The sequence below is a fragment of the Ostrea edulis genome, chromosome 3 (genome assembly GCF_947568905.1).
Source record: "Ostrea edulis chromosome 3, xbOstEdul1.1, whole genome shotgun sequence".
NCBI lineage: Eukaryota > Metazoa > Mollusca > Bivalvia > Ostreida > Ostreidae > Ostrea > Ostrea edulis.
The window spans coordinates 40,477,505-40,549,593 of NC_079166.1; the positions used below are offsets into that span (position 1 = coordinate 40,477,505).

Below are 72,089 nucleotides of genomic sequence, written 5' to 3' on the forward strand. Positions count from 1 at the left end.
CTCTGGGTGTTCTCTGGGTTTTGATGTTGACATGGCTGTTGATGCGTTCTGCAATGTGGATGATGATCCTTCCACAGTATCCAAGGGTTGGGATGGTGACAATGGTTTTGTCACTGATGTTGTGATATGTGGAGTCGAGTTGGGGTGTCTGGTTGAGGCACAGTCTGAAGCTCCGCCTGGTGTGATCGGTATTTCGTGCCTCTCAGCTCATGATCAGTTCGGTTTGAGTGGTCGGACCAGTAGTGCTGGACAGCGGGACATTGAGGTGGCACAGGCTCTGGTCTTGCATTCCGTTGATGGTCAGTTCTCAGATGCGGATGACGAGTCTGGGGGCGAGGGTGCTGTTGAGTATTGTGTTAGTGAGTCTGGATTGTTCCAGGTGGGATTCGATGCATGCACGGAGGTTTGTGATGAGGGCTCTGTTGTGATTGAAGCAGTAGTCTATCAGTTTCCGGAGGAGTCTATCCACAAGGCACCTGACAAATGTACCATTGTGTGTTGGTGTGATGGAGGTTGGGTTGTGTTTGCGTCTCATGGAGATGACTCAGCGGATGCGGGTTTGTGGCTCTATCCGGTTCGACCTGGGGGGATAGTGTTCCTTCTCTGACTGAGAGGCTTCCTCCTGATAAACTTCTAAGCAATGAACGGGATGGGTTTGTTGTTTGTGGCTTCGCGAGTTTCCATTGATCGTGGGTTGATGGCTATGCATCCCAGGTTCAACTGACAGTGAACCAGGGATAACCCAGGTTTGGTCATCGCAAGGGGGTACGAAAGAAAGTTCATGAGTTATGCGAGGGGTATGAACTCCTCCATGCGCACAGTACCCCGAAATGCGGGGAAGGGTAGATTAGTCTGCAGTAACCCAGCCGTTCTCGGGCAGGGGTATTTCCTTGTGGTGTTTCTGGATCTGATGACGTGGAAGATGTGATGTGCCGTGTCCGATATGATACCCGTCCTGTGACGTTGTCATGTGGAAAGTTTGTGACCGTATGTGACTCTGTGATGTGACTTTCCTGTTACTGGATTTTCTGTGATGCGTTGTGTGACCGTGACTTTCTGTGTTGTGAACTTTTTGGACTGCTAAAGTGCTATGATTTTATAGAGTAAAGTTTATCATACTGTAAATCATAGGTGTAATTCATTCATTTATTTGTGAAATTGTATGTATCTATTGTAAGCTACAGTGCTGCAGGTTCAACTTATCGGTACATAAGTACATGTAAATTTTATTTAAAGTCGGCACTGTATACAAATAGCAACAAATAACATGAGCTCTACAGAGCTCTTAAACCGACTATCACAGACAAAATAAAATATCACAAGGTAAGCATGCAAAAAAACAATAAAAAAAAAAACCCAACCCAAAACAAAAATAAAACAACAACAAAAAACCAGACACTTATATGTACATATTTACATGCATACTGTATAGATAGACAGTTTCAGAAGTTAAGAATTAAATACAAATCAAACGTTTTTCACTATAAAATGTAAGCATTAAATTCAATCCACAGCATTAAGAATTGTTAAGAAGCACTAACATCTACGAAACTCATCACAATATGCTCTACTGGAATGCAGGACAAATCGCTATAAAAACAGATGTGTGCCATGTAGTGTAATAGACAATTATATTAAATCCACCTTTTTTATAAAAATATTTGCATATTTATGTCTTCATCAAAATTATGACCCATATCATATCAAATTTTTATAGCATTTAAAAATAAATCTAAACCCATGTATTTGTTTTAACTTTGATTGGTGTATTCTGTATATCATGTGTATGCACTTTCAACTACTTGGTTGCCAATGAATAAATCAATTCAAAATCAAATTTTCTTCCTGCGAAAAATTGTATTTCTAGAATCGACTACAGATAGTTAGAATTAAAATCTTTATACCAATATAATTTAACTTTGAAAATAGAGAATTGAGTCATCCATCTTGAGCATAGCATCTTTACGCGAGGAAGCGAAGGGTAAATGTACATGTAATATATATATATATATATATATATATATATATATATATATATATATATATATATAAACTTTTCTAAACGACCAGCTCTCGGGCCGCAAAAAAAGGCCGGTTTAGAGGGATGGCCGGTTTACTAAGAACTTGCATTAAAAAGACCATTTTATCTCGATTTTTATGTCTTCTTCATACCACAATATAATGTTCAAGGACTATCATTTCACAAAATAAATGACTGACGTGTTTATTTCCAACTCTAGCCGTATGATTGCTGCAATTAATACACAACGTAGGTAATGTTCATTTTCATTTGGAGACCTATTTAATTATCAGTGGAAATCAAATTAATCCGCTTGTACCAGAAATATTCTCGCTGAAATCGTCTAAATTTTTAAATTGAAAATCTAATAATAATGATCCGATCGATGTTCATTTATTATTTTTGTACAGAATTACTTAAAGCAGATTAATTAGGTTTTAAAGTTATTAACTTTTCCTGAATTACATGCTTAAAAACATTTGCAATGGGAAGATTATTTAAAACGTAAATATAGTGGGCAAGCATTTCAATTATACATCGTCTGTTAGACATCTATAAATAGCCCCAGGGGAATCCCAACGTGAGGTATAATGTCTAACTTTAAAGACTAAAAGAGCGTAAAACAACGAATTAAGAAGAGCGATTTTTCTTAAACTTCTGACGGCAGTACTGTTGTAACACAATACACAGCTTTACACAGATAAGACCGCCGATGATCTGAAAGTCTGAACTAGACACGTGACTGTTACTTGAAATGGCCGAGTGACAGTTGTTTGTAAACACCGATTTAAAATCAAATAATTCTGGCTAAAACAGGTGAAATAATGTATGAAATGTCGTACAATCTCATAAATACGCACGTGCGATGATTTAACAGCGTTTTTAAAAGGTGGAAAAATTTGTCGAAATTGTTCTAATATATATATAAGAATAAAATAAGTCCTTGGTATAGGCAAAATATAGGGGGGAAAATCAGATTATTCCAAAGCGCTTTTGCTCTATGGCTCATCAGTGGAATTTGAAAAACAACAATCTAGACCAATTTTTAAGAATTCTTTTTAACCTACAATATACATTATAATCATATATTTGCAAATACAACCTGTCATTTTAAGTCGAATATTGTCTGACATGTCTCATACCAATTGTTGGGCTGTTCTTTTCATGCTGTGTGTTGTCTTCTCCTTTCTCTTTACATGTATTTCCAACCTACTGTACTGTGTTTCTTTTTTACTTTGCAAAACGAAGTTTCTATCTATTTGACGCAAAGAAGCTATCAACCTATACAACCACAAGTTTATGTACATCATGATCAAAGTCGCCCTGAGTTTCTTTTTAAATCCTTTCGAAAATCGTGACAAAAGCGATGTAGTTGATGAATACCATTCTCACTGCGGAACGTATTATTATTATTTTTTTGCCATGTATTCTGTTGATAAGACAGTCATCTGACCAAACTTTAGGGTAAAGCATTTTCTGTACTGGGAAATATCGCACCTTCTCCAGTGTAGACATTTTAACAAATACGGATAGAGACGTGAAAGAGCGATAACTGACGTATGTTTCGGCCTATAATGATATCGCAGAATATTCACCTTCTACAGTAATTTTTTAGAAGTGATGGTAAAACAGTTAAAATTCTGTAAATATAATACATACATGTAGAGTGATATATTTTACTGATTCCAACAGAGATTTCCGATTATGGAGGCTTAACTTTAGACCAACCATAGTTCATGGGTCTTTGACATGATAAAACGAATAATGTATAATGAACGGAATTTTTGACATATGTCAGATAATTTAGTCGACTTGTTAGATTTTTTTGTCGGCTTGTCAGTTGAAGGAGAATTTAAAGTTTTTACAGGTTGACATAAAAATGTTGAATTTGTACCATTCATTTATCATCATAATTTACCGATAAATCGGCTCGATGATTTGATAATTCTACAAAATTATCTAACAAGATACATTTATGTCATCTAACGTTCTTCGACCTTAATTTCCGTCAAACGGGAAAACAACCTCGAAATTCATTTTATCACGATAACCAATTTTCATTTTTATATCAAATCAAAATACGACAATAAAACATTGTTAATTCTGTTGCCTTTTTTTTTTTTTAAAATTACACATTTGCTAGAAAAGATTAGATCTACCCACAGTTAAGTCAAAACATTTACTGTATAATAACTAATTAGTAACCTATGCAATAGTCCATTGGGAAAACGCACGAGAGTAGAAACTGCGACTTTCACGCCGGCGTACTTCATGAAGCGCGTTAGTGCTTTATGAAAAGCTTGTGATTGATTGATTGATTAAATATTGTTTAACGTCCCGAGGGAATCACGGTTAGAATAGGTCCTCAGTACCCCCTTGCTTGTCGTAAGAAGCGACTAAATGGGGCGGTCCTTCGGATGAGACCGCAAAAACCGAGGTCCCGTGTCACAGCAGGTGTGACACGATAAAGATCCCTCCCTGCTCAAACGCCGTAAGCGCCGAGCATAGGCCTAAATTTTGCAGCCCTTCACCGGGAATGGTGACGTCTCCATATGTCAGTGAAAAATTCTCAAAAGCTTGTGAAGCGTTGCAATTCATATCCTCATGTAAATTTCAACATTTATACACTTTACTTGCATTTTACTTTCATTTTAGCCGGAATTCCCAGACGTTAAAATAGAAGTACATTGTACGTGTACTAAATTTTATTTGTATTCATATGTGTATTGCTTACAACTGCAACATATTCATGAAAAAATGGCTCACATTACAATTGGTAACGATATCAAAAACATAGGAAATGTAGATATATGATGATGGATTTGAAATATTAGGTTTATGTACACATACACTAGCTCTCTTACTACAACGTACTACATGTAACTACCGTTGTCTGAGGGAGGTTTTGTTCTGTGGTATCATATTGTAATTAATATCGTTTGGTGAGACGGACTGTAAAATCATAATATACCTTGCATCTTACTTGCCTGCCATTTTAGAAATCATTGCTCAAGGTGTACGAGAGTATACGTAATCTGTATGTATGATTATATATATTCTGTATTTTAGAATTATAGCCACAAAGCTGAATAATTTTTTATCTCAATTGTAAGTGTTAAATCAGGTTCAAAGTTGAGAAAGTTTTACTCTACACATACATGTTCGTGGTTTGATTATTTCATTTGCACAAGTCACTCGATCATTATTTCATCCATTGTTTTCAGTTTTCGCTATCTTAATTGATACAAAAAAGTTTGGAAAAAGTTAATTAGGATTTAAAGCAATTGCCTTCTAATCAGTACATTCATACATGCATACAAACTGTAAGAAAAAGAAAGAGGAAAAACCTACCGTTGGTTTGATATATCAAAACAAAAGTACATTGATTGTCACGAGTGATGATAATATTATCGTTAACAGATACAGATAGTTTATTGCCAAATAATGGACCCCTAGGGGCATAGACATTTTAAACATTACAATTAAGTACAACATCTTTGAACAATAACTAAAGGTACCAAGAGGTACCATAGGAAAAATACTGTAGATAAAAATATAGTTATTGTATCTATATCCATTCGCATACACCTTTCAATCATAAAAATATAAATCATATAAAAAGTGAACAGATTTGTTCCACCTCGTACCAAAAGTTGGGGTTCAAGAATATTCATACACTTGTAAAACCCTATATACATGTAATACATATATACCTGTACATAATATGTAGATTCTCATACATGAACTAGTCACAATACAAGTTTATGAATTTGAAACAGACACAAGGATTATTGGATTTTCATTATTCATTAATCATATAAATTTGTCCAAGTCTTGTAGACAACTGAAATTAGAACATTCTTCATTTATTGTCTTTAACATTTCTAGTCTTTGATTCGGAATACTAAATCTTTTTATCGCTATGGGTTCGAGAGACAACATCACAATCCATGTATACTATTAAAACCACTACACACTGGGTTCAGAGTAAATAACTGCAGAATTTTTTTCCCTAAAGTATCGTGTCATACTTTACCTGTTAATAACCTACGAATAAGCTTTTAGCTGTAATTTAGCCGTTTCAATATAACAAATGGATAATCCTGTCCACACTACATAATGTTGCATTAAAACTGCAAATAAATATAAAAGCTTGGTAAATAGACCCGCAATTATCAATATTTTTTAACGATGCAGATCGCTAAAAATAATGTTTTTGTCACTCATAAACACAACAATCTTGTCGAAGATTTCATTCGTAAATCGCACATTTAACAAGAATGGAAAGAAAAATGGCGTCCATATTTCAAGCTGTTCTCCTTGCTGTCTCCTCGTGTAATCTTTGTAGTGCCTCAAACAGGTCCCAGATCTTCCGTGATATCATTAATGTGATGGATCCCGATGTAGCTCCTTTCGAATCCACCAAATCCAGTATCACTGTAGGAGTGGATATTGCACTGTTGGGAATTTTCGAAGTCAATGAAAAACAAAAAATTATGTCCGGGTCATATGCAATGTTTGTGTCATGGAAAGACGATCGTATGATGTGGGATCCAAGTTCTTACCAGAATATTAGCTCTGTTCAAGTAAAAGCCAAGAAGATTTGGATGCCAACTTCTCTTTGTATCCTTAATGAAATAGGAAACGAAAATTGTATTAGCGATGATAAAGGCATTGTTACTGTCTATTCAGGTGGATATGTTACCAATAAACTATTTAAGGAAAACACTGTCCGATGTGGTATAGATGTAACGAAATACCCATTTGATTCGCAGACTTGTTCTCTACAGTTTATCAACATAAATGTAGGAACCGAATATCTTACATTTGAGGAAGAATATTCCCACTTTTATCTCCAAAATTACGAAAAAAACGAAGTGTGGGACATTGTCGCTACCACAAAAAGCATCTTAGAGATTGGAAGTCCCACTGGTATACAAGAAGTATTGACGTTCAGAATGGTTTTACAGAGAAAATCTTTTTATGCAGTCACATCCACCTTGTTACCTGTAAATATTTTATCAGTGATCAATCTGTTTTGTTTTTTGTTACCAATTGAATCCGGAGAGAAGATGAGTTTCTGCATGGCTATCTTTCTAACTTTTGCAGTGTTTTTGACGATCATCAACGACTCGATGCCGCAATCATCAGATAAAGTACCATATTTCACAATATATTTAATAACACAACTCGTTGTCAGTGGTTTAACCGTTGTACTAGAAGCCACCGTGCTGCTTGTTCATTTTCATTCTAAAACAACAACAGAAAGCTCTCAAAGAAACGTACAGCCTACTGATAAAATGAAGAAATTCAAAGTAACTAGCGTACTATTAGATAAGACTTTCTTCCTGTTCATTTGTGCCATTGATACATTTTCTGTGCTTTACTATACTATGAATGTGTGTTAATTAGTGCCCCAGGGGATTTTTTTCTATATAAAACATGATTGTCAAAATAGACATGAGTATATCTGTAGGTAGGCCACCCATAACTACCTTATTTTGTATCTAATACATGGACAGTGGTGTTTTTCTACATAACTACCTTATTTTGTATCTAATACATGGACAGTGGTGTTTTTCTACTTTGGTATAATTTTGAAGGATTAGTAAAATAGAAATATTCTACCAAGATTTTGGTTTTCAAAATTTTGATTACTAACTAATTTTGATTAATCACGCCATAGAGATTACATTGAAGGATATGAGAAAAGCATATTTTATTCATTATGATTTATAAGATGCGATTGTCATAGATGTCTTTTGGTAAAATGTTGCACAAACTTCTCCTTAATCACCATGTTTTGAAATTGAAAGTTCATAACAGAAATATTTAGACAATCTCGGAATTTGGCCGAATTCACTTTCATTATTATTTCACAAAACACATTTCACTTGCTTTCAGTCATTCCAAAATGTTGAACACGCCTTAGTTATGGATGACTGATTGATTGATTGTATATAGCATGAGGGAGATAATCCTTAATTTTGAAATAAATTTCTAAATTTGATCACAGCAATTAAATATACATCCGTATTTTCAAGCTAGTAACGAAATACTTTAGCTACTGGGCTGTAGAGACCCTCGGGGACAAACAGTCTACCAGCAAAGGCCTCGATCCAGGGGTCATAATGTAAAACTTATACGGTAGCAATGTTGATGCACCAGATGCGCATTTGGACAAATAATGTATCTACAGTGATGCTCAACCGAAATGTTTGAAATCCGAAATAACGATAAACTTCCTAGAGCTATTTTAAGGAAAAACAGAGTGCCAAATAGTGGAGTCAAATTCGTCATGAAATAAAGTATGCATACAATGCAATAGTTTTGTTCGTAAGATAGATAAGTTCTTGAATATGAATCAAAAGTTTTGAAGTACATTTTCCAAATATTTTTTTTCATTGAAACATTTGCAATAAAAATATTGCTGTCCTATCAGTGTTAAAAATAAAAAGTTGGACTTCTATCAGTATGTAAGCCCACCAAAAATATATGTATCATCGCATTTTGAACTGGTCCCAGCTCCCAATAAATATTGACCGGTCCCTTAATGGAGTGCACATATTGTAGAGGAAGTGGAGTTCAGATCTTGTGAATATCATAGAATGACAGTCGTGTATAAATAGTAGGGTTCAGTTTATTCAAACATGAAAGACATTTTCTTATAGTGAGTGTAGTCCAGATTTGTGATCATTAGAGACTCTTGATCAGCATTGTATAGTTAATGAAGATTAAAGAGACAATAATGTTTTGTTTGGGGAGTACAGGGACCATTTTTACAAAACATTTTACGACAAAATCGCAAGTCTTAAATTGTATTACACAATTTTTAGTTTATATGGATGAATTAAAACTTTTGGGAATCTTCATTTTTAACATTATCTTATTACTGTTTTGCATTGGAGTGAATGAGCTTGCAATAATCGTGAAACTTTCAGTATGTAAAGCTGGTCTTTAGTCGTTAGTTCTTTTGTAAGATGTGTCCAGACCTTTTGGACTTTAGAAAGGTTGTCGCGTATAACAAGTTCAGTCTAGTATAGGTTATTTTGGTATTTCCTTCACATAATTATTAGATCATTGCTGATTAGAGTAGACACAGTGCTTGTTTGCTTTGACATAAATTAGGAAATTTTAGAGAAAGATTTCAAGTTTTAGGTCACCTGAGTCATTCGGGTGACTTAACTGCTATTGGTCTGCATCCGTCGTCGTCCGTCGTCCATCGTGCATTAACAATTTAACGTTTTAAACTTCTGATTATTTTCAGATTTGATATGAAACATTGTTGGGACAACGGTGACAAAATTGCAATTTTGAGGTCTCCTACAAAACAATAATCACTACCCTGAGGGGTAGGGAGTTTTTTTGGTTCCAGGATGGGACCAAAATTTTCATAGTTATTATTGTTTTTATCATTTTGAAAGACGACTTTAACTTTTGCTGAATCTGCATGAAAACTTAATTTATATTTAAGAAAAGCAACAAGGGATGCACCAAAAATTGTGACTATTACAATTCCGTTGTTTTGATTCTTGACAATTTTCAAAATAGTGATAATGTTAATATAACGCATTATTATATCATTGATGAAGATGGACACTTTCGGGGAGTATTTGTATTTTAAGAAACATGTCTGCTTCATTTATGAATATTGTATTAAACATAATGTCAACAGCAAACTACTCGTACCAACACAACTTTATGACAAACGAGATACCTTAATCTTCTCCACTGTCAACTTCCCATATGCTCCCCATTTGTGTAGCAATATTCCATTATCACTTGCATATGGTATTTATGTCTCTCAACTGATTCCATACGCAAGAGCGTTTTCTGCGCATGATCAATCATTAAATAAAGACAGGCTATAAGAAATAAATAGATGTTAGTGGGTTTCAACAGCCTCGTTTGGTAAATTTTATGGTCATTGCGATGGTCTAATTTGCAAATAATTGGTATTACCAAGTTGAATACCGCCTGACGTGTTTCATACCAATTGTTAGACCGTTATTTACATACTGATTTGACTAGCGATTACTCTGTATGCCTAATCAGAATATGCTAATAACGGCGGATGTGACTAGTCACGAGGGGATGCAAACTCTTTGCGGTGCTTTATAGGTCATCTGATTATTAATTAGAAATATCTAAACGTCTGGGTACCCTTGATATAAAAGAGAAAAACTTACAACCCTTACAGGATACTAAATTTCAGCCATTACAAAAAAGTAATTAATAGCATTACACTGTATTGAATATCTCTCGACGGTCATATAATTAATCTAGATGTTCGACAAATTTCATGAAATGATCAAGTACTTCTTGCGATATTAGGTAATCAATTTAAATGTTTGAACGATTCACTTGAGGAGAAATGAACGTGGACCCTCTGAAGACTTGATCGTTTTGTATACGGCAACATTTGCAATGAAGTAGACAATTACATTCTATCACCATCTATTAACATTTTGAAATTGGGAAACTAACCGGAGGTTAAAAATGGATGTGTCGAATACTTGAAATGGAAAAAATCATCCCTTTCCTCAGCTGCACTTCACAATCGACGGCCATTTTGTGTGAACCATTTCGCTCCTTTTCAGATGTTTGAAAATGGTTGCCGGTTGCGAACGCCGTACTGGGAATTTTGACGGTATTTGTGACTGGAAAAGTATGTCATATTCATTCAGACGGTATAGATCAATTAACGTTTTGTACCATCTATCTACATGTATCTGTGTTTAGTGAGCTAGAAATATTGAAAAAAAATTGAAATGTTTTGGAATCATTAAATTTCATAGAGGACCAATTTTTGTGGATTTCGCAACGAAATACTCAAATTATATGATGTCATTATGCAGGGACTATATACATGAAATTACATACCACGAAACTGCAAATTATAGACAACCTATGAAAATTGGCCCCTGCCATGGATACATATTGTGCGCCATTATTGGCTGACTTGTTTTCATCTTCTTATTAAACAGAATTATTCAAATCCCTTTACAGGAGATGAAATTTGTTTGCAGTCACAAGCAATCCAACATTTAGATACATGGCCGATGTTTTGTTTATCAACAACACTGCAGCCCTTTCATTCATATGTCGATTTAATATATGTTCAATGAACTGAAAACACATCTGCACAAAGTATTCCACATCTATTTCAGAGTAGGATGTTTCATTGAATATAGACGTCGATGGCGAACTAGAAATTCAGTTTCATGACAAATGTGATGTCCTTAGCTTATCATCGTCAACTTCTCATATTCATGTAGCAATTATCCTTTATCACCTGTATACATCTTCGCAAGCCAAGTGTCTGATTCGCTTAGTCTCCTCGAATTGAGAGTAAGCGAATCGGACACTTGGCTTGCGAAGATGCACCTGCATATGGTGTTTATGCTTCTAAATTCATTTAATAGGCGATAACACGGTCTGTGTACAATAATTTCTAAACCGAAGCAGGCTACTGAAAAGTAAGTAGACGTTAAACGATTTTCAACATTTCCTTTAAGGTAATCAATGTATAAAAATGTGAAGATAACATATAGTGATCAATCTCATAACTCCTATAAAGAATACAAAATTAAGTGTAGGACACGCACGGATCTCTGGATTTGCGAAATGCATAACGATCATATTTCATATATAATAAAAAATTGGGCAATTCTTATAATAAAACTATCATTTTGTAGGGTTTATGAAATAAGCCTAATCCACCCCAGGAGTTTACAGAAATTTGATCATCACTTGATTTATTTCCCTTTGAAGTATATAGGAAGATCCTTTTTAAAAAAGATATTCTTTATAAAAAATTGTAATTTCAAAATTACAAATCGGGGTAAAAATATACCTTATTACAATATGAAATAAAATTATTCATATGTACACATATTCATTCTTATTGTTTATTATGAAGAGCGAATGATTCTTCCAAATATAAAAAATGGACTTGTTATCAATTACCAGATTTAATCTATTATATAACAATGAATATTTACCTTTATTGAAAATGTGAAGATAACGAATAGTTACCAAGCTCATGATTCCCATAAAGAATACAGCATTAAGAGGAGGACAAACACGGATCCCTGCACATATTAGAGGTGGGATCAAGCTTCTAGGAGGGGTAAACATACCCTATCGACCAGTCACACCCGCGGTGAGCCATATATCTTTAGCAGGTAAACGAAACAATCCGTAGTCAAAATCAGTATGTAAAGAGGGGCCTAACAATTCGCAAGCAGATATTCTAATATAGCGGTCAAACTCAACGGCCTTGTTTGAGTGCTCAGGACAGGGTCGTTACAGGTTTTCAATATTTATGGTATACGTGTCCCTTTTTCCCATGAATATTTGTTGGAAGCGATTATCTTCGATTACATGTGTGTTATGTGTATTTAAAGTGTCTTTCACCTGAAACAACATTATAAACTTTTTCATTGATTCATTGAGTGAACACTTGTAAGCACGAAAAATAGCCAGTACTACAAGGACTAAGAAAACCTAGATCTCATCACCTGGAAAACAGACTGTATTAAGTTCTACGACTCTTAGCTCGCTTGGGAATATACATACATATCTAGTAGAGATTAAAAGCTATTTAAATTCTTCAATTTTACAAACAAATTTCGACAGTATCTCCATCATATGAATGCACCAATTTTCTATTATACGAACTGATTCGATACGCAAGAGTTTGTTCTGCATATGATCAGTTTTTATGTCGAGGCGTGCTACTGACAAATAAGTTGCCTTTACAATGGTTTCAACAGTATCTTTTAAAGTTATTATTTTGCAAATGTTATGGTCGTTTAACGATTTTAGTAACAAATACCTTTCATAGAGCAAAATTCTGTCTGATACCAATTGCTATTTTCCCCACGATACAATTACAAGAACCTATACGTCGTGACGTACTTTTCCACTGTGACGTCAAATGGTGTGAAGTGCACAGGTACATATATGGATCACTAAGTACTGGAATTTTTCTCGGGAAGCCTTAACTGAGCTGCATATTTCTCGTGTATCGAACCACAATATGCTGGTGATAATGGAATATTGCTACATAAACCCATTAGATGAATATGATAAGTTGATGATGGATACTGATACGTAATTTTATGTTAGGTAGGGTTGAACTGTTTTATTTAAAGTAAGTGTTTCGCAAATGTTATGTTCGTTATTATGATGGTAATTGCAAATACAAGCTGTCATAAGATCGAATGCTGTGTGAGGTGTTTCAAATGAACTGGCTCTTTACACACATATTTTGACTACGGATTACTCCGTTCACCTGATCAACAGAGAGGGTTCACGCGGGTCAACAGGGTATATTTACTCCTCCTAGGCACCTGAATCCACTTCTAGTGTGTCCAGGAGTCCATGCCGGTCCTACTCTTTGGTAATCTCTATAGGAGTATGAGATTTTCTTAACCTTTTCTACGGGATAGTTTTGTACAATCCACAAAGAGAAAACTACCAATTTGCCAGGTTCACGGAAGCAGCAAAAATGGCGTTCTTAGTAAATAAAACATTAAAGAAAACGCCTGATGCATATAGTTTATTAAAGAAACAAAAAAACATCGATTTAAGGAAATATTTCATGGGTCTGGTCTATAGATCTTCATATTGATGAATCTACTCGGAACCGTTTGTTCGACAGTACGGGTAGGCGGTGGCGGTAACGCCGTAGTACATTCCTTCAGATCCTTTCTTAGCATCATAACCCCAGAAGACACACTTGTTAGGACTACATTTAGACGCAAGAAATTTCATATATGTGCATTCACAGGCTCGGAGTTTACACTTGTCCGAGATCGACTCCACGTAATATCCTACAGCTTTCAAATGTCCACAGGCTTTGTGGAATGTTGCCTCTAGAATGAATGAAACATTATCATGAAATAAGATAAAGACCGTTCAATTGTTATCAGATGTTTAGAAATATAGAACTTTCTTACTTTTTAGAGTATGAATCTTAACAGGGTTTTTCGGGTTATAGGTACATCCTGGTTGTCTTCTTCCACCATTGACGTAGATATCAAGATGGCCGCATCTTTTCTTCATTCCATAACCTAAATGAAATGGAAGTTTACATCTTATCATATCAAGTAGACATCTACATGTATTTATACTTCACACTCATGATAGGACCATATTTATTAATATTAATGTGATGTAACACTTATACGGTACCAATTTTGATGTACCAGATGTGCATTTCGACAAATAATGTCTTCAGTGATGCTCAAGCCGAAATTTTGGAAAATCGAAATAACAATAAACTTCTAGGATCTAAAAGGAAAACTAGAGTGCCATAAACTGGAGCCAAATTCGTCCAAGGATAAGAGCTATGCATGAAGGAGATAATCCTTAATTTTTAAATGAATTTCTAAATTTTATCACAACAATTAAATATACATCCGTATTTTCAAGTTAGTAACGAAGTATTTAGCTACTGGGCTACAGAGACCCTCGGGGACTAACAGTCCACCAGCAAAGGCCTCGACCCAGGGTTCATAATGTAAAACTTATACGGTACCAAATTTGATGCACCAGATGCGCATTTCGAGAAATAATGTAATTTTAATTCTATAACATAATGTTTGAATTTTCTTCAATGAATATGATTGCATGATATACCTATTGGCATGTCTCTAGAGCTCTGATTCCTGATTTCTTTACAAATGATAAAAGATAAAGACATGCTTTGACTTTGTTCAGTTTGTAATAAGATGTGACTACTCTAGAAGGTCCAAAACATGGCCGTTATTTTACTGCTGTTGTTTCTGACAGACGTGAACCTTATGCAAAAAAAAAAAAAAAAAAAAAAAAAAAAAATAAAATAAAACCCAGGATGTTGCATTTCAGGGGTCTTTAATACAGTAGTAATCGGGAATTTTCTTTAGTTTCCATGATGGATACCAATATCCGTTTTTGAAAAAAAGTCAGTAACATTTGAAAAAAAAAAACTGGACCTTATGAAAGAAAGTTACAAGCTTTCCTTTTAGCATTATGCCTCAATGAGAAATTATCTCATAAAATATATCAATTATCAAATTTTAATGGGCTTCCGATGTTTTGCCTTTTAAATCACTGCGTAATTTAAGAACATGTCATTATGATATCTGTTGGAAAATCCTGCTTTAGAATACCTGGTGGGTCTATTTCCGTAAATAAAATCATTTTACACAACCTTAATAACTTTGCTATATTTGTAATCTAGTGTTATATTTTATTTGTTTTTATTCATACTTCTGGTATAACGATATGCAAGGTGAAGATAACGAACAGTGATCAATCTCATAACTCCTATAAGCAATACAAAATAGATAGTTGGGCAAACACGGACCCCTGGACACACCAGAGGTTGGATCAGGTGCCTAGGAGGAGTAAGCATCACCTTTTAACCGGTCACACCCGCCGTGAGCCCTATATCCTGATCAAGTAAACGGAGTTATTCGCAGTCAAATACATATACATGACACTAATTAAAGGGAATTTGTAAGGTATACAATGTAAGAACTTATTTTCGATGAATTTGTGCTTTGATAGAATTAGAAATGTTTGTATTTTTCTTGGAGTCTCCAATGATCATGTATGCATGTTATGTTTATTTCTTAATTGACATTGATATGAAATTAATTGCATTTCATGATGTCACTGATCATTTACTAATTGACATTGATTTGAAATTAGATACTCTACTGATGTATCTGATAAACGTGTCTATAATTATCTAATGCGCATGTGATGAGATGAGACATATACAACATACACCAAAAGAGCGTCAGAGGGACTTTTTCCCAGAAGAAAACAGGATTTTTTGTAAAGTAGAAATAATGTCAATTTAAACCAATCATAGGCAAATATATTACTAAGAAACAAAATTGTTTAGAAAACGTTTAGTCCAAAGAAAGTATGTAATCATATAACAAAGTTTAAATTCAGTGCACATAACCAAGTAGCATTAATCATTTAATATACTATATCAGAAAACGAAGTACATTATCTATACAATATTTGATGATAAATTAACGACCACTTTTAAGGATATTCGGAAACACTAGTATATGGTCTAATTTTCTGTGAGTTTTATATTTGATAAGTCATTGCTATTCAATTTATAAAACCACAGAACTATCGTATCCAAAAGTTTTCTATAGATCAGCAAAATTTTTAAAACGTTTAATGTTTCTGCCATATTCACGCAAGTCAACTAGGAAATGAACGAGCATTATGTTCTCACCAAACGGTCGCGCATCCGTGTGAATGATGTCTACAAATTGGGCGCTTTCTTTGTTGATTGCAAACTTTGAAGTTTCAAATAACGGACTGGCTGGGTCTAGACCTGAAATAAAAAACAGAACATTTAATATTGATTGAATTTGATAAAAGTATGTTAACAATAAAATTCGGTTAATTTGTTACAAATTTGGACAATATGCATTATATTCATGATGTAGTTAGTAATTTACTGAAATAATCTGAGCTTACCTGCAAAATGTAACATCATAATTTACACTGGGCAAATAGTTCGTTGTGTGTTTGTGGTGGTAACACTTCGTTTTGTGTTTGTGAAGGTAACACTTTGCTTTGTGTTTGTGAAGGTAACACTTTGCTTTGTGTTTGTGAAGGTAACACGTATACTTGTTTTGTGTTTGTGATGGTAACACTTTGCTTTGTGTTTGTGAAGGTAACACGTCTAATTGTTTTGTGTTTGTGAAGGTAACACGTTGTTTTGTGTTTGTGAAGGTAACACGTATAATTGTTTTGTGTTTGTGATGGTAACACGTTGCTTTGTGTTTGTGAAGGTAACACGTTGTTTTGTGTTTGTGAAGGTAACACGTATAATTGTTTTGTGTTTGTGAAGGTAACACTTTGCTTTGTGTTTGTGAAGGTAACACGTATAATTGTTTTGTGTTTGTGAAGGAAACACGTTGGTCTGTGTTTGTGAAGGGAACACGTTGGTTTGTGTTTGTGAAGGTACATGTAACACTTCCTTTTGTATTTGTGAAGGTAACACTTTACTTTGTGTTTGTGAAAGTAACACTTTCAACAAACCAAATTACCCTTACCACTACTGAGAAAAGGTATGGGGTATAGTGAATTGTTAAAGCTTAAGAAACAGTGAAAACAAAGGCTTGAAATTTCGGATTAAAGTGATGCATTATATTCTGTCATTGCAAAGACATGTTTGATCTATTTTTCGGAGGTTGACGGAATTTTTTTGCAACTATGTGTACTTTGATTTGCTCTTCGAATCCTCTTCTAAAGCTAACAAGATTGAAAACTATATAGATAAGAAATCACGTTGATCATAAATGAAAGGATGTATAGTTAATTCAAAGGAGAAAAGATGCACATGTCTTAGATGCTAGGACCAGACTTTAATACCTACCTGTAATACGACCGATCTTTCCCTTGGAATGTTCCCCTGCCTCTGCAGCAGCGTGTGCTCCCAAGCCTTGACCGATGATATGAACCTTGTCCAACGGAATCTTGTTCTTTTCCAGGAATATATAGACGTAAGCCCCGACAGTTTGAACGTTAGAGGCAGATTGAGCGTAGTTCACTCCCGCTCCCAAGGCCCAGTCAATCAGCAAAACATTGTGTTTCCTCTGAAAATAATCGATCTTTATCATCTGGGTTTTTTTTTCTTTATGGCTAATGATGCTAACATATGTTAAAGACTGACCGGGATCAAAATTGAAATAAAAAAGGTTCATTTTAAAATCATATAACAAACGCAGCTTAGTATCTCCAAAATTCAACCCCCCGAAATTTTTCTGGATTGGTATATCGAAAAACTGAAAAGTGTTTGCTTGCAAACTTACAATTGAATAAAAAAAAATATGAAAGCGTTATAAACATTACTGATTATTGGGTTGACCTTTTAATCTCCAAACTTCATATTTTGTGAGTTATTGCATTAGAGTCAACGAAAATTCAACGGTAGAATTTTGATACTAAAAGGACATTTAGTTTGCATATATTAAAACAAGCATATACACGGCTGAGTTTGTGAGTATCATAAATCTGAAAATGTATTCGTCACTTATCTTCTCAACTGAAATGGGAACAAAATGTATTTGTGAAACACTGATGTCCGCATATGACAGCAAAAATAATTATCGTACCCATATGAAATATATGAAAACCCTATCACTTACCATTCAAATGTTATGGCTAAGGTAAATTTTTCAAAAGTAGGTCAAACGCCAAGGGCAAGAGGTTAACAATAATTTGCTACTAAACAAAAGGTCTTTTCAAAATATGAGAGCACTATCAAGATCCATTCAAAAATGATGACCACGGATATAGTTTTTGCGGACAGAGAAACAGACGGATAGACCCATTACGGGACATAAGATATGGTTCATTTTAACAATACTGTACTGTGACTCTTATTTTAGAAATTGTGAAGTCGGTCAATTGGTAGGGTAATTTCTCTCTGCATTTTGATCGAGATGTCAAAAAGGAACTTTTAAAAAAAAATATGGCAAATCTCCTACGTATTTCCAAAATAGAATTACCAGAAGACGCTTTTCTGAACACAAAATCATTGCATATGAATTTATGTTCTACATGCAAATCGGATAAAATGTTCGATGTTTCATGTTTTAAATTGGAAGGTACGTTGGTTGTCTTATATGAATTTGTTGGAACTGTTTAGCAGAGGACTGTTCCTGTATGTAAGACGGTAATTTGTGCTACAGCGTAACTTTATAAATGGTGTCACACTAAAACATTACACCTAGTTTAATGATTTCACACCAATTTATTCTATGAATGCAGCATTTAAATCATATTAAAAACTATTCAAATTCGGTGCTTAATACAGAGACAGAAGATAAAGTCCCGGGTTAGAATAACAAAATGTGGGCAAAGTTGTCAGTCAGTTATGTGCAGGTGTTTGAATTTATCATCGCTAACCATTAAGGAATTTGATTGAAAATTCATTAGAACACATAAAATCAATTCTCTGGTTCAGAGAGGCCAATTTTCGCAAAAACAGATAAGGGAAGGCCTTTTCAAACTTTCATAAGCAACAAAATAGATGATTGAGGCATTTGTTTAATCTCGAACTTGTTGGAAAAGAAACTTTAAACGTAAAAGTTATGTAATTGAATCATGAACACAGTAGACTTTCCTTATCTGGGCCACCAACAACAAAATTTTAGGCAAGGTCATCTGAACTGGAGACTGCAGAATATGTCTGTAACAAATACATAACTGACTATAAATGATTCATTCGGAACATAGGCCGTGTTATATTCCTTCGATTCGGATATACTATGATTAAAGAGTTAAGGTGTATAGCTCTAAATATAGGGTATCTAAGGTCGCCGTGAGAAAAAATCCAACCAATCAATCACGTGATTGAAAATTCTATTCTGTATTCTAATATATTCGCACAATCTTCATTATATTGTACCACTAAACAAAATGTTTGTGCATTGCAAGAAGCAATTAGAATGTGGAACATTAAATATAATTTTTAAGTGGAATGTCTTACCCTAATTCGTAAATTGAGTTCCACAATAACTTCAAGTTACTGAAATTGTAAAACCTTCTTCACACTCACTATCACAGCCATTTTGACAGGTGCCCAAAAATGATGAAGGACCCAAAACAATTTAGAGGCTCAAATATAAATTTTCATCAATAATAATTCAATATAGTACATACATTATGCTGATAACAAGACTTTATCAAGGTACACAGTTCTTATTATGTATATTTTTATTTAAACCACATTAACGTAGGTATTTGGCGATTAATGTTCATTCACATGTCGATTTAATATATTCCAGTGAACTTCAAATAAAGGACACCACAGAGTCATCCAGTTCTCCTTCATACTTTCATATTTTATTGAAAGTAGATATCAACGGCAAACTGACAACTCAACTGTATGACAAACGGGATTATTTCAATTCTCCATCGTCAACTTTCCCTATTTATGTAGTAATATTCCGTTATCACCTCCATATGGTGTTTATATATCTCAACTGATTCGTTACGCAAGAGTTTGCTCTGCGTATGGTAAGTTTTTAAATCGAAGCAGGCTACTGACAAACAAGTTGATAGTGCAGGGGTTCCAACAGTCTCGTTTAAAGTCAGCATTTCGAAAATTCTATGGTCATTATAACGAACTAGTTTGCCAATACAACCTATCATTGGGTCAAATGCTGTCTGACGTGCTTCGAGCCGATTGTTAGACCGTTCTTGGCACACTGATTTTGACTACGGATACCTCCGTTTACAATGTACCTGATCAAGATATAGGACTCACGGAGGGTGTGACCGGTCAACAGGGGATGCTTACTCCTCCTAGGAACCTGATCCCACTTCTGGTATATCCCGGGATCCGTGTTTGCCCAACTTTATTTTGTATTGCTTATAGGAGTTATGAGATTGACCACTGTTCGTTATCTCCACCTTTCTTGTAATAATGAAGTCAATCTATGTATTAGTTACGCTGGTTAAAGTGACTGTGCTAAGTGAAAGTGCAGGCGGTTTTACAATTTTCATTTACTTGGAGGTAATATTACAGATCCCTGTTTATGAATTGGGGTAGGAAGTTTTCTACCTTTACTCTTTATTAGTAAATATGAATTAAATTGATACACTGGGCTGTGAATCGGAAGTCATAAACATGCAAGTCTAGTCGGTAAATAGCTCTTTTGTTGTAGCGATGTCTGACTTAAAATAAAGATTATTTTATTTGATTTGATTTGCAAGTGAATTTCAAATGCAAGACGGGAAAATTTAGAACGAATGCGGATTTTCCCCCAGATACAACAGTCTATTACCAACTTTTTATTGTATTGAAAATTCGATAAAATCGGCAATGCGGTAACCTCAAAACGAATACGTGCGGGCCTTAAAACCGTAATATCAATGCATATGGATATGCAATACCTGTATGAAATATATCATATGATCCAAACATGATGTCTGTTTAGAAATAAACATTTTTGGTTTCATATGAATACAATACAATTTGATTTGGTATAAATACAAGTAGCTAATTGATATTTAGACGTTCTCAACAAGTTAAAACTCGGCAGGTGAACATCTTTCTGTTCTAGTTATGATAGCGAACCAGTGTTTGAAAAAATAAAGAATACAGATAAATAAAGAAATGAAATACTTCTACCTGTCTAAGGGTGTCTGCAAGGTTTCGTATAGCCGGAAGTGACGTATCCACCAAGTAGCCATGGATAATGACGTCAGTCTCTTTGGTTCGATCAAAACTCTTCGGTAGGGCAGTGTTCTCTGATATCTTATCCACTCCTTCAAACCAGACATTTTTCAGCTTCATTTCCTCGGGGCTCTCTGGTCGTTTATTGAAGCGTTTGCTCATACACATCTTGACTGCCAAGATTGCAAAGCATAAACTGGTCGCTCTGACCATTGCTGATTTGCAAAGAAAAATAACAATGTACAATGTATATGGCATGGCAACATTAATGAGTAGACTTTCGTAAATCAAGACGTTAATAATCATTATTGAATTTTGTTTAAGGAAACTATAATCAAATATGACATCAATTAACAGAATGAAAGATATATAACTATATTCACATTCTATACAAAAGGGTTAGTAGAAATACTACTGAAAGGTCGAAAGGAAACATATAAAAATATAAGAATACTTCAGTTGAGATCTCTCTTGTCATTTAGCAGCTGTCGAAGAGATGGATTTCATGTAACAAATGTGTTTAACAGGTTACCTGCATTGTTCATATTGGATGACATACTGGTTTCGTCACCACCTGAAACGGCACAAATTTATTTTAGTAAATCATTGGAATTTGTTTCTATTTAGCAAGATTACGAACACGGATAAATTTCAAATCATACAAAGAATTCGGAATTGATAATAATTGGGCAAACATGGACCAGACGTGTGATCAGGTGCGTTGGAGGAGTAAGCATACCCTGTTGACCGGTCACACCCGCTGTATTTGTTTGTTTTTTTTTATTCAAAAGGGAAAGCATTCCACAACCTCTGCATGAATTTGATAGCCGTGAGTAAGTCATTATGATGAGCCTATCTGTAAAGTATGCAAGTGCCTAATTGTATTTCATCACTTTAATTTTACGCGAAAAAATACAATAAAACTTGTAAATTCATACTCACGTTTGCCAACTCCACTACAGACTGAAAAAAAAAGATTTTGCTTAAAACAGTTGTAATATTTTGATGCTTGATTATATAAAGAAAAATTAAACCTAAAAGTCAGACAAGTTTAATTCATTACTCAGTGATTTCTATATCTCTGAATCTCATGTAACTGATTTATATATATATATATATATATATATATATATATATATATATATATAGAGAGAGAGAGAGAGAGAGAGAGAGAGAGAGAGAGAGAGAGAGAGAGAGCAATTAGATATACATCCGTATTTTCAAGCTAGTAACGAAGTACTTAGCTACTGGGCTGTAGAGACCCTGATAAATTATTCTATATGGCTTCCCATTGTTCATAAGATTTAAGAAATAACGTCAAAAATTCTTGAAATTTCTGACCGCCTCAAAAACGTTTTTATAGATATGCCCATAGTGGGTTTTAAAAGAGACAAAATGTTCAAAGACATTCTGGTACATAACAAACACAATAATCTATTTTTTAGAAAAGAAAATTTATGCGAGCTGTGTGGTGCTGAAAAGTGTACTTTATGTCAATATGTCATTAAAACTATAATCAATTTGAGGACTGCAACGGTAACAAATATCATATCAAAAATTATATCAATTGTAAATCCAGCAATGTAGTTTATGGAGTGTTTTGCAAAAAATGCAACAAAATTGTATATGTGGGAGAAACTGGGGTAACTTTATATCAAATGCATGTTTTGAATTTGTCATTTATTAGACGAGAAACTGATGACCCTGTTGCTATTCATTTCTATATAGATTGTCATAGTATTGACGAATATTCTATAATAGGAATTGAAAAACTTTACAAAGATAACATTTATCGTCGCTTAGAGAAAATTTATGGAAGAAAAAATTGAATACTTATGTACCATTCGGAATAAACAAAAGGGAACATTTTTGTCTCTAATAAGTAATACGAAGAACGTGTTATAATAACTGATTTTAACAATATTGATGTATTTACGATTAACTACTTACTCTAATAAATCTTGGTTGTATTCACGTAGGCCAGAAGCGAATTGCTTTGTGAAGAAACATGTCCTAAAATTTTGCTACATTACTTACCAAATATTTAATTATACGCATAGTCATATTTCAAGATGTGTCCACGAGGTCGGGTGAGTATTGTTCATTTTATTATTAGATTCTTACCTTTTTCAAATGTTTTTCGCGCAATATCAACTTCGACGTTACTTTTCAATGGTATGATACTTACTGTGACGTCATAGTACTTTTGTGTATGCAGTCTTGTATTACGTTGCTATGACAGATAAATATGCACCCAGGGGTGATAACCCTACTCAGACATGATAATTTGTGATGTCTCCCTGCTAAACAGTCCATAATAGTTTTATTATCCTGAAGAATGTGAACGTTAAAAAAACTATCACACATTTATTGACTTGTACCATGTATCTGGGTTTTTTTTTTAAAATTAAAACGTCAACATATTCGTAATAACTTTCTCTGCAGAAAATTCTGATAACTTTTCAATAGTTTTCGAGGGGTGAAATCAATGTTAACCTCAACTACATACATTTTTTTTTTTTTTAACTCAATGTCATACATTTATTAGATATATATATTAACGAAAGCAAAACATTGAGGTTTGAGAACGTTAAACGAGAGAAAGCTTTCAATTGTGACGTCACAGTAGAATGACGCAAAAACATAACGTCAAACGTAAACATTTCGTAACGTATTTCAAGAGAAAAACGTAAACATCAAGTGAAATGCAAAATTGCATTAGAATGGAAATGTATTTCTTTTCGATTGTTATTTGTGACCGTTAATGTTGACGCTGAAGTTTATGATTTACGATCCTGCATATTTTCAATTATTTTTTGATAGAGCTTTCTCGCTTGTGCCATTAGAAATTATGTTATAAAGGGCGACAACACAGTTGTCACCCTGCGCGTGAGGGAGACATCACGAATTGTCTCCCTCCACGTGACCAGCCCTCAACCAATGAAATTGACTGTATTATTCAGAAGGATAATAGCATAAAATATCTTACTGGCTCCGTGGTGACAGTGATAACCATGAGATGAATGTTGTCCCATGTTGCAATCTTCAGAATCAGTATCCCAGTGCGTACTTCATGATGATTCGGAGTTTTTATACTTTTAAACCATTGATTTCTTAATTGCCATATGTTCATCAGTCAATATTAAAGTGACAAAGCAAATGAAAAGTGATAGTACATTATTTACTTGATGACAACTGTTAAGGTACCATAGTACAATATTATTTCTTATCAATACTGAACTTGTCAACTATGTAGAGATGGCATTTTGAGATAATATGCGTGCATGCATGTTTGTTTTTGGAACATGAGAAAGATAGTTTACACGTGCCAACAATGCCCTTTTTGTTATTTTTCTCGCATAAATAATTGTACTTCAGTAGAGTTTGTCAAGTATTTTAAAGTATATTGTAAATAAAGGATACCTACAAAACAGAAAATAGATCCGTTGATACTCTTCTTCAAATGTACGCGAAAAAGAATATTTTTAAAAAGACAGTCTTATATAATTAGAGACTGGTCAATATTTGTTAAGGGTGGGAGGTTTCGAACCGATGCATTCCATATTAGTTGTCCTATATCAGATGTGTAATAAAAAAAAGTGTGTCTGTCCTATCTAATGAATGAATATATGTGTAATTGTTTCATTGTTGTTACAGATCACACACAGTATTGTTTTTAGTGAAATTACAAATATCGTTATTTTTAACTCATTTTTTCTGGTTAAAATTATTAAAATTGTTGTTTAAAGTGGTACACATTGCATTTGTTTTTGAAAATTTGAAAATTGCTGTTTTACTGAATTGTTGTCTCATGTACATACAAGTGTTTTTCACATCGCATGATCAGTATTATCTATCAAATTATGAAAAATGTGTTTAAACTTTAAATTCTGGTCAGTATCCTTCAGTTATGACTAACATGATATATCACTTTTATTTTTTATGATTGAAATTCATACTCAATGCAATACTTATATTTAAGTTTTTGCAATTTTATTCACAACTGAATCCAATGTACTTATTTTGAAATATCTAATTACATGTTAAGATATTAAACATTTTCAAAGGTCAAGTATTTTATTGCAAATTGTCGACTTAGACATGAAATAAAGCATGCATAGAATTAAACATTTTTGTTTGTAAGATAGATAAATTCTGGAATATCAATCAAAAGTTTTGAAATACGTTTTCTAAGCAGTTTTTTCATTGATACATTTACAATACTATTATACTTAATATATCTAAGCTTGTTGGATGTATGCGATTTGTGATTTTGCACCTATTCTGTATTTTCATTAATTAATTAAATCTATATGTTATGTAATTAAGTATACCACTTCTTATGGTTGATATTTTATCTGTCATACAATTTTAACATAAGTACAAACTCACCACTTATTACATTATGCATCTTCACTTTTATACACATAATACATACTATCAAATAAGAATTATGGAGCCATGTCGTGCTACGAGCTGGATCCAGTTACAGAATCATGGTACAGGGTCTGAGGTGTAGCACCTGACGACGACCTCAAAATTCTTGCCTGATGACGATCTCAAAGTTGTTGTCTGGCATAATTTTATAATTTATGATTAACAAAGTAATAACTAGTGGCACTCTATTATCAAAATTTTCTTTGGCGACCCTACCCTAAATCTTTTCTGTATATATTTTAGTTATTTTTCATGTATATACATACCTACATCCCTATTACTATTACCTGTTACTAATATTACTAATTATGTAATAATTATGGTATATTTATTTCGGTATATCTTGATTTATTTGGACGAAGGACGGACACTCGTGCGATTACTAATTATTACCTTCTATTAGAATCCAAATAAATAAAAACATATTTTTAATATTTAATTTTATATTTACTTATTAAATTGTTTTAAATTTTAATTTACTTATTGAATAAATTAAATAAATATTATTATTAAAATTATTATATAAATAAAAAATATAATTAATCATACACAGGCAAATGTGCCTCACGTGAATTTCACGTGAATTGCTCTTCACGTGAAATTCACGTGAACCGTTCACGTGAAATTCATGTAAATTTCACGTGAATTTCACGTGAAAAGTGATTCACGTGAAATTCACGTTAATATGCTCACATGAAATTCACGTGAATCACTTTTTACGTGAAATTCACATGAAAATTTTCACATGAATTTCACGTGAATCACTTTTCACGTGAAATTCACATGAAAATATTTACATGAATTTCACGTGAATCACTTTTCACGTGAAATTCACATGAAAATATTTACATGAATTTCACATGAATCAATTTTCACGTGAAATTCATGTGAAATTATTCACATGAATTTCACGTCACCAGTGATTCATGTGAAATTCACGTGAAATTATTCACATGAATTTCACGTGATAAGTTATTTACAATTATTATTAACATGAAAATTATCACATGAAATTCATGTATATATATATATACATGTATACAAGGAAGAATTATTGCTTTACAGAACAATAATTATTTAATCTCCAAAATTATATATCTATGTACCTGCTTTGAGGATAAAAAGTGTTTGAAATAATCAAATACTGGTGTTATTAATGAATTATATAAGATGGGAGCAGTTGTATTGAATTCAGTGTTTTGTGACAAAATGACAGCTAATGCTCCTTTATATAAATGTATGATTCGCATGATGAATTTAATGTTAAAAGATTAATCACATGATGAAATATCTAACTTATAACCAGATAATTTCTGAAGTTATAGGTAAGGGATGGCTCTTGGAATTGCAATTAAACAAAACTGTGGTATATCGACCAGCATACTGACTGACAGGTGCAAATTAATGTGCTACTCTTCTTTGAAGGGTGCATATTACGACGAAGTGTATATAAAATTCAATATAATTGTGCAGCTTTGTAGTTAATTGAACAGGTGTTGAAGCATTGCTTTTGTATAATGTATACACATATAAATGCTACTATATACATTTACCAAAGGAACACAAATGCAATATTGAAAATATTGTTTTACCATGATCACTTAAATCAAATATATGAAAATTACACAATTGAGATAAGATGTCACAAAGTCATAAAGAAAAGCTTTCCATCTTGTAAAGTAATGTTGACAAAAACAATATGTCTTTAAATGGAAGGAGAGACATAATAATGTTCAGTTCTTATGCACAGACATCACTTCAATGTGTAATTAGAATCCAAGCACTTTAAACTGGAAGTTTATCTGTAAGTTTAGACAATCTAAACTTATTATAGATGAAGATATTTTGAGCACTATGTTGCAAATACAGGTCACTCAATACGCCCATCTGTTGCTCGGTCCTACTTTTTCTTCGTCCTTTAACAATCCTACATTGACCTCCTTTGCAGTCATGAATGGCATGGACAACATTTTGTATTCTCTTTGACCTTAGAATTTCAATCTCTCTATCAATTTTAATGAGTTGATGATTTCTGTAGAGATCTGAGTCAACAACTTCACCTTTCTTGATAAAAGCTACCTCCATTTTGCTGTGTTTCTTTGTACATACCAGGAGAAACCGATCAACAATGCCAACCTGGATCTAAAAGAAACAGACAAGAGTGACACATGGCTTATAATAATTATGTCACAATGCTATAATATGTGATACTGTACAGTTACATTTCATTTTTAAGAGGAGGCATACATTGCTATTAACAGTATATTAATCATTTAGTTTGAATATTGCATCAAAGTGAAGGAGAATTGGTGTTGAAAAATCAAAAAGAATACAAACAAGATGTGTTTGTGACACACTGATGTCCCTGGATTTCAACATAGTGACACTAAGACATATTATGATTATTAACCTACCTATTCTTAAAATTTAAAACATGGGAGATTTTATTTTAACATTCTGTTTACTACTGATATTAATTGAGTTGTAAACGCTAATGTATAGCAATTCTGTGCAAAATAGAAACACCACTTTATGTGTCTTTGAGCTGTGTAAAACACTCAGTAGAAAATGGAGTTTCGATTCATATGGAAACCATGCTGAGGCAAAATCATGAGATGCACTTTCTGTTTTATAAGAAATAAAATTGCGAAAATCAAATAGTACAGCAATGTAAACATTAATATTAAATTGTATGGTTTTATATTTAATACTTTCAAAATAATAGGGCCAAGTGCAATAAGTTACCTATAGGGTCGGTATCGTCATTGCCGAATTCCGTCAATGAACCGTCATGATGATATTCCGTCCCCTCATTACATTCTGTGTTTTCTAAAAAGGTTTCCTTGTGTAGTTGGTTGCATGATACAGAGTCTTGTTCAGCTGCAACATCTTCAAGACCGCAAACATCGTTTATTTCATTATTTTCATGTAGGTGTATACCAATATTACCATCAAACTCGGGGTTGTGTTCATTTTGTTGGTGTTTACGTGTCAAATTATGTCGACGAAAATTTCCGAAACGGTGAGAAGAAAAGTTGCAAGGCTTGCAAAAGTATTCCTCCTTCTCCTTAAACTTTGAGTTCGAACGTCGAATATTTTCCATGATTTTGACAGCAAATCAATGTTCAATAGTTCTTGAATTGTGCTTGCATTGAAGCGCTACAACGATTCCGATTTTTCTGCACGTGCTTTGCAGACGACAACAGTGGCAGTACGTTATCTACAAGGCCTAGTTATGTATGAGGTAAGTTGAAGAAATTATACACAGTACTATCTTTACAAACTAATAAAATCAATATATCTATAAATTCTACCAAATAGCATTTGTATGTATATTTCAATATACAGTAGGCTCGATAAATGTTACGCGAAAGGCTAATTCGGGGCCTAGCTTGTTTACATACGTTACGCTCCGCCTACAACAAAAATGGGGTGCGGATCTAAGTACGCAATCTTATCAAATATCCGTTGAACTATGATTGTTGTGTAGATATTTGCCATTTTGGTTGATCTAAGTTTGATTACATTGGAAAACTTACAGTATTTGGTCATACAGATCTTTCTCAAAGACTTTTCCTATATATTTCGTATAAAACCTTTTTTTTTCAACAACAAAATGATATTAATAATAATGAAAATAAATAAATAATGTATATTAAAGATATAGATCTATTGGGTAACTAACATCACCAATCGTTTGATAAAAGTAGTAGTGAATCTCGCATCAAAATCGATGAAATAAGCTGTAAATTCATGAATAAAAAGCTATTTAGGGAAGTGTAAACAGCAACAATAAATTATTATGCTACATGCAAATTAAAATTTTTGAAATTTAACATAATAATTTAAATACACGTGACCAAATAATTTTTGCATGCATGTCTTTGTATAGATCTATAAATCCATGCATCATTTAACTCTACACTTAATTAATAAACCTACATGCAATGCCATTTAATTCAATAACATAACAATTTTAACAGTCATGGTCATTTTTAAAAAAAAAAAATACTCATCCAGTAGTAATGTCAACTTTATAATACTATATATCAACTTAGTGCTACTTTTTAAAAGATTTTTAAAAAAGTGATTTAGATGTGACATTCTTTTAAAGTTAATTTTCATTGAATTCTTCATTCAGGACAGTCAAAAAAGTGGTGAAGGTAGCCAGGATATGTTCGAGTCCCAGGAGTCTGCACAGCTGGCTCCAGTCAATGACGGATCTGGCTGTACTGCACCATGCAGGGGCTGTACAGAAAACACAAAGCTGCTACACACAATTTGTGAGTACAGGTGTATTGCTCACCAGCTGTATACATGTACTATTCAGGATTTAAAATTAATCTATGTGCATGGTTGATGTACACGTATGTGTACATTTTTAATAATGATCATGCATTTCATATGCATTCATTTGATTTTCTGAATTATTTTTTTTCTCAAATAAAAGGATAGTCTTCAGTTAGAAACTAGGTGGAGGAAAGATAAGAATGCATGCATATAGCCACCCATCTGAAAAATACCACTATTATCAATTAAGAATCTTCATTTGAAATTGTTTAATTTGTTGTTGTTCACTGTTGATAAACATTAAATTCTTCACAGTGCAAGAGCTGAGGGAACTCAAAGAAGGGTTAAATGCCAGAAGTGATGATTATAAGAAATTCGTCATGGAGAATTCAGATATTGAGGTATAACTCTTAACACTGTTTTGTGTACATATATACTCGATCTTTTATATATACATAACTAACTTGCCAAAGTTATATAGAAGTTTTATAGAAAACATTATCATTTAATATTCAATGTCTTGATATGGTGATTTTAATTACCTGAAAAATTTGTTTGATTGGTGCATCAAAGAAAACCTGATTTCGGCTTCATTGTGTAAATTGATACGTTTATTGAATTTGAAAATAATATCTACATATATTGACAGTTTTTATTAATATTTGTTTTTCACAATATACAGTATATAATTGCAATTATTAACTTTTATTATGGTTAATTGTAGGCTCCCTTGCTGGAATTCTTGAAGACTGCATTTCCAGTCAAAGTTTTTTTAAACACTACAGACTTAGAATTGAAAGTAAGTCTGTTATTACATGCAATCTGATTATAGGGGAGTTGTGCCGCTATACACATAACAATGATGGAGCGGATCAAAGATCCGAACCTAATCAGATCATTATTACATGCAATGGAACCATAACACTTGTTATCATTAAAAATTCAAGTCCATAACCAATCCTAATGTTTTTAGCTCATCTGAGCTGAAAGCTCATGTGTTCTTTTCTGACCACCTGCTGTACATCTTATGTCTGTCTGGCTGTCTCTCCATCTGTAAACTTTACACATTTTCTACTTCTGCTCCAGAACTACTGGGCTAATTTCAACCAAACTTGGTAAAAATAATCATTGGGTGAAGGGAATTAAAGTTTGTTCAAAGGAAGGGCCATGCCTCCTTCAGAGGGGAAAAATCACAAAAATGCAAAAATAGGTTGGGGTCATTTAAAAATCTTCTCAATAATGACTGGGCCAAAAGAGTTGAAATTTACATGAAAGCTTCCTTACATAGTGCAGATTCAAGTTTGTAAAAATCATGGTACTCAGGGATAGGTTGGGGCCACAGTAGGGATCAAATTTTTACATGCGAATATAAAGGAAAATCTTTAAATATGGGCTCAGGTGAGCAATGTGGCCCATGGGCCTCTTGTTGTTAATTGAATACTCATAGAACCTAAATTTTGAACAATAAATTAATTCATTTCTTGTAAATATTAAATGTTACATTTTTTTATCCACAAGATGAAATTCAAGAAATAATTATACATGTACAACAAATTCCAGGCTAAAGTGGTGTCCTTAGTGCACAGACTAGGAATAAAGGCTGATATGCCAGTGATCATGCGAAGCGTAAACAAATATGCAGCAAGGAAGTTTGTTGACTTCCGATCACAAACAAAAGTTAAGGTTTGTACATATTTGATGAAATCAAATGATTTTGACCCCCACTAAAGTTAACATACAACTAATTGATAATCAAATTTAACTATTTTTTTTGCAGTTGCTGTCAGGGAAAAAGGACGCTGGAAATCTGAGTGTTCAGGACCTGGGGAAAGAGTTGTTCCAGAGATTCTCCCCAGTCCTGAACAATCAGATTGAACAGACTACAGTTGTTTTGGTGAGTAACTTAATTAACAATTTATTTTTTACACACCAATCTTTAGACGTGGCATATTATGGTACAGTGATGTATATACGTCAGTCTGTCTGAGCATCCTTTCGGGGTTTTCTGTTTCTAAGTTTATTTCTCTGTCACATATCAAACTGAAACTTGCTATGTAGCTTCTGTGTGGATCACTCAAAAGGAGTTTTGCCCCTTTATTTGAAAATCATTGTGATATGGAGGGTACATAAGTTGTCCTCTCTCAATTTTCAAGTGAGGACCATCATGTTTTGCAGAGGGTTTTTTATGTAATTTGTCTACATTCAGAGAGCCTTCTGCCATGAACGAAAGCTATTCAAGAAAAGGCGAAGTGAGGTTTCCACTTCAATGGATTTCTGGTCTGAATTTAAGACATTCAGAAGGATGGTGGAGGAGGACCAGGATCCATTGAAGTGGGAAAGGCTGATGGCCAGGGAAGAAAAGAGGATTGAGAGATATCAAAAGCTCCTCTGTGAGTTTATATTTTCAATGTTACATTTTTACAATTAAGAACTGGACAATTATACCTATTATATAGTTTTGAAATCCAATTCTCTGAGGGAGGGGGGGGGGGGGGTCCAAACAAACTTTGCTAAGTTTATTACAATATAATTCCAATGTTATTTATTACAATTGTTTTGATTGGACAAAAATAAAGCTGAACAAGAGTTTACACATCAATAAATCCGAAAACGCGATGTATTCATACACGCCTAAAAACAAATAACATAGTGCGGGGAAACTATTCAAATTTTTGCAATTGTTAATAACGTGAATGAATTGGAATTCAGTTTGTAAGTAAAATGTCCTGAGTTTACACATTGATAAATTCTTCAAAAAGAATGTTTAATCCTATATTGACAGTATATATAGACTACTCTTTCAATTATTCTTTTATACAAAAATATTTCTATTTCAGAGATTAAAAGAAAGAAGAACAAAGAATATACAATATGCAGTGACCAGAATAAAATTTAAATTACCCTGATCAAATGCCTTGAGATTTGTTCATGTTAATCTATATTCATGACTAAATAATTTGCAGATTATTAGAATTCACATCAATTTTATATATTATTTATCTCCTGATATAAAAAATTCATGTGAAGTTCATGTGAATTATATGTGAAATTCACGTGAATTTCATGTGAAAAATCATGTGAAATTCACATGAATTTCACGGGAAATTCATGTGAAATATTTTCATGTGAAATTCATGTGAAATTCACGTGAAATTCATGTGAAATTCACGTGAATTTCACATGAAATTTTTCATGTGAATTCACATTTGATGCTCTTTTTATGTGAAATTCACGTGAAATTTTTAACGTGAAATTCATGTGAATTTCACGTGAAATTCACGTGAGGCACATTTGCCTGTGTAAATAAAAATTATTTTAATTAATTAATTTTAATTTACTTATTTTATTTTTTAAATTTTAATTTATTGAATAAATTAGATAAATATTATTATTAAAATTATCATATAAATAAAAAATATATTTTATTTTATTAATTTTTTACTTTTTATTTAGTTTTAATAAATATAAGTTACTTCTTTATTTCATTATGATTTATGACATACGACCACATGTATGTGTCCGGCCATCAAAAGACAGTACCGCAGTCATCAGACGTGTTGGTACACGATGGTCCTTATTTATTTATTTTTAAACCATGGGACAACCCATACGTCTCATACGGAGCATAAGTATGTTACTACAACACACTTCAACTTCACTATGTTGGTGCATTTGGGAGGTGTTGGAGGGTGAGGCTGGATCGCAATGAGATGGATAGTATTATGGCAGATAATACAGTCACCAATCGGTTAATGATATATATAGTTAACCAATCCTACGAATATCAAACAAACACTGAGCTACCGCTGCAACCGGTCGTAATCGACTGTGATCAATTACTTTAAAGGGTGTAATCGATTAATAGTTGATTAATTACTGTTGATTCTTGCATGTCAACAGGGGATGCTTACTCCTCCTAGGCACCTGATCCCACCCCTGGTGTATCCAGGGGTCCGTGTTTGCCCAACTATCTATTTTGTATTGCTTATAGGAGTTATGAGATTGATCACTGTTCGTTATCTTCGACTTCCATGTAGATGTATATAAAAGTATAAATGGTGATCCTCCTCTTTTGATAACTTTGATTATAGAACTTATATACAATTCATGTTCATTGTATCAAATATTCTAAGTTAGATAGAGATACATTTGCATGATTGATTTTCTTAGTATTTAATCACTTTGAGATCTTGTAACTGTTTAAATAATATATCTTCATTGGAGATCTGAAGTTCTTTTTTCATCAAAACACAGTTCATACCTTATTATCTGTAATGGGCCTCAATCAGATTAAACAAACACACACACTTATACACTTATACATATGATATCCCTATAAAAGAAAACAATCACCTCTAGCTCACTACCTCACCATTTGACAAAGATAATTAAACATGCACACATAATACCCCCTCTATATATGGCGAAAAATAAACTGATCAGATAATGAAATCCTTTCTCTCTCTCTATTTGTACATATTTAGAATATTTCGAATTCTACTACAATTCCTTAATATCTTGATACACTGCAAAGTATGTTATACAGACTCAGAGTGACCAATAAGCCGATTTTCAACTAGATATCATATATTCAAGTGACCCTGTTATCCCAAGGGCATGTGGGGTGTAAACTTATGCTGAATAATCATAGGTATGGTTATCCTGAAAGGTGAAGATGACGAACAGTAATCAATCTCATAACTCCTATAACCAAAAAAATAATAAAAAACAGTGAATTGGACAAACACAGACTCCTGGATATATCTGAGGTGGGATCAGGTGCCTAGGAGGAGTAAGCATTTCCTGCTGACCGATCACACCCACCGTGAGTCCTATACCTTGATCAGGTAAACAAAGTTATCCGTAGTCAAAATCAGTGTGCCAAGAACGGCCTAACAATCGGTATGAAACACGTCAGACAGCATACTTGTCTTATTAATAAACCCATGGATAAGATGACTGTCACATGACTTGTTCGGTGTAATTTAGTGTGAATTTCTGGATAATCTAATAAGTATGGATAATGCATTAGCATTGTGACAATAATTGTTTTGAGAAATAAATCATACATTATATTGTCAGACAGTGTCATGGGACAAAGGTCATCTCATAGTTACAACTGTCATCATGGAGCTGGTAAGATATTTTATTTTATAGTATTTTACTTCAACAACCCCATAGAAATACAGTAAAATTGTCCGTAAACCATGAGAAATGCTTTCAATGTGAGGTGCAATAATTTGCGAAACTTTTATCAGATTTTCGAAAACTTTGCACAATATATTTTTACGATTATCTAACAATGATGATATAAGTAATAAAACAGCCTGACTAACGATTCGTACTTCCTCGCAAGAGAATATATGAAACTTAATTTCCCTAACTAAACAATCAAATAGGTGGTATGTGTTATAAATCATACAGAACTATTAAGATTTCTGTTGGGACTTAATAATCAGCTGATATTCATGGAAGACCGGTTTTCTAAGGGTTCGGTTTGAAGAAGTTTCACTATATATATATATATATATATATATATATATATATATGATTGATTGATTGATTGTATCTTGCTTAACGTCTTACTCGATAATTTTTCACTCATATGGAGACGTATTTTGTTCATATATATATATGAACAAAATAATTCCTTGGTAAAGGCTAATAATAGAAAAATTTCAGTCAAAGATTTCACATTTATTCCATTTCTTGTTATAAAACAAGAAAACAAGTACGTAACCAAAGAATTCAGAAAAATATGGCTATAATTAGAGAGCTGTAGCTTTATTCTTTATACTTTATACATCTTAGTGATATATATCAATGTGCTGCCGTCGCTTCATCGTTGTCCAGTGCTTGTCCCCTCGAATGTGGTGTACCGCAAGGCTCAGTCCTGGGTCCGAGACTATAATGTCTTTTTTCTAAACCCTTAGGGGAAGTATGCAGACGTCATGATATGACGTATCATATATACACCGATGACACCCAGATCTATATCATCGTTGAACTTTATGACAATTGGACCGATATGTCTCAAAGACTCTAAAATTGTTTTTCAGACATACGTATGTGGATGAGTATCAACCTATTCAAACTCAATGAAAAAAAATTGACCTTGTAGTTTTCGCACCAAAACACAGACTTATAGAGGTGAAGATAACGAACAGTGATCAATCTCATAACATGAGAAGTTTTGATCTTGAATTTGATGACCGTGTTGTAAGTGATTCATCTTCTCTTACCTGATCAATATATCGGACTCACGGCCGGTGTGACCGGTCGACAGGGGATACTTTCTCCTCCTAGGCATCTGATCCCACCTCTGGTATATCAAGTGGTCCGTGTTTGCTCAACTCTCTAATTTGTATTGCTTATAGGATTTATAAGATTGATCACTGTTCGTTATTTTCACCTTTCATTTAGCAAACTCCTGATTTTAAGAGAAACTGAAGCATTTTCTCAACTTCAGTAACACTCAAATTTTCCTGGAATACTTTGAGTTCAACTCTGCATTTTGAGAAATATTCTCAGATTTGAATCAGAAAAATCCATTGAGTTTCGACTCAAGACGTTCATGGCCACAAGGTCACGCCTCCACCAATTCTATACGTGCATTAATGTCCGTTATAGTCCCTTCTCTGCATATGAGTGTCTAAAAATATATAGTCAATCATCTTTTATTTTGAAATCAATAAATCCATACTTGACTCTTGTGACATGAAATAAGGTTAACACAGATGACGAATGACTTAAAGGTCATATGAAACTTTATAAAGCCTAGTCAACGATATTCGTATAGTTTCATGTTTATTAGTCCTAGGCTTAAATACGTGTAACATACCTACACTAGTATCCCAAACGTGTGTAATTCTTATTTTCTTATTATTAATTGTAAAATTCAATTGAATCAAAATTGTAAATAAACCTTTTATTCTGAAATTAAAGAAGGAAATAATGAAGTATCGTTCAGAAATTATAACTTATATTCCATATACTGTATCAGTACTGAGAACTAAACTTGTTTATTTAAAAATTAATAATTTCTTTCTTCCATTAAAATAATATTTGAACAGCGGGGATGTAAAGCAAGAAAGTAAATACCTGCTATAGAATTAAACGTAAGCAATTTTTATATATAACTTACAATTGAAAAATATAGAAGCACCCTCTCCCATATCAAAAACAACGAGCTGGGAATTTTATTCTTAAATTGGGACACACGGGAAACACTAGCTGATTATGAAGAACTGTGCGCCAGTACAACAGATGACATACATGATACATTTGCCACAACTAGGGTACTCTACACCTACAAGAACATTTTAACGCTATTTCAATATTGTGGTTATTCGTATACCGTGGGGATCCGGGTTAGAATAGGTCCTCAGTACCATTTTGCTTGTCGAAAGAGGTGGTTCTTCGGATAAGACCGCAAAAAACGAGGTATCGCGTCACAGCAGGTGTGGAACGATAAAGATCCCTCCCTGCTCATTGGCCATAAGCGCCGAGAATAGGCCTTTTACAGCCCTTCACCGGCAGTGGTGACGTCTCCATATGAGTGAAATATTCTCGAGAGGGGCGTAAAACAATATTCAATCAATCGTATAAAAAGGAAAATGGGATTATCATTACAGATTTTATATTATTTTTATTACGATATTCATAAATAAATGTACACAAGTTCATACGACTTCTAATCTTTTTAAAATGATAGTTAAATATCAGTATATGATGGCATGAGGTCTTGAAATACACAAGGCATCTGATGTATGGACAGTACTAACCCTCTCCCCCCCCAATTCTGATTTATTTTGACGGCGATAATTTTCCCAAAATATGTGGATTCCCAGTCTTACTCATCCCAATTTCGATTTATGTAATCGTTTGACTTTCCCACTTTTTGTAAGATTTAGAGATTGACCCTCTACTGGCTTTATTGTTACCGGTAGACGGCCAATCTCTAAAGCTTACAAAAGTGGAAAAGGATTACATAAATCGAAGTGTCCATGGGATAGACAAGGAATCCATACATTTTGGAGGAGAAATTATCCCCGAACAAAAGTCAGAAATGGAGGGGATAGTGGTTGCCATACTTCAGGTGCCTGTGCATTGTTCAATATCATCCTCTGTTGAAGAACATTATTCGCTTGCCGTGCATCATTCCTGACTGGTTTAAACTGATATGGTTGAACCATAAAATCGGACAGTTCGTCAGAAAACAGAAATTAATCCATATCCATTAAATGCAGTGAGATATTTCGTTGAACAAAACGGTAGGCCTACACTATTTTCATTGCGTTGTTTACCTCGATGGGTCGTTGTGACGTCACGAACACATAGAATCAAAAACGATAAGCGGGTAACAAATTCATTTTATGTACAAGTTTACAGCTTTATTGCTTATCAATCCAAAGACAATATTTTTTAAAACGCTATTTGACCTTCATTCATACCCATCTTTATGTTTTAAAGTAAAATATCACTGTTAGAAATCGTTTCATTTGACCTTTAAGTACACTACATCACCTCATACGATGAGTAGCAGAGCAGCATTCATCATTATTAGTCGTAAATACTAATACAGTGAAATGTCGTTATGTTTCTAATTAAGTTACAATAAAATTGCATCATACTGGGGTCAACGTAATAAAAGTTGCCAGTGAAATCTAATAAAACATTTATCAATCGTATATCATCCGCAATAAGGGGAGGGTGTTTATTTCTTCTAAAGCCTTGGGCATTATATTTAATTTACGGCTTATCGTAGATGTCCATATTTCTCCTAGTTCTTGTTCCCTCTTTTTCATTTATTTCTTTTAATGTTGAATTCATATTCTAAATACACTTTGCTTATCTGCATATGTCTCGCCATTTTGTTTAACTTCCGCTTCATTTTGTAATGCTTGCATTGAAGTTTTGCTTTAGGACTAGTTTATATTTAAAATTTGTACATAAAATTATGTAACTGAAGAGTTCATCCAAATTGTGATAATGTGACGAATGTGTACCTTTTGTCAAAATTATGTTTGATATCCAGACTGTTGAATAAAATTCTATATGTAGGGCTGATGGCGGGTGTGCCCTGTCAACAGAGAGTGCTTTCCTCTACTAAGAACATGATCCGTGGTTAGCATACAGTCAATTTGGCATTCTTTATACATGTAGGGTTACTGTTCGTTATCTTCACTATTTAAATCTCTCAAATGATTTGAGATTTTCTACACATGATCAATTTTGACAACGAGGCAGTGACAAATAAGATGAGGTACTGGTGTTTTGACTGTCTGGTTTAAAGTCAGCATTACACAAATTCTCTGATCTTTCTATTAAAACAACTTGTCAAGAGTCGATAAGTTTTGAGGACTAAAGAGAGGAGCTTGATAGAAAATTTACCGGATTCGCAATATCCGAGTATATATATATATATATATATATATATATATATATATATATATATATATATATATAATTACTACAGTAACTTGATCCAACGAGTCGGATCACGTAGAGTTGACGTCAACGAGACGTGATTCAACTCTTCGGATCAAGTTACTGTAGTGGTGATAAATTTATCATATACACTCTTATGCATTTTAAATCCACATTTATAAGATAATGAATGTAATCAAATTATCAAAAATACGGACATACAGTGAAAATATGTTTTTGTGTATGCAGGGTGTTTTTCTGACGCGGTCAATATTTTCCACAAAAAAAGTTGATGCATTTTGACGACATCAGTTTCAGAGGATACAGATACGGAATAAGAAAACCACAGTGTGGTGATCCGGAAAACCGGAACACACTCTGTGAAACCCACAGTATCAAAAACAAAACATTGATGGGTATATAATAAAACTTTGTAACGATTTTGATGAAGTTTTGAAATCCAATATGAGTGTGGTAACTTCAATTCATTTGTCACATTGACTGAAACGTAATTTTGAAGAATTTCCTACTTTGACATGGAACTGAGAGCATAAGTCCATTACCAAATGTAGAATGAAACTCAAATTCTTCAGTTTTCAATATTAAGTCTTACGAACAATGGTTGTTATATTGCAAGCTGGAACCATTACATATACCTCGGGTAATCTTATTCTTTAACCACTGCAGGTGTACATCGTGAAATGATCCATGCCGTCTGAATGCATATATGAAGTTAATTTCAGTCACAAATAGTGTATAGTAGGTTTGTAATCTACGATTAAATGATATTTGCATGGCATATACAAGCGTCGACTGTGTAGGTACATGTACATGTACAATGCACATTGATTATATACAACCAAGCATTGTATAGGCCAACTCCCTACATTGAACATGATAAGTGAAGATAACGAACAGTAATCGATCTTATAAATCTCTTAAAGAATATGAAATAAATACCAGTCAGAAAAATGAAAGTTTGAATAGAGTTTCGATTTTTACAGATTATGTTGAGCAAGGTCACGCACTTCCATCTTTTCCTTATAGTTTCTTGAGGTGGGCAGCATTTTCTGTGCATTCAAAATTTATGTTTCAATAAATGTTTAGGAATTATTGAATTATTTCAACTCAATTTGAAATATTATATAAATTGTTTATTTTCTGAAAATGAGTAGCATGATAACATATGTTTGGATGATTAATATATATATCTATTTGCATTTCTAATAAGGCATCAATATGTTGCAAACAAAAGTAAATAGACGTAGGTACTTATGTAATCAAATTGCGGAACTGTGTGTGTGCTTTTAAAAGAAATAAATACCTGAAAACCAGTCATTATATGTGGATATCATTTAGGGAATTTTAGTTTATATTGATCTTAGTACAGGTAGGATGAATCAATAAATAGTTCTAATACACTGTGCTTATATTTTGTGATCAAACGGTTTGTACAGTGTTAAAGGACAAACTTGTATGTCATATCGAAAGGCAACTTGATTGTCACAGTTCTTTAAACGAGAAACAGGATACTAACCTTAGTAGAGACAAAACATAGACAAGTGTAAATGTAACATGATAAAAAGTTGTTATTGTGACTCTAGTAAGACAAAATTCCAATATGAGAAATTTTGTGTTGATAGAATAACCTATGCACCGTACAATGTTGATTATCTTAATCATTGATTCTTTATCATGGAGGAATTTTTATAGACCATTCATCATCAAGATTTGAGTTTGCCTCCCATCAATTTTCCTGCTTTAATATCTATGAGAATAATGCAATGTCTAGACTTGCTCAAGTCTCTATGTTGTTTTTATTACATTATCATTTCATCCAAATTTTACTGTGTTTCTCTGCTCTCTACCATACTTAATGTCACCAAACATATGTTTGGCATTATCAAAAGTATTAAAGAGAGCACTATTATTAAACATAGAGACTTGAGCAAGTCTATGCAATGTCTTTTATTACTCATCGTATTTACTTTGTGATTAACGAAAGAAGCAGTTGTAATTCTGTATCTGAACTGTAGTGAGGAATATTGATAAACCTGAACAGTAGACTAATGCTGCTAAACTCACACTACACAAACCAATGGTGCTAAACCCACATTATTCAGACCGATGCTGCTAAACCTACACTACACAGACCAATGCTGCTAAACCTACACTACACAGACCAATGCTGCTAAACCCACACTACACAGACCAATGCTGCTAGACCCACACTACACAGACCAATGCTGCTTAACCTACACTACACAGACCAATGCTGCTAAACACACACTACACAGACTAATACTAATAAGCCTACACTACACATACCAATGCTGATAAACCTACATTACACATACAAATGCTGCTAAACCTACACTATACAGACCAATGCTGCTAAACCTACATTATACAGTCCAATGCTACTAAACCTACACTACACAAACAAATGCTACTAAACCTACACTACACATACCAATACTGCTAAACCCACACTATACAGACCAATGCTGCTAAACCTACACTATACATACCAATGCTACTAAACCTACACTACACAGACCAATACTGCTAAACCTACATTACACAGACCAATACTGCTAAACCTACATTACACAGACAAATGCTGCTAAACCTACATTACTGACAAATACTGCTAAACCTACACTATACAGACCAATGCTACTAAACCTACATTATACAGACCAATGCTACTAAACCTACACTATACATACCAATGCTACTAAACCTACACTACACAGACCAATACTGCTAAACCTACATTACACAGACAAATGCTGCTAAACCTACATTACTGACAAATACTGCTAAACCTACACTATACAGACCAATGCTACTAAACCTACATTATACAGTCCAATGCTACTAAACCTACACTACACAGACGAATGCTGCTAAACCTACACTACACAGACAAATGCTACTAAAGCTACACTACACAGACCAATACTGCTAAACCCACACTATACAGACCAATGGTGCTAAACCCACACTATACAGACCAATGGTGCTAAACCCACAATATAGATACGAATGCAGGTAATCTTAAATCATACAGACCAATGCTCCTAAATCTTAAATACAGACGAATGTTGCTAAACCTAAGCTCTAAAGATCAATGCTGATTAACTGTGCCAACCTGAAATATACACACATATGCTGCTATACCTGAACTGTACAGAAAAACGGTGTGAAGTCTGAAATATAAAGACCAATGCTGCTAAACCCACACTATACAAACCAATGCTGCCAGTGAATAAAGGTGAATCTGTACCAACCAATGCTGTAAATAAACATGAACTCTACACATCTATGTTGTAAATAAACATGTACTGTATAGACAAATGCTGCTAAAACGGATGTCCCATGTCACAGTAGGTGTGGCACGCTAAAGAACATTCACTGCTCAAAGGTCGTAAGAGCCGAGCATAGGCCTAAATTTGAAGCCCTTGACCGGAATTGATGCCGTCTCCATATGAGTGAAAAATTCTCGAGAGGGCCGTTAAACAAGATATAATTAAACAACTAAACATGAAATATGCAGATCTATGCTGTTAGTAAACTAGAACTGTACAAACGAATGCTTATAAGAAACCTGTACTGTAGAAATCAATCCTTTGAATAAACTTGAACTGTGCAAGCCAATGCTGCTAATAAACCTGAACTATTCAAACGAATACTGTTAATAAACCCAAACTGTAAAAAGCAATACATCTAAACCTGAGCTGTACAGACCAAAGCTGTTTATAACCCTGAACTGTATGAAAGCAATGCTTCTAAACCTGAATTGTACATAAGAATGCTGCTAAACCGGAACTATACAGAATAATCCTGCTAAATCTAAATAATACACACCAATGTTGCTAAATCTGATCTGTACAGACTAATGCTGCTAAATCTAAACTGTAGAGGTCAATGTTGGAAAGTTTGATCAGTACATATGAAGATTGTTAAACCCTCTGCTTATAACAAACTAACTCGGCGCAAATTGCTATTTAAGTTTTATAACAAATTCCGATATGCTATTGCATATTCAATCAATATCGTTTTATGTTTTACCTGAACATTCATAATATGGATATAGCATTTGACCCGCAAGTTCAAATTAAAACATATATGTCCTTTTATTTATGGAGCAATACCTTACACAGAATTACTTTTAATGAAAGACGAACGTAAATTTGCCCTTTGCATTAAAATACATTCACACTTGTACATCAAATTTACAACACTCCCAAACAATGTGTTATATTGTTTCCTCTTCTCTGTGTCAGAATGTATGGTACTTAGAACCTCTATTCTTTTACTGATATAAAGATCAGCTTGTAACTAGCATTTTATCAATAATAATATATTGAAAACACTGAAGTTTGTAATTTCGATAACTTTGAATGATAGTTTGAATATTAACTTCCACTCAATATCAGCCTGTTAAGGTGGTTCATTACACTACAATTTTATTAACTGGCTGGTTAAAGCACCCAATATGAAGTGTGGTTTTACCATTGAAAGAATAATTCACGCTTTTTACACACTATGTTGAAAAGTCCACGCACTTCGATCTTTTTAAATGCCTTGAAGTGGATAGCATTTTCTGTGCATTTCAAAATTTATGTTTTAATAAATATTTAGCAGATATTGAATTATTTGAACTCACTTTGAAATATTATATATATTGCTTATTTTCTGAAAATAAGTAGTATGCTAATATATGCATTTGGATAATTTACACATATTTGCATTTCTGACAAAGCATCAATATGTTGCAAACGAAAGTAAATAGACTTAGGTACTTCTATAATTAAATTGCGGATCTGTCTGTGAGCTTTTAAAAGAAATATATACCTGGAAGCCAATCATTATACGTGGATGTTATTTAGGGACTTTTAGCTTATATTTATCTTAATACAGGTAGGATGAAGCAATACAAATTCTAATACTTGTATTGTGTGATCAAATAGTTTGTACCTTGTTAAAAGATAGACTTATATGTCATATCGAAAGACCACTTGCTTTTCATGGTACATTCATCGAGATACTAGTTTGAATAGAGACAAAATATAATGTAGATATTACAAGATAAAATTTGTTATTGCGAATCTATTAAGTGGAATCTTCAAGATAGCAGATTTTGCGTCGGTGCAATAAACCAATGAAGCTATGCACCTTACAGTGTCGTATCTTAAGCAATGATTCTTTCTCATGTACGCATTTTTCTATTGACCATTCAGCAACACGATTTGATTTTGGCTCCCATTAGATATCTTGTTTTTACTATCTATAAGTATAATGCAATATCTTTTATTACACATCGTAGTTTTCTTTGTGAATAACGAAAGAAGTAGTTGTAATGCAGTGTCAGCACTGTCGAGAGGAATATTGATAAATCTAAACAGTACAGATTAATGTTGCTAAACCCACACTATGCAGACAAATGCTGCTAAACTCGCACTATTCAGACCAATGTTGCACAACCTGCACTATACTGACAAATGCTGCTAAACCTACACTACACATACCAATGCTGCTAAACCCACACTACACAAACCAATGCTGCTAAACCTAAAAGTATACAGACCAATTATGACAAGCATGAATTATCCAAATCAATACTGCGAAATATAAACTATACAGATCAATGCCGTGAAGTCTGAACTATATACACCAATTCTGATAAACTTAACCTGTAAAGATCAATGGTGTTAAACCTTAACTGTACCAATCAATGCTGCTAAACCTGAAATGTACACACAAAATGCTGCTATATATAAACTGTACATAAAGAAGATGATGCTAAGTCTGAATTATACATACCAAATCTGTACAATTAAATGATCTATTAAACCTGAATTATAGAGACCAATGCTGCAGAACATGAAATGTGTCGACCAATGCTGTTAATTAACACGAACTCTACAAACAAATGCTGTAAATAAGCCTGTACTGTACAGACCGATGCTGCTAATAAACCTGAACTGTAGATAGTAATGATTCTAAACATGAACTATAGAGACCAAAGGCTGTTAAACCTGAACTGTACAGACCAAGGCTGTTTATAAACCTGAACTGTACAGACCAAGGCTTTTTATAAACCTGAACTGTACAGACCAAGGCTGTTTATAAACCTGAACTGTACAGACCAAGGCTGTTTATAAACCCGAACTGTACAGACCAAGGCTGTTTATAAACCTGAACTGTACAGACCAAGGTTGTTAATAAACCTGAACTGTACAGACCAAGACTGTTTATAAACCCGAACTGTACAGACCAAGGCTGTTTATAAACCCGAACTGTACAGACCAAGTCTGTTTATAAACCTGAACTGTACAGACCAAGGCTGTTTATAAACCTGAACTGTACAGACCAAGGCTGTTTATAAACCTGAACTGTACAGACCAAGTCTGTTTATAAACCTGAACTGTACAGACCAAGGCTGTTTATAAACCCGAACTGTACAGACCAAGGCTGTTTATAAACCTGAACTGTACAGACCAAGTCTGTTTATAAACCTGAACTGTACAGACCAAGGCTGTTTATAAACCCGAACTGTACAGACCAAGGCTGTTTATAAACCTGAACTGTACAGACCAAGGCTGTTTATGAACCTGAACTGTACAGACCAAGGCTGTTTATAAACCTGAACTATATAAAAGAAATGCTGCTAAACCGGAATTCTACATAAGCAATGCTGCTAAACCTGAACTCTACATAAGAATGCTGCTAAACTGGAACTATACAGACCAATGCTGCTAAATCTGAAAATTTGATTTGTACAGATCAATGATGAAGAATTTCATCTGTTCATATGGATATTGCTAAACCCTCTGATAACAATTTAAAGCGACACAAACGGCTTTTGAGATTAATAATAAATTCTGATAGGCTATGTCGGATTCACATTTGATGTTTTATCTGCACATTCATAATATGGATATATCATTTACCCACAATTTCACGTTGAAACATACATGTCGGCCCTTTTATTTGTAGAAGTAAACCTTATACAATGTTAATTGTAATGAAAGACAAACGTAACTTTGTTATTTGTACATTCGCACCTGTATATCAAATTCTGTGAAGAAATACTCAACTTTACCACATTCCCAAACAATGTGTTACAGTGTCAAGAAATACTGAACTTTACCACAAACCCAAACAATGTGTTATATTGTTTCCTCTTCTGTGTGTGAGAATTTACGAGAATTAGAACCTCTATTCTTTTCCTGATATAAAGATAAGCTTGTAACTAGCATTTAATCAATAATTCTATATTGAAACCACTGAAGGTTGTAATTTTCGATAACTTTGAATGATTGTTCGAATATTAACTTCCACTCAATACTATCATATTAAGGTTGTTCATTACACCACAATTTTATTAAATGGCTGGTTAAAAGCACCTTATACATGTATGATGTATGGTTCTACCGTCAAAAGAATACAAGCTATGTTATCTTAAATGATTTTTTTGTGTTTTTCCAGAATAAAGACAAAGGTTTGTTCGCAAATAAGAAATTATATAATTGAAATGTGACAGTGATTTGATCTATGATACAACTATGAAAGGTGAAGATAACGAACACTGATCAATCTCATAACTCCTATAAAGGTGAAGATAACTAACAGTGATCAATCTCATAACTCCTATAAGCAATACAAAATAAAGAGTTGGGCAAACATGGACCTCTAGATACACCATAGGTGGGATAAGGTGCCTAGGAGGAGTAAGCATCCTCTGTCTACGGGTCACACCCACCGTGAGCTTTATATCTCGATCAGGCAAACGGAGTTATCCGTAGTCAAAATCAGTGTGTTAAGAACGGCCTAACAATCGGCATGAAACACGCCAGACAGCATTTGACCCAATGATAGATTGTATTGGCAAACTAGATAGTTAAATCGGCGATAGAAATTGCGAAATGCTGATTTTAAACGAGACTGTTGGAACCTCTGCACCATCAACTTGTTTGTTAAGACGTATAAGTTTCATATGCTAATAAAGGATCACCTTGTCTACCTTGTTTAAATTCAGTAGAAATAATAACGTTTCGGATAAATAAATTCCAATTTCTTTCGTTTTTTACTATGAAAAATATCAAGACGTAAAACTTATACGGTACCAATTTTGATGCACCAGATGCGCATTTCGACAAATAATGTCTCTTCAGTGATGCTCAACCGAAATGTTTGAAATCCGAAGATACATCTCAAAGTTCATCAAAAGTGGATCATGAACAAGTATATCTTCTGTACATTGGAAACTATGATAATTCAGGTGTGTATTTTCACCAATGTATATATTTGTAATGTATGTCTTAATTACTTATTCATAAGGTTGATAATATTTGAAAATGTTTCTTATACACTTCTTTGAATTCTATTTGATATTGTTATTGGAACGTACATACACATATATCCAAGTGGTTGGAAGTATAACAAACAACACAACTCCATTTCCCCCTAAACAACATATCGATACAATATATGTATGAGTACCATGCGTTGGGAGGTGTATTTTAAAATTGGGAAAATATTGTGCAAAGGCCTTGTCGTGGCTAAATAGATCATCGCAATCTGAACAGAAACACATTCTCTTGAGAAGAAAATACTGCCTCGTCACACGACATCTAGCAAAAAACTTGATTCGATCGATGCCCTTGTGATGTGGATTTAGAGGCTCATTGAGTAATCAGTATCTCATAATGACGTCATGAAAATGCATTGTCATTCAAAACAGAAAATATGTTTAAACTATTGAATTTTCTTCATGAAATGGAGGAAGTAATATATTGGAACTATAGGGGTGAACGTATAAAAACATGACGGGTGTGGATATTTAACCAGAATTATCATTGTATATATCAAATTACAACTTGTAGGTATTATCGTTATTAATTTTCCCGAGCTACGTGTGTGAGAGCAAGGTGTGTGCAAGCGTTTTCTATCTAAAATAGACCAAGCCAGATGAACCCGTAATGACATGGCTTATTATCATTCACGTCATATTCTCCAATACCACAATACCATACCTGCCCACTTTGGCATTCTCCGCTTCACCCTGGAATAGGACAGATGGAATTGCAAACATCGAGGTATGTAATCTATTCTAAAACAATGCTCTGGTAAGAATACTTCCATGTATGGTGTTTAAATGTCTGTCTAGGTCTCACTGTTAATCTGTTATATCAATTATTTGTTTTACTTGAATTTCAAACTTGTCTCCTTGTAATTGAATGAATTGATTTATATCAATCTATAACACTGACCATATGTACGTATGGGAAGACAAACAGAAATGTATAACACACCATAAAATAAATGTTGTACACAAGGATACGTTTGCCCCCTTTAAAAACAAACAGAAATGTGCAATACCTATAAAATAAATAATATACCCAAGGGAACACTTACCCCCTTTTATTGTCCCTCCCTTTGTCAGTGTGAAAATTTAAGACTGGGCGAAACAGTTCTCCCTAGCCTTTTATCTAAAATTTTATTTCAAGTGTCTAAGTATTGTACAAGTAACCCCTATGTCATCATTTTAGCTCATCTGACAAACTTTCTTTCAAGCCTCACATATCATATTCCCAGTAACTAAAATTATAAGGATATATACATCAGTTAAATGCCCATGTTGTGTGTAAGCACCACCACGGGGATTTCAAATCACGATATAACAAAAAACATTGGCTTCCGTTCAAGGGCGTTAAGATCTCATCGGGAAAATATGAAAGTATTGTTTGAGTCAAAACGATTGAAACCATTTCGACAATGTCAGTATTATTGGGTATTAAGTGGGAAGTTTTTAACAGGTCGGTATTCTGAAAAAAATATTGAAAAGCTTAAACCAGACTCGTATTGCAGCTTGTGTCAAGAGGCTATATAAAAAACTTAAAATTGATTGATTGACTGATGTTTTCCGCCACACTCAACAATTTTTCAATTATCTGGTGGCGCCCAGTTTTTATTAGTAGAAGAGAGAACCCAGAAGAACCTGGAAAGATACCACCGACCTTCCGAAAGTAAACTGGGAAACCTTCTCACTTACCGGCGCGAGTGGGATTCAAACCTGCGCCGACAGAGGTGAGAGGCCGTGTGATTTTCAGCGCGATGCTCTAACCACTCGGTCGTGGAGGCCCCTAAGATAAATAACTTAAAAGTATAATGTGAAAAGTAAAAATTTGTTAACATGTCTTTGGAGGATCATACTGAAAACAAATTACTTGTAATCTAAGGTGATCTTGTGATAGAAAGTTTTCGTGATGCCAACGGGTCAAAAGTCCAATGCACAAGAGCATGGCTATAGGAGCCGTATCACCTTAATAACGAAAACTTTAGCTTTCCATAGCCTTATATTTCGTAGCAAGTTTGTGTACATATATCCCCAACATGAAATGAGTTTCATTTCTGTCATTGGAATCTCAAAAAGAAAAAAAAAAAGGAAAATGTCTCCAACATTTTCGCCTTTCATCCACAAAATAATTTCTTGTCTTTATAAGAATTACATATGCTTTCACATGCTCACTGGTGAAATGAAGCGGAAAACGATTGTATTAGGGTGAATGCATTTGCGTTCATAAAACTAAAACTATATAATGCATTTGTTTACAATATGATATTCATATGATTGTATTGATTTCCATACAGATCAGTTGTATGAAAAAGAAAGAAATAGTAGTATGCTTGAGATATATTAAAGCGTATGCCAAGCTCGGTATGAAAACCGATATTTGTACTAATGTCGATCATGTTGAATTTCAGATGCTAGATCATATAGGTACACGTATATAATACAGTGGGTGTATAAATGATATTTAGATTTGAATATTTACATAATGTAAATATATCAAGTTATGAAGAATTTTCTGTTACGATTATCATTTATGTTTTCTATATACGGTATTTAATAGAATTTCACATTTTACTAACGGTTTCTAATTAATTTACTGATGTTTTATGCTTTTCACTTAGTATCTTTTCATGCTGATTTTCTCTTTTGAAATGTGGTTATTACGCTTATCTTAAAACAATGATTTAAAATGTAAATATTGATTAATGGACATTTATTAAGATGAAATGTAAAATAATCAATTGTTAGTCCAATGGAAGAGAATGTATTAACATGAATTAGTATGGGTGCATAAATCATGCTTATCGCTCTTTTTACACTCTCTATATGCAATAAATGTTTTCTCCGCCATCATCTCAAATTCCACCATCATCTCAAATTTCTCATGTCGAATTTGACAATCATGTTTGATAGAGAATGATAACTGTTCGTTATCTTCACCTTGCATAGAAAAAATTCTGGGGCACTAATTAACACACATTCAAAGTATAGTAAAACACAAAAAATGTATCAATGGCACAAATGAACAGTAAGAAAGTCTTATCTAATAGTACACTAGTCACTTTGAATTTCTTCACTTTATCAGTAGGCTGTAAGCTACTTTGAGAGCTCGCTGTTGTTGTTTTAGAATGGAAATGAACAAGCAGCACGGTGGCTTGTAGTACAATGGTTAAACCACTGACAAGGACTTGTGTTATTAAGTATATTGTGAAATATGGCACTTTGTCTGATGATTGCGGCATGGAGTCGTTAATGATCGTCAAAAACACTGCAAAAGTTAGAAAGATAGCCATGCAGAAACTCATCTTCTCTCCGGATTTAATTAGTAACAAAAAACAAAACAGATTGATCACTGATAAAATATTTACAGGTAACAAGGTGGATGTGACTGCATACAAAGATTATCCCTGTAACACCATTCTGAATGTCAATACTTCTGGTATACCAGTGGGATTTCCAATCTCACATATGCATTCTGTGGTAGCGACAATGTTCGAGACTTCGGGTGTTTTTTCGTAATTTTGGGGATAAAAGTGGGAATCTTCTTCCTCAAATGTAAGATATTCAGTTCCTACATTTATGTTGATAAACTGCAGATAACAAGTTTGCGAATCAAATAGGTATTTCGTCACATCTATACCACATCGGACAGTGTTTTCCTTAAATAGCTTATTGGTAACATATCCACCTGAATAGACAGTAACAATGCCTTTATCATCGCTAATACAATTTTCGTTTCCTATTTCATTAAGGATACAAAGAGAAGTTGGCATCCAAATCTTCTTGGCTTTTACTTGAACAGAGCTACTATTCTGGTACGAACTTGGATCCCACATTATACGATCGTCTTTCCATGAAAAAAAAACATTCATTATGACCCGGACATCGTTTTTTGTTTTTCATTGACTTCGAAAATTCCCAAGAGTGCAATATCCACTTCTACAGTGATACTGGTTTTGGTGGATTCGAAAGGAGCTACATCGGGATCCCTCACATTATTGATATCGCGGAAGATCTGGGACCTGTTTGAGGCACTACAAAGATTACACGAGTAGACAGCTAGGAGAACAGCTTGAAATATGGACGCTATTCGTCTATCCATGTTTGTTCAAAGTGCGATTTACGAATGAAATCTTCGAAAATGTCGTTGCATTTTTATGTTCGAAAACATTATTTTTAGCGTTATACACTTCAGATCTGCATTGTTAAAAAAAATATGGATAAATTAGGGGTCTGTTTGCCAAGCTTTTACATTTATTTGCGGTTTCAATGCAACATGTGAATAAGTGTCCACATTCTGTAATGGAACAGTCATATCCATTTGTAATATTGAAACTGCTAAATTACAGGTAAAAGCTTATACGTGGGTTACCCGAACTAGCAGGCAAACCACAATGCAATACCTCAGTTATTCACTATGAACCCAGCATGTTGTGGTTTTGATAGCAGACATGGTCTGTGATGTTGACTCTCAAGCCCACAGCAACAAGAAGTTAATTAGTCTTAACCTAGTAGCACAAAGGTAGCCTAACTGTAACTGACAGTAATATGTATACATGTAGGTACTGGAGTTCAGACCTTGTGAATATCATAGAATGACAGTTGTGTATAAATAGCAGGGTTCAGTTTATTGAAACATGAGAGACATATTCCTATAGTTAGTGTAGTCCAGATTTGTGAACATTAGAGACTCTTGATCAGCATTGTATAGTTAGTGAACATTAGAGAGACAGTAATGTTAAGTTTGGGGAGTCCAGGGACCAGTTCTACAAAACAATTTACGACAACGTTACAAGTCTTAAATGTATTACACAATTTTTAGTTTATATGAATGAATCAAAACTTTTGGGAAACTTCACTTTTAACATTACTGTTTTACTGTTTTGCATTGGAGTGAATGGCCTTGGAATGAACGCGAAAATTTCAGAATGTAAAGCTGGTCTTTAGTCGTTAATTCTTTTGTAAGACCTTGTGGACTTTAGAAAGACAGTCGTGCATAGCTAGTTAAGTCCAGTATATTGTAGTTTGTATTTCCTTCACTTAATTATTAGATTATTGCTGATTAGAGTCCATCGTGCATTGACAATTTAACGTTTTAAACTTCTGATTATTTTTCAGATTTGATATGAAATATTGTTGGGACAAAGTTGACAAAAATTGCAAATTTGAGGACTCCTACAAAACAATAATCACTAGCCTCAGGGGTAGGGATTTTTTTTTATTCCAGGATGGGACCAAAATTTTCATAGTGATTATTGTTTTTATCATTTGAAAGACGACTTTTAACTTTTGCTGAATCTGCATGAAATAGTCTAGTCAATCTAGCTAAAAAATGAGCAAAACCTCAAACTAATTGCAACAGAAATGAAATTTTGATTATTCATGCAAGAAAACACATGCAAACAACATATTAAAAATCGGCTTTTGTATTTCCATGGGAAAATTGGAATTTGGGGGTAAAAGGATGTGTTTTTTCATGAAAATCGCTAAAAAGTGGAAATTGAAGAAAATGTCCATTTTATGTAACATACTGTGAAAATAAGTTTCATATCTCAAATTTCAACCTGGAAATGTTCGATTAATTTTTTTACAGCAGAATATATTCTTTCCTTGACTGTAATTTTTGGGTAAAATCTTGTTTGTTTTTTTAATATAATTGTTAAAGATTGAAATTTTAAGAATAAACCCCACATTTTGTCATACATTTGAATCTAACAATAAAAAATGAAGTTAGGATTTATTTTAAAAACCGCTCAACAAGTAAGATATATAGATTATTGGCAATATATATGAAAAATACCATATTAGGTAGGAAAACCTACCTTTTTTCTAAAACAAAAATAGTGAAAAACTGGAAATGATAGGAAATGACTGTTTTATAGAAGAGATGACATTGATCTTATAAATTTGAGAATAAAACGTCCAAATGCACAACTTATCTTTTCTTTACCAAAATTTATTTTCCCTTGCCGAATTTTGGGCTGAAATCTTCATTTTCCTACAAAAAGCGTTAAAAACTGGATTTTGGAAGAAAATACTTTTTCCTGTTCATTAGGCATATATGAGTTACCACATGAAGATTTATACATAAAAATAAACTGTTAACACAAAACAAGTGCCCTTTCAAAAATGGTCTGTAAAAGATGACCTACATTTTTGCAGATACTCCCCTTACATCGGAAGTTGGAGGCGCGCTTACCATTCCGGTCCTATGTTTCACAAAAATACATGTAGTATTTTAAAACAAACAGTGTATAGTAAAGCTTACGTTACCAAATTCTTTATTAAGCTGAGTTTTAACAGTTTGTACTACATCTATGACGAAACAAGGTTAAGTTTCTTCGATTTTATAAAGAAATCTTTAACACGTGCACTTCGTCAAGTTCTAGAGTTTGGGAAGGGGGGGAGGGGGGTTATAGCCGTATTTGATGTTTAGTTCTATCCAAATTATTGTGCAATTAATACCGAGAATGTCAGGAGTAATCTGTTTTAAAAACAATGGACACATAGAATTAAAAGCAAAATGAATCAGGCACGCAGCATGATAAAAAGGGGGGTGTGAAGATAATTTCACAATATTGCCTGAAAATTGACAAGTAAATTTTAATCCAAAGTTATAAAAATACTTGATGGTGTGTGTGGTGTTGGTGGGGGGGGGGGGAGCTAAGGTTGTTCTCTCAGTTCAATTTTACACTTCCACTGTGTACAGTTCACGACAATGCTATTTAAAAAAAAAGAGGAGGGAGAGCAACCAATCTGTCTAAAAATCGACCTCTGTACGTAAAAATTTATCAACTTTGCATGTAATGATAAAAGGTGTAGAGCCATTATTGCTACGTGCCTGATAATTATATAAGTGATCATTTGAGTAATTGCAGTACAGTTCAGTCCATGTTTTTACAAGTACAACGGCTAGTGTCACAATTTGCCTTGCATTTACAGCGAAAAACGTTCAAAAGTTTATCTGGCGCGACTTGTAATTTAGTTTGAACGGATACAAGAATTGCTGAAAGCAGTGATAAGCCCCAATTAGAAGGATCCAAATTAATCATTTCTTTAGTCCACTCTATGACTTAAAATATTCTTGCAGTGCTCCTTTTCTGCAGCTGTAGTTAGTAGTTAGTGGCAATGACTGAACTTATAAAAATGATATTGTGTTAGACAATTCTTCACATAGCAAATCTCCTATAAGTGTCTCTATGGTATTCCATCGTACAAAGTCAATATGACATCGACACCAGAATATATCTTTTTCTCTATGAAATCCTCATATAGGAAGGTGAAGATAACGAACAGTGATCCATCTCGTAACTCCTATAAGCAATACAAAATAGAGAGGTGGGCAAACACGGACCCCTGGATATATCAGAAGTGGGATCAGATGCCTATGGGCTATAAGGAGTAAGCACCCCCTGTTTACCGGTTACACCCACTGTGAGCTCTATATCTTAATAAGGCAAACGGAGTTACCCTTATTCAATATCATTGTGCCAAAAACGGCCTAACAATCTATATGAAACAAGTCAGGCACATTTGACCCAATGATAGGTTGTATTGGCAAAGTAGATTGTTATAACGACCATATAATTCGCGAAATGCTGACTTTAAACGAAACAGTTGAAACCCCTTCACCATCAACTTGTTTGTCAGTAGCTTGCCTCCATTTAAAAACTAATCATATACAGAATTTTTTCGCGATTTGTCTACATTTTGACTATACAGGACCTGTTCCGATGCCGAACATTCTTGACGTTGTGTCGCATCCTGTGGATGCATGTAGAAAGGGAAAGGATTGTCAAACTTCGTTTCCTAAAAAGACGTCTGGTTTTAACGATATTCTTCACTTATATTAGGGGCAAGATCAAAAATTCAATGTCTCACCAAAAACTAAGTTCACATAGTTTTCACCAAGAACCCCAACCCTCCTTTAAAACTTAATATGACAAATGCTGAAACTAATCAAATAACAAGAAAAGAAATGTACGATTATAAATAACACTCTGTATACCTCTGTATACCTTTTCTACTGTTTATTCACAAATGAAAGTGTACATTAAATCTATTAAATGTTCATTAATATGTTTTAAATATTATGTGGTATTCAACAGTCGCTTGTCTTTTTCCTTTTTCCACTAAAGTGTAATCGATGTCGGATGACAGAAACTTGCGGGAGTTTTTATTCCCCTCCCCCTAACTAACTGAATTTAAATTTTCATCCGACATTGATTTCGTCCCTTAGGGCAGTTATGTTTATTTCAGAGTTCGTTGCTATTTCTGTGCTTTATATATAGACATTTAAAACACAATTTTTAATTTTTAACATGCATTTTGTATGATCCTCTAAAATTTACGATAAATAATTGTATCCCATTTCCATTCTCAATGATCGTGTGCCAGCGTGGCGAGAATTATGTCGTCATCGAAAACAAGTTTTGTCTTGAATAGATGGCCGGGCGGTCTAGCGCGCTGTTCGCATGCTGCTAGGAGATATGGTTCCGCAGGTCGTGAGCCCAAGACTAATTAGAAAAAGTAACTACTCGATTTTACATCAAATCATGATACTATGCGCAAGTGTTTACTTACATTGATTTTTATTATTTATATTATCAATGTTTTATTATCATTATTATTACCCATGAATGACTCCCCAAGCCTGAATTTGAAAAAGAAAAGCAAAAATACTTTACTTACTTAGTTTTATAAAAGTTTTTAATACAAAACGCTTGCTCAAATGATGAAGATACAAAATAACTGAAACTTTTAACCCGAATGGCTTTCCATACTTTCTTTTTTTAACAACCGTAATTCCCCCTTGTAAATTGACACTAATTCTTTAAGGGCCATTCTCTGTAAGCATCAAAACATGTGGAAAACGACAGACACGGATTTTGACGAAATTTTACACAAAGTATACATACTTCAGTCCTTTAATCATGACACCTTTAAAAATGGGCTTTGACTCGTGCTTCCATGGCAACAAGACATCCAATTTTGTGAAAAGACGTGCCCCTCAGTAAATATTGAATTTTTCTTTATAAAAATGTGTATATTCATTTTTCATTTAATTTCTATTGCTATTTAATTAAGATATGTTGTGTGTAATTTTTAAAAATAAAATTAATTTGCTGCAACACCTTAACATGAAATATATGCCCTCAAATACCCCAAAATTCCACTGAAAATGAGAGAAAATTGTTTCAATACTGTGCAAAAACACAACCACTGGTGGATTGTTCTTACATTGATAAATGTGTATCGTATCTACTAGAATAACATATCAAAAAATTAGAGATGTCATATTTCATTTAAGAAAATAAATTGATTTTAAAATTTGCACAATTGCGAAAATATGCGAGTTTTTCCGAAATCTAGATCACCTCGACTCTTGACTGCAAAGCGTATTCCAAGTATATTCATGATCAAGACAAGTTACGTCCCTTTTCTGAAGTGAAAGTAGAAATTCATGAGCGGTGTTTTGGATATTTTGAGCTGGTTTAAGTCTTTAAATCAACTAGAATTTTACATTTGATACTTAAGTGTTTGTCGGAGGCCGTTCTGCTCTCGATGGGTAGCTTTCAATGATGATGTATCAGTGGATTTACGCTGCGATCGTGATTACAACAGGGAGAACTTGTATGCAAAAACTTCCGAGAAGATTAGCCGAAAAAGAAACGCACAGGTGGCATTAAATGTGCTCAATGCTGTTGTCATAACAATTCAGATCCGTAAGTACTTTGCTATCATTCATTTTGCCTCAGTTTGTAAAATAACTAGACAATAAACAAATATAGATCTATCCAATTCCATATGCAATTCACCGTTGAATATACACTTCAAGCAAAATCTTGTACATGAGAAATGCCTGTGCCGATAGGTGTTTGTGAATAAGATTTATCACATTAACTTGAACGTTTGTAAATATTCATGAATCTGTCAATTTAATTTCATTTTGAAGTTCTGATGTTATTTAAACTTATTAATCAGCAAGAAATATTTATTATTGTTAATATACATTTGTAGCTCTGACAGTCAGGGGTGCAGATTCAAGATTGGATGTTCTAAATGAAATTAAGACAGAAATATTTTCTGTGAGGAATGTTTAAGACTCAGCATCATCATTATGACAACACAGGTGTGGGTCATTAAAATTTAAGTGGATCAAATATGGCTGGAACTTGTTTAAAGATTGTTAAGCTGGAATGTGTCCACTGAGAAAATCACAGAGGCTGAAGCTGTTGGAGAATATTTGATGACCTGTTTTTGAATTTCTCATCCCCTTTCATGGAAGGAACTGTACTCAGCTGAACAATGCAACTGTATATGTCCATAGTTTACAGAAAAATACTGATATATATGCAAAAACAAATATAGTGTGTTAGACATTGTTTACAAACTCATATTTAGATAAAGCTTCAACATATAATTGAAGATTGTTTAATTTATTTTCTGCACTGACTGAGAGCTTCACAGACTGCAATTTAAAATGTACAATTTCAGTCTGATAGAAAACAATCAGGATAAGTCTGACAGAAACAGGACAACTTTAAATTCATATTTTTAGTATAACCAAGATGGACACAAAATTTGCTTTTAAAAACAAAATAATACCCCACCCCCACCCCGAATTGGAAGTTGGGCAGTATTTTTTGTAATGCATGCATCTTATAAGTCATTCATCTACATGTATGACACATAAACCCATATTATGATTTTGATACAAAACCAAAACCTGTTTTTAACAACAGCAATCCCCCACCCCTGTAAATTGTGTTGTTATAAACAATGGATGTTTTGGGAATTTTAATGGGCATTGATTTTGCATTGCAAATCCTTTTTAATGCCATCATCACAGAATCTAGTATTCATGGAAATGAGTGAAATTATTTGCAACAAAGTAATAGAAAAGTGCACTAATGTACTTATGGAGAAAGTACCGACACAAGCCAAAATGCCATCCATATTCAGTTGTTTTTCCCCCTACTAAAGTTGGATTAATCGAGAAATAAAGAAATGAAATGAAAGGGTGGTGTACTGGTGTAAGTAGATTATGACCTAAGTAACATCATCTTTCTGGTACCTTGCAGCTTTAGTTGACACACAAAAGAATTTAGAAATCATTAGTACATGTGTATGTGGGTAGCTTATAAAAATCAGTGTCAAGAAAATGTTGGGAAAATAATGCATACCCAATCATTAATATACTACAGTTACATGTAGCTGTTACAGTTCCTATTTATTGTTTCCATGGAGACAAAACAGTCAGATTACCAACATTTTCATAACAGGACTTTTGGACTAGCTATCTCTGGTCAAAACTGACTCAACTGAGTATAAGTAGGTAAAATACTTGTAGTTTAAAATGAAAAGAAATCTAAATCGCCAACATAATGTTTCCACGGAAGTAGGTTTCTATAGCAACTAAACTACAAATTGAATTCCTTCTTAATTAGTATATTTTAACCAGCCTATGAATACAAAGATAAAGTTATGATATTATAGAATAAATCTACTGAAGTACACGTACATTAAATTGTTTTCAATGATTATGGTTGCTGGCCCTATCGTTTCCATAGTAACACATTTTTCTTCATATTTTCCCATTTGTAAGAATTAATGAATTCAAATGATTAAACAGAGTCATATAATGCTTTTACAGGAAATACCTAGAGATAAATATGTAATTTTATCTTGTGAAAAGTAAAAATTCTATTCAATACAAAGTAATTCAAAAACATTAAAAAAAAATTAATTTTCATTTTAAATGTAATAATCTACCAATGCCTTTTGACTTGAAGATTTTTTTAAATGTTTGCTACACCAACTAATCCAACTTATGACTAATCCATGGAAATTATGAAATTTGTACTTTATAACAATTATTAAGATTATGACAGAACACTTTCACTTAATAATAGGCATACACATTTCTGCTTCCTGACACAATTCAGTTTTATAGTCAGCACTTTTCTTCAAAACTTAAAGGAACCATATATATGTATCTTATAAGGGTTGCTATGGTAACAAAAGAATTAATCATTTATTTTGCTAATTTAAGCAGACTTTTACATCAATTTATATGTTCAAATATAATATGACAATGAGTTTACACTATCACATGGTAATAAGCAGAGCTGTAATGCTTTCTGATACAAATTAGCATACTAGTTTACTTATTAAAACCTTGTTATAAAATACTGAAATATGGTTGCTATGGCAATTGAAATATTTCATAACATGAGAATTCATGATATTTATCATTGTTTATGCCAAATTTAATAGGTTTTAAGGATGTTATATTGATAAATTATTAAAATTGTACTCATATATTCATATTATGAAATTTTTCATATTACCATGGCAACCAATTTTTCAAGCTATATAATTTTATTTAGCAAAATAAGACATTTGTCGTTTTTTTTTTTATATTTTACACATAATGGGATGAAGTAAATCATATATAACTTTCATTGATGTGTGTTGTTGCGTTTTCTTGTAAATGATGTCATAAAATGGCTTTAAAATGATTTTTTTCAAAAATAGTCAAAATGCTAAAACATTGATTTTTCAACCCCAGGAACAATAGGTAATCCAATATTGATTTATTGATGTTTTATTAAGAATTTATTATGCTGAACCTAATCTTTAAACAAGCAATAGAGAAATTTGTACATCACTAAAATTAATTTGTTTATCTTTAATCAAAAATAGGCCAAAATCGAGCATTTTTAAGCATCTTGGGAGCTGTTTTCACAGTGTTCTTGTTACCATGGCAACGGTACCTCAATTTCGAATTTTGGTACCAAATTCTATGAGAGGGTATCAAATAATCACTATATGCCAAATTTCAGCAAAATCGGTGAGGATACCTTTCCACCCCTATAATAAAAATGTTGATGCTTACAGAGAATGGCTCTTAAGATTTCATTTATAATTGATTATTCATAACTTCTAAGGTAAATATTGTGTTTTATAATTAAAATTAATTCAGTAGAGGGTCAAACAAAATATTTTGAAGCTTTATTCGCGAAAGTTCCCCGGGAATGGAAGCCCTCAAAGAATATGAGATGCTGAGCAATATTGTATGTATATAGAAGGTCTTAAAATCACCTTTTTAATACAACTGTTAAGATGTTTAATCGCGTTTTTTTTATTACATGCACTTTAGATCGTCGTGTATAACTTTATTCCGATGACTGTCACAGTTAAGTCACTCCCCTTTACGTGTACGGCGTGCCGTAAACACCACAAAATATCGATGGTTTACTAAAACATTTAAGTCTAAATTTTAAATATTTTCCATTGTCCGATTTTGTCCGATTTTTTGTATGTTGTTAATCACACTTTTGTTTATTAAATTCCGTCGAGTTTGTTTCTGTTGCAATTACTTTGAGGTGATTTCCTAGATTGACTAGACTAAAAATTTAATGTATAATTAAGAAAAGCAACAAGGGATGCACCAAAATTGTGACTTTTACAATCCCGTTGTTGATTCTCGACAAATTTAAAAATAGTGATCATGTTAATATAACACATTATAATATCATTCATGAATATGGTCAGTTTCGGGGAGTATTTGTATTTTAAGAAACATGTTTGCTTTATATATGAATATTTTATTGAACATAAATGCCAACAGAAAACTACTCGTAACAACACAACTTTATGACAAACGGGATGATTTCATCTTCTCCACCGTCAACTTCCCATATTTGTGTAGCAATATTCCATTATCACTTGCATATGGTATTTATATAGATTACTCTGTATACCTAATCAGAATATGCTAATAACGGCGGGTGTGACTAGTCACGAGGGGATGCAAACTCTTTGCTGTCCTTTATAGGTCATCTGAGTATTAATTAGAAATATCTAAACGTCTGGGTACCCTTGATATAAAAGAGAAAAACTTGCAACCCTTATAGGATACTAAATTTCAGCCATTACAAAAAAGTAATCAATAGCATTACATTGTATTGAATATCTCTCGACGTTCATATAATTAATCTAGATGTTCGACAAATTTCATGAAATGATCAAGTACTTCTTGCGATATTAGGTAATCAATTTAAATGTTTGAACGATTAACTTGAGTAGAAATGAACGTGGACCCTCTGAAGACTTGATCGTTTTGTATACGGCAACATTTGCAATGAACTAGACAATTACATTTTATCACCATCTAATAACATTTTGAAATTGGGAAACTAACCGGAGTTTAAAAATGGATGTGTCGAATACTTGAAATGGAAAAAATCATCCCTTTCCTCAGCTGCACTTCACAATCGACGGCCATTTTGTGTGAACCATTTCGCTCCTTTTCAGATGTTTGAAAATGGTTGCCGGTTGCGAACGCCGTACTAGGAATTTTGACGGTATTTGTGACTGGAAAAGTATGTCATATTCATTCAGACGGTATAGATCAATTAACGTTTTATACCATCTATCTACATGTATCTGTGTTTAGTGAGCTAGAAATATTGAAAAAAATTGAAATGTTGTGAAATCATTAAATTTCATAGAGGACCAATTTTTGTGGATTTCGCAACGAAATACTCAAATTATATGATATCATTATGCAGAGACTATATACATGAAATTACATACCACGAAACTGCAAAATATAGACAACCTACGAAAATTGGCCCCTGCCATGGGTACATATTGGCTGACTTGTTTTCATCTTCTTATTAAACAGAATTATTCAAATCCCTTTACAGGAGATGAAATTTGTTTGCAGTCACATGCAATCCAACATTTAGATACATGGCCGATGTTTTGTTTATCAACAACACTGCACCCCTTTCATTCATATGTCGATTTAATATATGCTCAATGAACTGAAAACACATCTGCACAAAGTATTCCACATCTATTTCAGAGTAGGATGTTTCAATGAATATAGACGTCGATGGCGAACTTGAAATTCAGCTTCATGACAAATGTGATGTCTTTAGCTTATCATCGTCAACTTCTCATATTCATGTAGCAATTATCCTGTATCACCTGTATACATCTTCGCAAGCCAAGTGTCTGATTCGTTTAGTCTCCTCGAATTGAGAGTAAGCGAATCGGACATTTGGCTTGCGAAGATGCACCTGCATATGGTGTTTATGCTTCTCAATTCATTTGATAGGCGATAACACGGTCTGTGTACAATAATTCTCTAAACCGAAGCAGGCTACTGAAAAGTAAGTAGACGTTAAACGATTTTCAACATTTCCTTTAAGGTAATCAATGTATAAAAATGTGAAGATAACATACATGTATAGTGATCAATCTCATAACTCCTGTAAAGAATACAAAATTAAGTGTAGGACACGCACGGATCTCTGGATTTGCGAAATGCATAACGATCATATTTCATATATAATAAAAAAGGTGTGCAATTCTTATAATAAAACTATCATTTTGTAGGGTTTATGAAATAAGCCTAATCCACCCCAGGAGTTTACAGAATTTTGATCATCACTTGATTTATTTCCCCTTGAAGTATATAGGAAGATCCTTTTTAAAAAAGATATTCTTTAAAAAAAAATGTAATTTCAAAATTACAAATCGGGGTAAAAATATACGTTATTACAATATGAAATAAAATTATTCATATGTACACATATTCATTCTTATTGTTTATTATGAAGAGCGAATGATTCTTCCAAATATAAAAAATAGACTTGTTATCAATTACCAGATTTCATCTATTATATAACAATGAATATTTACCTTTATTGAAAATGTGAAGATAACGAATAGTTACCAAGCTCATGATTCCCATAAAGAATACAGCATTAAGAGGAGTACAAACACGGATCCCTGCACATATTAGAGGTAGGATCAAGCTTCTAGGAGGGGTAAGCATACCCTATCGACCGGTCACACCCGCGGTGAGCCATATATCTTTAGCAGGTAAACGAAACAATCCGTAGTAAAAATCAGTATGTAAAGAGGGGCCTAACAATTCGCACACAGATATTCTAATATAAGGGTCAAACTCAACTTCCTTGTTTGAGTGCTCAGGACAGGGGCGTTACAAGTTTTCAATATTTATGGTATACGTGTCCTTTTTTTCCCATAAATATTTGTTGGAAGCGATTATCTTCGATTACATGTGTGTTATGTGTATTTAAAGTGTTTTTCACCTGAAACAACATTATAAACTTTTTCATTGATTCATTGAGTGAACACTTGTAAGCACGAAAAATAGCCAGTACTACCAGGACTAAGAAAACCTAGATCTCATCACCTGGAAAACAGACTGAATTAAGTTCTACGACTCTTAGCTCGCTTGGGAATATACATACATATCTAGTACAGATTAAACGTTATTTAAATCCTTCAATTTTACAAACAAATTGCGACAGTATCTCCATCATCAACTTCTCATATTAATGCACCAATTTTCTATTATACGAACTGATTCGATACGCAAGAGTTTGTTCTGCATATGATCAGTTTTTATATCGAGGCGTGCTACTGACAAATAAGTTGCCTTTACAATGGTTTCAACAGTATCTTTTAAAGTTACTATTTTGCAAATGTTATGGTCGTTTAACTATTTTAGAAACAAATACCTTTCATAGAGCAAAATTCTGTCTGATACCAATTGCTATTTTCCCCACGATACAATTACAAGAACCTATACGTCGTGACGTACTTTTCCATTGTGACGTCAAATGGTACGAAGTGCACAGGTACATATATGCATCACTAAGTACTAGGATTTTTCTCGGGAAGCCTTAACTGAGCTGCATATTTCTCGTGTATCGAACCACAATATGCTGGTGATAATGGAATATTGCTGCATAAACCCATGGGATGAAAATGATAAGTTGATGATGGATACTTATACGTAATTTTATGTTAGGTAGGGTTCAACTGTTTTATTTAAAGTAAGTGTTTCGCAAATGTTATGTTCGTTATTATGATGGTAATTGCAAATACAAGCTGTCATATGATCGAATGCTGTGTGAAGTGTTTCAAATGAACTGGCTCTTTACACACATATTTTGACTACGGATTACTCCGTTCACCTGATCAACAGAGAGGGTTCACGTGGGTCAACAGGGCATATTTACTCCTCCAAGGCACCTGAATCCACTTCTAGTGTGTCCAGGAGTCCATGCCGGTCCTACTCTTTGGTAATCTCTATAGGAGTATGATATTTTCTTAACCTTTTCTACGGGATAGTTTTGTACAATCCACAAAGAGAAAACTACCAATTTGCCAGGTTCACAGAAGCAGCAAAAATGGCGTTCTTAGTAAATAAAACATTAAAGAAAACGCCTGATGCATATAGTTTATTAAAGAAACAAAAAACATCGATTTAAGGAAATATTTCATGGGTCTGGTCTATAGATCTTCATATTGATGGATCTACTCGGAACCGTTTGTTCGACAGTACGGGTAGGCGGTGGCGGTAACGCCGTAGTACATTCCTTCAGATCCTTTCTTAGCATCATAACCCCAGAAGACACACTTGTTAGGACTACATTTAGACGCAAGAAATTTCATATATGTGCATTCACAGGCTCGGAGTTTACATTTGTCCGAGATCGACTCCACGTAATATCCTACAGCTTTCAAATGTCCACAGGCTTTGTGGAATGTTGCCTCTAGAATGAATGAAACATTATCATGAAATAAGATAAAGACCGTTCAATTGTTATCAGATGTTTAGAAATATAGAACTTTCTTACTTTTTAGAGTATGGATCTTAACAGGGTTTTTCGGGTTATAGGTACATCCTGGTTGTCTTCTTCCACCATTGACGTAGATATCAAGATGGCCGCATCTTTTCTTCATTCCATAACCTAAATGAAATGGAAGTTTACATCTTATCATATCAAGTAGACATCTTTATGTAGTTATACTTCACACTCATGATAGGACCATATTTATTAATATTAATGTGATGTAACACTTATACGGTACCAATTTTGATGTACCAGATGTGCATTTCGACAAATAATGTCTTCAGTGATGCTCAAGCCGAAATTTTGGAAAATCGAAATAACAATAAACTTCTGGGATCTAAAAGGAAAACTAGAGTGCCATAAACTGGAGCCAAATTCGTCCAAGGATAAGAGCTATGCATGAGGGAGATAATCCTTAATTTTTAAATGAATTTCTAAATTTTATCACAGCAATTAAATATACATCTGTATTTTCAAGTTAGTAACGAAGTATTTAGCTACTGGGCTGCAGAGACCCTCGGGGACTAACAGTCCACCAGCAAAGGCCTCGACCCAGGGTTCATAATGTAAAACTTATACGGTACCAAATTTGATGCACCAGATGCGCATTTCGAGAAATAATGTAATTTTAATTCTATAACATAATTTTTGAATTTTCTTCAATGAATATGATTGCATGATATACCTGCCAATTGGCATGTCTCTAGAGCTCTGATTTCTTTACAAATGATAAAAGATAAAGACATGCTTTGACTGTGTTCAGTTTGTAATAAGATGTGACTACTCTAGAAGGTCCAAAACATGGCCGTTATTTTATTGCTGTTGTTTCTGACAGACGTGAACCTTATGCAAAAAAAAAACAACAAACAAACAGAAAAAAACCAAAAAACAAATAAAACCCAGGATGTTGCATTTCAGGGGTCTTTAATACAGTAGTAATCGGGAATTTTCTTTAGTTTCCATGATGGATACCAATATCCTTTTTTGAAAAAAAATCGGTAACATTTGGAAAAAAAAACTAGACCTTATGAAAGAAAGTTACAAGCTTTCCTTTTAGCATTATGCCTCAATGAAAAATTATCTCATAAAATATATCAATTATCAAATTTTAATGGGCTTCCGATGTTTTGCCTTTTAAATCACTGCGTAATTTAAGAACATGTCATTATGATATCTGTTGGAAAATCCTGCTTTAGAATACCTGGTGGGTCTATTTCCGTAAATAAAATCATTTTACACAACCTTAATAACTGTGTTATCTTTGTAATCTAGTGTTATATTTTATTTGTTTTTATTCATACTTCTGGTATAACGATATGCAAGGTGAAGATAACGAACAGTGATCAATCTCATAACTCCTATAAGCAATACAAAATAGATAGTTGGGCAAACACGGACCCCTGGACACACCAGAGGTGGGATCAGGTGCCTAGGAGGAGTAAGCATCCCCTTTTAACCGGTCACACCCGCCGTGAGCCCTATATCCTGATCAGGTAAACGGAGTTATTCGCAGTCAAATAGATATACATGACACTAATTAAAGGGAATTTGTAAGGTATACAATGTAAGAACTTATTTTCGATGAATTTGTGCTTTGATAGAATTACAAATGTTTGTATTTTTCTTGGAGTCTCGAATGATCATGTATGCATGTTATGTTTATTTCTTAATTGACATTGATATGAAATTAATTGCTTTTCGTGATGTCACTGATCATTTACTAATTGACATTGATTTGAAATTAGATACTCTACTGGTGTATCTGATAAACGTGTCTAGAATTATCTAATGCGCATGTGCTGAGATGAGACATATACAACATACACCAAAAGAGCGTCAGAGGGACTTTTTCCCAGAAGAAAACAGGATTTTTTGTAAAGTAGAAATAATGTCAATTTAAACCAATCATAGGCAAATATATTACTAAGAAACAAAATTGTTTAGAAAACGTTTAGTCCAAAGAAAGTATGTAATCATATAACAAAGTTTAAATTCAGTGCATATAACCAAGTAGCATTAATCATTTAATATACTATATCAGAAAACGAAGTACATTATCTATACAATATTTGATGATAAATTAACGACCGCTTTTAAGGATATTCGGAAACACTAGTATATGGTCTAATTTTCTGTGAGTTTTATATTTGATAAGTCATTGCTATTCAATTTATAAAACCACAGAACTATCGTATCCAAAAGTTTTCTATAGATCAGCAAAAATTTTAAAACGTTTAATATTTCTGCCATATTCACGCAAGTCAACTAGGAAATGAACGAGCATTATGTTCTCACCAAACGGTCGCGCATCCGTGTGAATGATGTCTACAAATTGGGCGCTTTCTTTGTTGATTGCAAACTTTGAAGTTTCAAATAACGGACTGGCTGGGTCTAGACCTGAAAGAAAAAACAGAACATTTAATATTGATTGAATTTGATAAAAGTATGTTAACAATAAAAGTCGGTTAATTTGTTACAAATTTGGACAATATGCATTATATTCATGATGTAGTTAGTAATTTACTGAAATAATCTGAGCTTACCTGCAAAATGTAACATCATAATTTACACTGGGCAAATAGTTCGTTGTGTGTTTGTGGTGGTAACACTTCGTTTTGTGTTTGTGAAGGTAACACTTTGCTTTGTGTTTGTGAAGGTAACACTTTGCTTTGTGTTTGTGAAGGTAACACGTATAATTGTTTTGTGTTTGTGATGGTAACACGTTGTTTTGTGTTTGTGAAGGTAACACTTTGTTTTGTGTTTGTGAAGGTAACGCGTATAATTGTTTTGTGTTTGTGATGGTAACACTTTGCTTTGTGTTTGTGAAGGTAACACGTCTAATTGTTTTGTGTTTGTGAAGGTAACACGTTGTTTTGTGTTTGTGAAGGTAACACGTATAATTGTTTTGTGTTTGTGATGGTAACACGTTGCTTTGTGTTTGTGAAGGTAACACGTTGTTTTGTGTTTGTGAAGGTAACACGTATAATTGTTTTGTGTTTGTGAAGGTAACACTTTGCTTTGTGTTTGTGAAGGTAACACGTATAATTGTTTTGTGTTTGTGAAGGAAACACGTTGTTTTGTGTTTGTGAAGGGAACACGTTGGTTTGTGTTTGTGAAGGTACATGTAACACTTCCTTTTGTATTTGTGAAGGTAACACTTTACTTTGTGTTTGTGAAAGTAACACTTTCAACAAACCAAATTACCCTTACCACTACTGAGAAAAGGTATGGGGTATAGTGAATTGTTAAAGCTTAAGAAACAGTGAAAACAAAGGCTTGAAATTTCGGATTAAAGTGATGCATTATATTCTGTCATTGCAAAGACATGTTTGATCTATTTTTCGGAGGTTGACGGAATTTTTTTGCAACTATGTGTACTTTGATTTGCTCTTCGAATCCTCTTCTAAAGCTAACAAGGTTGAAAACTATATAGATAAGAAATCACTTTGATCATAAATGAAAGGATGTATAGTTAATTCAAAGGAGAAAAGATGCACATGTCTTAGATGCTAGGACCAGACTTTAATACCTACCTGTAATACGACCGATCTTTCCCTTGGAATGTTCCCCTGCCTCTGCAGCAGCGTGTGCTCCCAAGCCTTGACCGATGATATGAACCTTGTCCAACGGAATCTTGTTCTTTTCCAGGAATCTATAGACGTAAGCCCCGACAGTTTGAACGTTAGAGGCGGATTGAGCGTAGTTCACTCCCGCTCCCAAGGCCCAGTCAATCAGCAAAACATTGTTTTTCCTCTGAAAATAATCGATCTTTATCATCTCGGTTTTTTTTTCTTTATGGCTAATGATGCTAACATATGTTAAAGACTGGCCGGGATCAAAATTGAAATAAAAAAGGTTCATTTTAAAATCATATAACAAACGCAGCTTAGTATCTCCAAAATTCAACCCCCCGAAATTTTTCGGGATTGGTATATCGAAAAACTGAAAAGTGTTTGCTTGCAAACTTACAATTGAATAAAAAAAAATATGAAAGCGTTATAAACATTACTGATTATTGGCTTGACCTTTTAATCCCCAAACTTCATATTTTGTGAGTTATTGCATTAGAGTCAACGAAAATTCAACGGTAGAATTTTGATACTAAAAGGACATTTAGTTTGCATATATTAAAACAAGCATATACACGGCTGAGTTTGTGAGTATCATAAATCTGAAAATGTATTCGTCACTTATCTTCTCAACTGAAATGGGAACAAAATGTATTTGTGAAACACTGATGTCCGCATATGACAGCAAAAATAATTATCGTACCCATATGAAATATATGAAAACCCTATCACTTACCATTCAAATGTTATGGCTAAGGTAAATTTTTCAAAAGTAGGTCAAACGCCAAGGGCAAGAGGTTAACAATAATTTGCTACTAAACAAAAGGTCTTTTCAAAATATGAGAGCACTATCAAGATCCATTCAAAAATGATGACCACGGATATAGTTTTTGCGGACAGAGAAACAGACGGATAGACCCATTACGGGACATAAGATATGGTTCATTTTAACAATACTGTACTGTGACTCTTATTTTAGAAATTGTGAAGTCGGTCAATTGGTAGGGTAATTTCTCTCTGCATTTTGATCGAGATGTCAAAAAGGAACTTTTTAAAAAAAATGTGGCAAATCTCCTACGTATTTCCAAAATAGAATTACCAGAAGACGCTTTTCTGAACACAAAATCATTGCATATGAATTTATGTTCTACATGCAAATCGGATAAAATGTTCGATGTTTCATGTTTTAAATTGGAAGGTACGTTGGTTGTCTTATATGAATTTGTTGGAACTGTTTAGCAGAGGACTGTTCCTGTATGTAAGACGGTAATTTGTGCTACAGCGTAACTTTATAAATGGTGTCACACTAAAACATTACACCTAGTTTAAAGATTTCACACCAATTTATTCTATGAATGCAGCATTTAAATCATATTAAAAAACTATTCAAATTCGGTGCTTAATACAGAGACAGAAGATAAAGTCCCGGGTTAGAATAACAAAATGTGGGCAAAGTTGTCAGTCAGTTATGTGCAGGTGTTTGAATTTATCATCGCTAACCATTAAGGAATTTGATTGAAAATTCATTAGAACACATAAAATCAATTCTCTGGTTCAGAGAGGCCAATTTTCGCAAAAACAGATAAGGGAAGGCCTTTTCACACTTTCATAAGCAACAAAATAGATGATTGAGGCATTTGTTTAATCTCGAACTTGTTGGAAAAGAAACTTTAAACGTAAAAGTTATGTAATTGAATCATGAACACAGTAGACTTTCCTTATCTGGGCCACCAACAACAAAATTTTAGGCAAGGTCATCTGAACTGGAGACTGCAGAACATGTCTGTAACAAATACATAACTGACTATAAATGATTCATTCGGAACATAGGCCATGTTATATTCCTTCGATTCGGATATACTATGATTAAAGAGTTAAGGTGTATAGCTCTAAATATAGGGTATCTAAGGTCGCCGTGAGAAAAAATCCAACCAATCAATCACGTGATTGAAAATTCTATTCTGTATTCTAGTATATTCGCACAATCTTCATTATATTGTACCACTAAACAAAATGTTTGTTCATTGCAAGAAGCAATTAGAATGTGGAACTTTAAATATAATTTTTAAGTGGAATGTCTTACCCTAATTCGTAAATTGAGTTCCACAATAACTTCAAGTTACTGAAATTGTAAAACCTTCTGCACACTCACTATCACAGCCATTTTGACAGGTGCCCAAAAATGATGAAGGACCCAAAACAATTTAGAGGCTCAAATATAAGTTTTCATCAATAAGAATTCAATATAGTACATACATTATGCTGATAACAAGACTTTATCAAGGTACACAGTTCTTATTATGTATATTTTTATTTAAACCACATTAACGTAGGTATTTGGCGATTAATGTTCATTCACATGTCGATTTAATATATTCCAGTGAACTTCAAATAAAGGACACCACAGAGTCATCCAGTTCTCCTTCATACTTTCATATTTTATTGAAAGTAGATATCAACGGCAAACTGACAACTCAACTGTATGACAAACGGGATTATTTCAATTCTCCATCGTCAACTTTCCCTATTTATGTAGTAATATTCCGTTATCACCTCCATATGGTGTTTATATCTCTCAACTGATTCGTTACGCAAGAGTTTGCTCTGCGTATGGTAAGTTTTTAAATCGAAGCAGGCTACTGACAAACAAGTTGATAGTGCAGGGGTTCCAACAGTCTCGTTTAAAGTCAGCATTTCGAAAATTCTATGGTCATTATAACGAACTAGTTTGCCAATACAACCTATCATTGGGTCAAATGCTGTCTGACGTGCTTCGTGCCGATTGTTAGACCGTTCTTGGCACACTGATTTTGACTACGGATACCTCCGCTTACAATGTACCTGATCAAGATATAGGACTCACGGAGGGTGTGACCGGTCAACAGGGGATGCTTACTCCTCCTAGGAACCTGATCCCACTTCTGGTATATCCCGGGATCCGTGTTTGCCCAACTTTATTTTGTATTGCTTATAGGAGTTATGAGATTGACCACTGTTCGTTATCTCCACCTTTCTTGTAATAATGAAGTCAATCTATGTATTAGATACACTGGTTAAAGTGACTGTGCTA

General features: G+C 33.6%; 4 protein-coding genes and 2 long non-coding RNA genes across 6 annotated transcripts in view; 4 read left to right on the forward strand and 2 right to left on the reverse strand.

The window, feature by feature from the left end:
• The first annotated feature begins 6,312 nt into the window (after window positions 1-6,312).
• On the forward strand, window positions 6,313-7,428 carry LOC130053555 (acetylcholine receptor subunit beta-like). The gene has a single exon (XM_056160896.1). The coding sequence runs from the start codon at window positions 6,313-6,315 to the stop codon at window positions 7,426-7,428; it is 1,116 nt and encodes a 371-aa protein (XP_056016871.1).
• A 6,143-nt stretch (window positions 7,429-13,571) lies between these two features.
• On the reverse strand, window positions 13,572-24,307 carry LOC125673172 (pancreatic triacylglycerol lipase-like). Its single transcript, XM_048909593.2, has 8 exons — window positions 24,226-24,307; window positions 22,179-22,199; window positions 21,769-21,810; window positions 21,192-21,451; window positions 17,427-17,646; window positions 16,275-16,376; window positions 13,987-14,100; window positions 13,572-13,902 (listed from the first exon to the last, which is right to left on the reverse strand). The coding sequence occupies exons 1-8, from the start codon at window positions 24,269-24,271 to the stop codon at window positions 13,664-13,666; spliced, it is 1,044 nt and encodes a 347-aa protein (XP_048765550.2). The 5' UTR covers window positions 24,272-24,307; the 3' UTR covers window positions 13,572-13,663.
• Window positions 24,308-29,340: 5,033 nt separating this feature from the next.
• Window positions 29,341-32,874, forward strand: LOC130053440 (uncharacterized). The gene is made up of 7 exons (XM_056160718.1): window positions 29,341-29,956; window positions 30,279-30,364; window positions 30,688-30,762; window positions 31,524-31,646; window positions 31,741-31,857; window positions 32,170-32,353; window positions 32,801-32,874. Coding segments are annotated over exons 1-7 (696 nt in total). The 5' UTR covers window positions 29,341-29,847; the 3' UTR covers window positions 32,803-32,874.
• A 15,552-nt stretch (window positions 32,875-48,426) lies between these two features.
• On the forward strand, window positions 48,427-51,905 carry LOC130053441 (uncharacterized). The gene is made up of 2 exons (XR_008802028.1): window positions 48,427-48,502; window positions 51,513-51,905. It is a non-coding gene; the product is annotated as an uncharacterized LOC130053441 (long non-coding RNA).
• Window positions 51,906-57,181: 5,276 nt separating this feature from the next.
• On the forward strand, window positions 57,182-58,181 carry LOC130053442 (uncharacterized). The gene is made up of 2 exons (XR_008802029.1): window positions 57,182-57,485; window positions 57,781-58,181. It is a non-coding gene; the product is annotated as an uncharacterized LOC130053442 (long non-coding RNA).
• A 6,858-nt stretch (window positions 58,182-65,039) lies between these two features.
• Window positions 65,040-72,089, reverse strand: part of LOC130053443 (pancreatic triacylglycerol lipase-like) — a 10,797-nt gene continuing 3,747 nt past the window's right edge. The window contains exons 5-8 of the mRNA XM_056160719.1: window positions 68,984-69,203; window positions 67,746-67,847; window positions 65,454-65,567; window positions 65,040-65,369 (exon numbers count right to left, since the gene is read on the reverse strand). Of these exons, the coding sequence (XP_056016694.1) occupies window positions 65,131-65,369; window positions 65,454-65,567; window positions 67,746-67,847; window positions 68,984-69,203 (675 nt within the window). The 3' untranslated portion in view covers window positions 65,040-65,130. The remainder of the gene's footprint in view (window positions 65,370-65,453; window positions 65,568-67,745; window positions 67,848-68,983; window positions 69,204-72,089) is intronic.

What these genes read in the sequence shown, in the direction of transcription:
- LOC130053555 (XM_056160896.1), top strand. Translation starts at nt 6,313, where the DNA reads ATGGCGTCCATATTTCAAGCTGTTCTCCTTGCTGTCTCCTCGTGTAAT.
- LOC125673172 (XM_048909593.2), bottom strand. Translation starts at nt 24,271, where the DNA reads ATGGGACAACATTCATCTCATGGTTATCACTGTCACCACGGAGCCA. An exon ending in ATCCAATATGAACAATGCAG is followed by an intron (nt 21,452 to 21,768) that starts GTAACCTGTTAA and finishes TTTGCAAATCAG; the next exon opens with CAATGGTCAGAGCGACCAGT. An exon ending in AAAGATCGGTCGTATTACAG is followed by an intron (nt 16,377 to 17,426) that starts GTAGGTATTAAA and finishes TTTTTATTTCAG; the next exon opens with GTCTAGACCCAGCCAGTCCG.
- LOC130053440 (XM_056160718.1), top strand. Translation starts at nt 29,848, where the DNA reads ATGTTCGAGTCCCAGGAGTCTGCACAGCTGGCTCCAGTCAATGACGGA. An exon ending in AAAGCTGCTACACACAATTT is followed by an intron (nt 29,957 to 30,278) that starts GTGAGTACAGGT and finishes AATTCTTCACAG; the next exon opens with TGCAAGAGCTGAGGGAACTC. An exon ending in GATCACAAACAAAAGTTAAG is followed by an intron (nt 31,647 to 31,740) that starts GTTTGTACATAT and finishes TTTTTTTTGCAG; the next exon opens with TTGCTGTCAGGGAAAAAGGA.